The sequence below is a fragment of the Malaya genurostris genome, chromosome 2, assembly GCF_030247185.1.
Source record: "Malaya genurostris strain Urasoe2022 chromosome 2, Malgen_1.1, whole genome shotgun sequence".
Lineage (NCBI taxonomy): Eukaryota > Metazoa > Arthropoda > Insecta > Diptera > Culicidae > Malaya > Malaya genurostris.
The window spans coordinates 343,728,589-343,800,677 of NC_080571.1; the positions used below are offsets into that span (position 1 = coordinate 343,728,589).

The 72,089-nt window shown below is 36.9% G+C and overlaps 7 protein-coding genes across 7 annotated transcripts; 2 read left to right on the forward strand and 5 right to left on the reverse strand.

Annotated features, from left to right (window-relative positions):
- Nucleotides 1–906: 906 nt before the first annotated feature.
- LOC131428026 (adult cuticle protein 1-like) lies at nucleotides 907–1,518 on the reverse strand. Its single transcript, XM_058591660.1, has 2 exons — nucleotides 1,364–1,518; nucleotides 907–1,286 (listed from the first exon to the last, which is right to left on the reverse strand). Exons 1-2 carry the CDS (start codon nucleotides 1,367–1,369, stop codon nucleotides 921–923), a joined length of 372 nt encoding a protein of 123 aa, XP_058447643.1. The 5' UTR covers nucleotides 1,370–1,518; the 3' UTR covers nucleotides 907–920.
- A 12,229-nt stretch (nucleotides 1,519–13,747) lies between these two features.
- LOC131428027 (adult cuticle protein 1-like) lies at nucleotides 13,748–14,435 on the reverse strand. The gene is made up of 2 exons (XM_058591661.1): nucleotides 14,259–14,435; nucleotides 13,748–14,199 (listed from the first exon to the last, which is right to left on the reverse strand). Exons 1-2 carry the CDS (start codon nucleotides 14,262–14,264, stop codon nucleotides 13,834–13,836), a joined length of 372 nt encoding a protein of 123 aa, XP_058447644.1. The 5' UTR covers nucleotides 14,265–14,435; the 3' UTR covers nucleotides 13,748–13,833.
- Nucleotides 14,436–20,973: 6,538 nt separating this feature from the next.
- LOC131431908 (adult cuticle protein 1-like) lies at nucleotides 20,974–21,573 on the forward strand. Its single transcript, XM_058597861.1, has 2 exons — nucleotides 20,974–21,031; nucleotides 21,090–21,573. Exons 1-2 carry the CDS (start codon nucleotides 21,026–21,028, stop codon nucleotides 21,453–21,455), a joined length of 372 nt encoding a protein of 123 aa, XP_058453844.1. The 5' UTR covers nucleotides 20,974–21,025; the 3' UTR covers nucleotides 21,456–21,573.
- Nucleotides 21,574–21,833: 260 nt separating this feature from the next.
- On the reverse strand, nucleotides 21,834–22,571 carry LOC131431907 (uncharacterized). The gene is made up of 2 exons (XM_058597860.1): nucleotides 22,425–22,571; nucleotides 21,834–22,361 (listed from the first exon to the last, which is right to left on the reverse strand). The coding sequence occupies exons 1-2, from the start codon at nucleotides 22,428–22,430 to the stop codon at nucleotides 21,906–21,908; spliced, it is 462 nt and encodes a 153-aa protein (XP_058453843.1). The 5' UTR covers nucleotides 22,431–22,571; the 3' UTR covers nucleotides 21,834–21,905.
- Nucleotides 22,572–37,694: 15,123 nt separating this feature from the next.
- Nucleotides 37,695–38,653, reverse strand: LOC131428028 (cuticle protein 16.5-like). Its single transcript, XM_058591663.1, has 2 exons — nucleotides 38,425–38,653; nucleotides 37,695–38,368 (listed from the first exon to the last, which is right to left on the reverse strand). The coding sequence occupies exons 1-2, from the start codon at nucleotides 38,428–38,430 to the stop codon at nucleotides 37,838–37,840; spliced, it is 537 nt and encodes a 178-aa protein (XP_058447646.1). The 5' UTR covers nucleotides 38,431–38,653; the 3' UTR covers nucleotides 37,695–37,837.
- A 9,230-nt stretch (nucleotides 38,654–47,883) lies between these two features.
- LOC131429375 (adult cuticle protein 1-like) lies at nucleotides 47,884–48,386 on the forward strand. The gene is made up of 2 exons (XM_058593453.1): nucleotides 47,884–47,889; nucleotides 47,949–48,386. Exons 1-2 carry the CDS (start codon nucleotides 47,884–47,886, stop codon nucleotides 48,384–48,386), a joined length of 444 nt encoding a protein of 147 aa, XP_058449436.1.
- Nucleotides 48,387–53,932: 5,546 nt separating this feature from the next.
- Nucleotides 53,933–54,448, reverse strand: LOC131428029 (shematrin-like protein 1). The gene is made up of 2 exons (XM_058591664.1): nucleotides 54,392–54,448; nucleotides 53,933–54,323 (listed from the first exon to the last, which is right to left on the reverse strand). The coding sequence occupies exons 1-2, from the start codon at nucleotides 54,395–54,397 to the stop codon at nucleotides 54,015–54,017; spliced, it is 315 nt and encodes a 104-aa protein (XP_058447647.1). The 5' UTR covers nucleotides 54,398–54,448; the 3' UTR covers nucleotides 53,933–54,014.
- Nucleotides 54,449–72,089: the final 17,641 nt, after the last annotated feature.

Below are 72,089 nucleotides of genomic sequence, written 5' to 3' on the forward strand. Positions count from 1 at the left end.
TCATACATGATCTATAACTTTTCTTAAGACGCGTGAATTCTCTATCTCGTATTGTAAGCAAAATAATTTTTTGAACTCACTTGTAGGTGGAAAAATGACAAACTTCGATTATATTAAACGAAGCGGACTATTTCAAACAGAAATCCTTCTAAATACTTGGAAGCTTTGAGAACTGAAAGATTTCTAGTTTCGATTATGTAATGATTCAAATTATCTATTGCTGTGTTTATGTTCGCAGAATACTCTAAAAAAATTACACGATCCACATGATTTTCAATGTGAGATCCGTATTGAAACCAATTTGCTCTATGATAGTTGAACATTAAGCTAATTGGATTAATTATAGATGAATAATGTTACAGGAGGATGATCTGAGTCAAAGTCAGCACGAATAATCAGTTGATTACAAATGTGATTTTGATCTGTAGGAAGCAGACCAATTGTAGAGGGGTTTCTCACGAAAAAGAAACAAGTCGAATTACTGCGATAAAGAACTGAAAATGAAGTATTTTTCCACTTTCACTTTGTCCAAAATCACACTGAACTTGCTTTGCATTTAGGTACTTTTTTACGAAAAAATGTAGATCGATATCTTGTGAGTGAAAACCGATAGGTTTGTTTTGCCGTTAACAGTTTCTGTTCAAAATCAGACGGATTTCTGTCATCGAAAAATCCCTGTGGTAGATCAAAAATCCAGTTTTAACACTTTCTAAGGATTGACGTATATTTACAACGGAAAAAAATGGTAATTTTGTGCTACAGATAGTCGAACTTAAAACACAGAACTTTGGATTCGGTTGACGGTTTCAAGCATGGCAGTAGTTCTTCTGTTCGGTTTCAGGCTGTGAACGTGAGTTGAGCGTAGTCCCTGCTGTGATTTTATGAAGGGGGGGATGACAGAGTTTTTTATTTTGGCATTTTTAGATAGTTCCTGGGGCTGGAGCCAGATTCAGCTGCTTCTGGGAGATGGCGTGGCCGGGCAGTGGAGCAACGTGGACGGCACCACGGTTAGCAGTCACCGAGGTAGCTCCGGGAACAACTCCGGCATGATGAGCAACCGAAGCAGCCGGGACTCCCCAGTGGGCGGCAGCTGGCCAAGCACCTCCCCAGTGAGCAGCGGCAGCTGGCCACGCACCGTAAGCTCCGGCATACGGCCATGCTCCAGCAAAGTGTGCGGCTGGCCACGCCGGAACGTTAGCCTGGACGACGGTGGCTCCCCAAGGACCCGCGGCCCAACTAGCTTCCGAGGCGACGGCCAGGGCAAGGACAACGGCAGCAACGATGAACTGAAACAAAACAAGACTTATCACTTATCACTTACACCATAAAAAAACAATGATGGTTCTGATAAACTAAAAACTACCTTCATTTTGAAAAAGTCGTGTTGTTTTTTGCAGGTTTTGCTACGTTTCGATGATCGAACACCTGAATTGGTAATACTCCAAATCGAGAATCGGCAGTGGCTTTTATACTGAAACGCTGTACTAATCTCTTCCCGGCCGGCGGAGAACGGACCGATCTTCTAGATTAGGTTGGAAAAGCTTCGGCAAGCCAACTTCCTTCAACCGAAACGCGAAAGTATTGATAGTAATTACACATTTAGTGGTGTTTAGTTGCACTTGTATATAGTCGATACCGCTAGCAGCAAGAAGGAACCAACGGCGTCCCACCTGCCAACGCCTATCGCAGTATGGGTTGAGCTAGGAATCCTAAAAGCAAACTTAAGAAGGGGCTATCATTAAATTGCAGTCATAGTAAATAAATAAGTCGCGGTAGGTCCAATAGGGTAGCTCAGAGTAATTCACTCCCGTTCAGTAGCTCCTTGGCACCGTCAAGTTCAGGTTATTTGAAACGATAAAAAAACTTATCTTCATTAAACTATTCAGCAATAATTACAATATCTAAGCGGAATAAAAAAAAACAGTTGAAATCATTACTATTTAATTCAATAACTTGCAAACACTAATGATCATCCCTCTGGCCAATCAAACCGAAATAATCCACCGTAAAGATAGTGAAGGCGCGGCACTGAAAGGCACGTGCCCCTTTCAAAAAGAACAAGTCTAACACCCAGAAAGAGAGAAAGAGAGAGATAGCAGTAGCTCCTGGTTCCGAACTAGCAGCAGCAGCAGCTAAATATAACTCAATCACCGGGGCGAACAGACATAATTTTCAATTCTAATAGAACGTTAGTAACCTAATGTACTACCATTGATTTGGGTGGAGGAAAAAAAAAAGTGGTGTGCGGAACTCCGAGCGAGAACTTCTAGCAGTTTGATAGGCGGAATGGCAGAGAGTTAGGGAACCATTATCATTGTGTCATATTACTTCTTCGTTCCACCGGCTGCAGTTTGTGGTGTACCTAAATAAAGTGCTCGATTGAAACAGTAAATCGAGCGAACTTAGGAATTCCAAACGAGAATCCAATGTCCAGTTTTTCATACAAGGGGCGTTGATACAAGCGGTCATTCGAGAACTCTGAACGAAATTACCCTTCACGGGAATTGAAAGGGAATCATTAAATGAAAATGCAAACATTCATGGTTTTGAATTCTGAACCTGTAATCTGAAACTAAACTCTGAAACTGAACTCTGAAATTCTAAACTCTAAGCCTGAAAAAAGTCCTGATTTCAGGCGGATCATAATCTTAGCTCTGAATGTAGACCCGAAATTTCAGTTTAATAATTCAGTTCCAAAACCCAATCCAAAATTCGCCCAGTTAAACATTGCGTCTTACTACATCAAAACCGTCGTGATGAGTTTTCCTCATTGTATCCAAAAGTTTGAGTTATTCAGAGTTTGAGTTATCTCATACTGTTGCACTATGGTCCGAAACAGGAAATTAGCGTGACAAAAATATTTTCACTTTTAAATATTAGTTTTTTGTAGTTGGCGTCTTCACAAAAGTAGTTTTGTAATCAAATGGCGCTCCTTTTGATGGAAAATGTTACTGGGGTGGTCCTCATTTAGATTGAAATCTGAAATCTAACTTTCTTAATTGAACTCAAAAATGATTTTGTTGTACAATAAAGTTGTAGGAAATTTTATTTTGAGCAACTTTGCTGAGAAAAGCACCTCTCTAGCTTCTCATTTGATCGAGTTACATCAATTTTCCCGAGTAAAAGTAGGGTAGCTCCTGAAAAATCACTTTTTTTGTTCTAACTTTTTTGTGAAACGTTCTACGGAAAAGTTGTATTCAGAAGAGTTGTTGAACTCATCATTGCGCACAATTTTACTTAACCAAGCTTTTTCATATAAGCTACCAGAAAAAAGATAAGATTGTTTTTTCATCAAAAACTAGTCAAACTTCAAATCAGGGGTGGAAATAAGATAATTTTTTGATTCACAGTAGGTAAAAAAAACAGCATTATCTTTTCATAACACATATTTATTGAAGATATTATAATGAATTTTGGAATGAATGACTTTTGATAAGATAAATTTGGGTTTTACATAGAATTTAAAAATGTCTTCATCGTTAATAGTATTACTGTCTGATTCGGAATCTACATTTCAACAAAGTTAGGATCGTTTTAATGTTATTCTGTGCAAGGAGCAAGACACTTTGCAAGCGTATGAGTAATATCAACAATGTGTGCGTAAAAACAAATTCCTACGTTTCTACTCATGATTTTTATCAATGAATCTTCCAAATGGTAGAAAAATAAACAAATCAGTTCATTTTGCTTAGAATTGAAATTCAAGAGAAGCGAAAATCTTGGTCTTAAACTCTTCCGTTTTTCTAAAAACTGCTAGAGAAAAATTATTTCAGTTTCAGCTTGTTTCCGCTAACCCAAGGCAATGGACATGGATATCAACTTTCCTCGGATATGGATTATCCGATATCAATAATTTTAAGCTCGTTAGGTGAGTGTGTTTCTGATTAATATTACACTATTTAGCTGGACTATCATACACAGAAGTAACAGGAGTGCAGGATTTTGCGCGAACGAGTTTTTTTTTTTGAGGGCAGCTAAACGCCTGTGCATGGTTATCTACTGAGAATGGGAACAAGTTTGTCTCAGCGCAATATGTGCGTATGCATAAGGTCTGCTGCTACTCTGTTATATACAGTTCCTACAATGTTAAAAAAAATCGCAATGTTAGTTTTGTTACTCATTTTTTTAATTCACGGTGTTCGGTTTTATGATTCACAATCGGAAATCTTGATTCACATTTTCGTGCTCAAAATGGGCTTATTTCCACCTCTGCTTCAAATATCAATAATTTTTAGATGCCAGATCGATGAAAATGTATCCTATGCGGTTTCTGAAAGGTCATAATATAAGTAAAAATTTTAGGGAAAATTGGAAGGGTGTTATTTTTTTAACTTATTTAAATTAATTTTAAAAATACCTTCAAAAAATTCAAAAACATTGCATTCATTCGAGAAATGAGATATATAAAAACTACAGCTGAAAATAGATTTTTTGTAAATCAAAGCACTTCCTGAAACCCAAGAAAAACCCAAGAATGAGTAAAATATATTTATTCGAACCAAAACTCATTGTGCATCGTTTTCCGGTTTTTACAGGCTATTCGGTACACAAGTAGATGAGAAAGAAGGTGTACTGTCATAGGCGTCTTGGCACGATGAGGATAAAAATATTCCCATTTTACTAACTTGCACCAGCTTGTTGGAATGGTTGTCGAGATCATGAAAATCTCTGTTCATTGATTTATCATGGCCAACTAGTTCGGAATAACCATATTACACAGTATCTCTAATCCTCAGTTGCTCAAACTCATCTGAAGTAGTTTTTTTGTAATAAATTATTTAAAATTGTTCTGCAATGTATTTTCGGCTGTAGTTTCTGTATGTTTCATTTTTCGAAAGGACAATGTATGGAACACTTGTAGAAATAATTTGATACAATGATTTTGCCGAAGAAAGTATATTGATAAGTTAAGGCGTTTAAGAGTTATGCAATGTTTTCGGGTTTTTTGAAGGTATTTTTTTTAAACTAATTTAAATGAGTTAAAAAAATAACACCCTTCCAATTTTCTCTGAAAATTTTTATTTATATACCTTTCAGGAATCACATAGGATACATTTTTATCGTCTGACATCTAATGAATATTGATATTTGAAGCTTGACTAGTTTTTGATGAAAAAATAATCATAACTTTTTACTGGTCATATGAAAAAGCTTGATTAAGCAAAATTATGCGCAATAATTAGTACAACAACTCTTCTAAAGAAAACTTTTCCGTAGAACGTTCAACAAAAAAGTTAAAACAAAAAAAAGTGATTTTTCAGGAGCCACCCTACTTTTACTCGGGAAAATAGATGTAACTCGATCAAATGAAGCGCTAGAGAGATACTTTATTCAGCAAAGTTGCTCAGAATAAAATTTCCTACAACTTTATTGTACAACAAAATCATTTTTGAGTTCAATAAGGAAAGTTAGATTTCAGATTTCAATCTAAATGAGGACCACCCTAATGACATTTTTCATCAAATGGAGCGCCATTTGATTACAAACAACTTTTGTGAAAACACCAACTACAAAAAACTAATATTTAATAGTGAAAATATTTTTGTCACGCTAATTTTCCGTTTCGGACCACTGCACAGTGGGAAAAAAACGATCAAAAACGCGACTTTGCTGAATAATTTTATAAAAACATGCGCAAATATTTTCAAAATTAGTATTTCTTATGCAAATTTTTCTGTACAATCGATTTATGATAGTTAGAAGATCCGCAAAATTCACTATCATGCCCGTTTTGCTCCAATTCCTCTTTTTTCTGACTTTACTTTGAAAACTAATTGTGAAACTCAGGAAAAATTCAATTCCACCAATCGGAAGGTATTCCTGACATGCTCATAAGTTAGATAAATGGATTGTTTTTAATAAGATTGGCCGAACACAACTGTATTCTGTTTTACACCCAGTCATCTTCTTCCGTGAATTTTTGTCAAACAAGACAGTTTTATGTTTCGCTTATAACCTCAAATAATAATTTACATATAGTGTTCATGATCGCATGATTCGTGCTACATCGTTTTACCAAAATTTTTCGACAAATATAATTTTATGTTGAATTTAGATTTACAATCCCGAAGCAGATCCAATATGACCTACCAATATTGGTTCATATTACGTGCAAAACATCTGTGATCCAATTAAACACAATGGGAATGACAGTACTAGCCTATTTAACCCGTTTTACCCCAATTTATTTCATAAGTCGAATTTCTGGTTAAACTTTTCTCTGGCATACCGAAGGCAGGCTGATTTCGGTTTATGAAAATCGATTGATATTACGAAGAAAGACCCGAAAATAAGATTTCAAAGTTAGTTAGCCTTTTCAAAGTTAGTTTTAGTTATTGAATTATGACAACCCCCTTAAACTAGTTTTCTAAACATAACTTGTTTCAAGTTATTTTTTAAGCCTTACTTTATTTGAAATAGTTGTAGAAAATATAAAATCCCAGAATTTTGTAGAAGGTAGTGCATAGGTTTATTCTTTTCTGGGAAAGTTATACATAATTTAAATTAAAAAAAAACTGTTTTTAAAATAAAGTCAAAAAATAATTTTATACATTATTTATATCTTTTTACTTTTTTATTTATGACTTCTGGTCAGTCAGTAATTTTTACTTTTTTCGGTATTTTAACGATATCAAACTAACTAGAGATTACAAGAGGAGAAAGAATATGAAATCATAGAGCCATAGTACTCAAGGAAGAGCAAGGATGTGAAGACTTTATTCTGACGGTTACTGACTGACCAGAAGTCATAAATAAAAAAGTAAAAAGTAAAAAAATTTTGATGGGATTCCATCACACACAGCGATGAATGGAGCGCTGTCCGTGCGCCGCTTGCACCCTGGGAATCAGGAATCAGGAATCAGAACAAATTGGCTCAAATGGCACGTTCCCCTTGATATTTGGAGATTTGTGCCTTGCCATCAATTTGTTTTTAGCATCATTTTCCCGATATATAAGAGGGAAGGATTGAAAGGAAATGGTAAGGGTTGGACTAGGAGGATGGGAAAAATTGACGACACAAAAACACATAAAAGCAAAAGTAAATTCTGCACCCCTAAGGGATGCTGAACAATCTGCTGAGGATCACATTTAGTGGAAGCAGAAGCAAATTCTGAACCTCTACGAGGTCCCGAACAGTCTGCTGTTAATAAAACCTCCAACCCCCGAGAGGATTTAGAGATCTTACAAAAGCGACACCATTCTGCACTCCCGGAAGAATGCAGAACGACTCGCAGTATGTACGAGCAGAAGTAAATTCGGTACCCCCCAGAGGATGCCAAACAATCTGCCAAACCCTATTTAAGGTTAATACAGAAGGGATTCATTCACTCCAGGAAGAACGATGAACCCTTCTGACTATAGCTCCTTACCACATTGGGTGAGAAACGAGAGAATATCCTTCAATTTGAGCTCCGCATACACAGACTCAACCATGTATGGAGAACCAAAAACCCGGATACGTAGCTGCCTCAATGCGGGACAGTTACATATCAGATGATATGAAGTACCATAATCGCATTCACACAAATCACACGAATAATACTCAGCACGTTGAATAGTAGCCATGTGATAATTGAGTTTGCAATGTCCAGTCAGAGCTCTGACCAGAACACTTCAATGATACTTGGAGAAATGCAGTAGACACTTTGACATTTTCAGATCTAAATCTGGTAGAAATGCTTTGTCTGAGCGCAAGTTTGCAAGCTGCGCCAGTAGCTGGCATGTTTGGATGCAGCCCAAGAACGTATCTTGTGCTTTATCCAACTAGTTGAAAGTGGTAAAGCTGGTTCAGGACCAACGAAATCATTCGTTGCACCAGCTCTAGCCAACTCATCAGCCCATTCATTTCCAGTAATACCAGAATGGCCGGGTACCCATAAGAAGTAAACAGCATTTGAAATGCTGAGGTCTTCAATTTGAGTTCGACATGCGATCACTAGATTCGACCGTGAGTCATTCGAACTGAGTGCTTTTAAGGCTGCCTGACTGTCGGAACAAAAATAAATTCGTTTACCACAGATCCTCTGCTGAAGTGCCGATTGTACTCCACACAGAATTGCGTAGATTTCTGCTTGGAATACAGTACAGTATCTACCAAGTGAATGAGACTGCTCCAGCCTATTTCACGACAGTAGATACCAGCACCAGCACGACCATTCAACAGAGAACCGTCCGTAAAACAAACTATGTGTTCATCAAGTTGTCGTTCCAGACAACCAGACAATCATTCCTAACGAAGAGGATAGCTCACATTGAATGTTTTAAAAGGAAAACTGCATGTGAGAGTTAGGTCACTAGGAGCGAGTAAATACTCATCCCACGGAACCATTTGAGACCACAAGCGAGTGTGACTGGTAGCATATTCTAATGGGTTACTGTTCCAAAGCCCTGTAACCCTAAGACGGTATGCACAAGATAATGCTTCTTGTTTTAGGAACACATGTAGTGGTTTAATGCACAGTAGCGCCTCTAGAGCAGCAGTAGGAGTTGTCGTGAATGCTCCTGTCATCGCCATTAGGACCATCCTTTGGAGATGATTTAGCTTTGACTGAACTGTCGCGACTTCTCCTTTCTGCCACCATACAAGACATCCATATGCTAAAATTGGTCTAACGATAGTTGTGTAGATCCAATGAATATATCTGGGTTTGAGTCCCCATGATTTTCCAAAAGCTCGTCTGCATTGGCCGAAAGCCATACAAGCTCTCTTAATCCTGAAGTCAATGTGAGCAGACCAATTCAGTTTTGAGTCAAGAATAACCCCGACGTATTTAACTTGATCGACCACAGTGACTCCTGAACCAAAGAACTGCAACGGACGAGCTCCTGTAATTATCCTACGATGAGTGAAAAGCACCATTGATGTTTTGCCCGGATTTACAGATAATCCAAACCTGACAACACCATTGTTCAACAGATCGCAGGGCTTGCTGCATTAAATCAAAGAGAGTGTTAATGCTTATACCACCTTGAGGACACCCACAGACACTCAGCTTTCTAATCTCTGGCCTGCCGAATCGATGATCAAAGAAGTTGATTGCTAAGCATTGCGTGTATCCAGTAAGGGAAAAACCCAAGATATTCCGTTCACGACTGCAATGTTTAACCTTCTGCAGCCATTCAGCCATCGGCACGGAAATACACCTTGACTTAGGAGTTCCTATTTTTGTGGCCTTTTACGACATGGAATAGGAAACCAGTGGATCAATTCTTGGTAAAAAATAATTCCGCCGGATGCCACACGGCTTACCTGTTTGGTGGACTTATACCACCGGTACAGGTGGACCGTAGCGTTATTCTTAGCAGTTGGGAAACCGCTACCGACACTACACGGCTATCTAGGCTGCTCAGAGAGGGAAGTTAACATTGATGGTCAACTTCCATGGATGGCCGGAAGGAAGAGCAAGGATGTGAAGACTTTATTCTGACGGTTACTGACTGACCAGAAGTCATAAATAAAAAAGTAAAAAGTAAAAAAATTTTGATGGGATTCCATCACACACAGCGATGAATGGAGCGCTGTCCGTGCGCCGCTTGCACCCTGGGACGCATAGCCATACGCTACAACTCCAGGCACTCAAGCAATAGTTTCGGACAAATCTTCCATTACGGTGTTATAACTAACTGTATAGAGATGAGAAAATATCAACACAATGAAACACATTGTGTGAGAAACCGTCGTGGGCAGAATGTGACAACTTCTCGTAACTTTACTTTTTGCCGGTTCGGACAGTAAATGGCAAACGACCTTTGCCTTTACTTTCTGACATATCAGAGACTCGGATGACTCGTATCTTTAAGATGCCTAAGTTCGACTCCTCTGGTAGAAGGTAAAAGTTTAGATACGAGAAGCCTTCTGCTTACTTAAATGACCCTTGTCACGTCTCACTTTTCCGCACTTTATTCTTCACATCCTTGCTCTTCCTTGAGTACTATGGCTCTATGATTTCATATTCTTTCTCCTCTTGTAATCTCTAGTTAGTTTGCTATCGTTAAAATACCGAAAAAATTATTTATATCTTCACCAAATTTTTTTTTCTTCAAAATGAGATAGAAAACAAAAAATCCAACCCCGATATATTCCATCCCCTGAGTATCAGAAATCCGCTCTCTGCTTTGGTATATCTCTTTTGTTTTACCGATACACTATGCTTGAAACGCAATCAAAAGCTTTCGTGCACGATGCGTCCGATGTTGGGATGGAGAGCAAAATAACAGATCGGCTAAAAAGTTCGTATCGTTTCTATGAGAGGTCGCCACTAGAATTAAATCCATACCATTTTCAGTTAGTACCAACCTTCAAAAGATACGTGTATAAATTTGACAGCTGTCTGATTATTAGTTTGTGAGATATTGCATTTTGAGTGAAGCTACTTTTGTTATTGTGAAAAATATGGAAAAAAAGGAATTTCGTGTGTTGATGAAACACTACTTTTTGATGAAAAAAAGTGCCGCCGATACCAAAAAATGGCTTGATGAGTGTTATCCAGACTCTGCACCTGGCGAAGCAACAATTCGTAAGTGGTTTGCAAAATTTCGTACTGGTCATATGAGCACCGAAGACGATGAACGCTGTGGACGTCCAAAAGAGGCTGTTACCGATGAAAACGTGAAAAAAATCCACAAAATGATTTTCAATGACCGTAAAGTGAAGTTGATCAAGAAATCAAAGGAACGTGTTGGACATATTATTCACGAATATTTGGATATGAGAAAGCTTTGTGCAAAATGAGTGCCGCGTGAGCTCACAATCGATCAAAAACAACAACGAATTGATGATTCTGAGCAGTGTTTGGAGCTGTTATATCGAAATAAAACCGATTTTTTCGTCGATATATAACAATGGACGAAACATGGCTCCATCACTTCACTCCGGAGTCCAATCGACAGTCAGCTGAGTGGACTGCACGCGATGAACCGAATCCAAAGCGTGGAAAGACTTAACAATCGGCCGGTAAGGTTATGGCGTCTGTATTTTGGGATTCGCATGGTATAATTTTCATCGACTACCTTGAAAAGGGAAAAACCGGTGACTATTATATAGCGTTATTAGAGCGTTTGAAGGACGAAATTTCAAAAAACGGCCTCATTTGAAGAAGAAAAAAGTTTTGTTTCATCAAGACAATGCACCGTGTCACAAGTCGATGAAAACCATGCTGAAATTGAACGAATTGGGCTTCGAATTGCTCCCTCATCCACCGTATTCTCCAGATTTGGCTCCCAGTGACTTTTTCCTGTTCTCAGACCTCAAGAGAATGCTCGCTGGTAAAAAATTTAGAAGCAATGAATAGGTAATCGCTGAAACTGAGGCCTATTTTGAGGCAAAGGACAAATCGTACTACAAAAATGGTATCGAAAAGTTGGAAGAGCGCTATAATCGCTGTATCGCCTCTGATGGCAATTATGTTGAATAATAAAAACGAATTTCGGCAAAAAAATGTGTGTTTCTATTAAACGATACGAACTTTTCAGCCGAACTGTTATTATGTTTCGCGTCGTGTAATTTTAAATGATTTTATACTGAAAACTAACACTTTTGCTTTAAAGTTCCATTCGAATGAGAAGAATTGAGAAATTTCATACAAAAATAGTTTCTGTGACATAATTTTATTTTGAAAATAGAAGAATGGTATGAATATGTGTCTTATGTAATTAAGTCAAAGTTGTCAATATCTGTACCTATAGGATTTTTTGGTGTGTAGAAGAATTTTACTCTTTTTTTGCATCGTCGCTCCAAATGATGATGTACAATTTTAAACACACTTTACCCTATAAAATCATGATGAAATTCAATAGCAACCTATGGGACTATGAGAATTTGGACATTACTTGACACATACTCACACACATACATACATACAAATCGGAGACTTTATTACAGTGCCTTTCGCTGTAAACTCTGGAGTTCCTCTAGGCAGTCACCTAATACCATTCTTATTTTTACTCTACCATAAAGAACGCAACAGTGTGTGCAAAACATACAATAACTGCTCCAATGTTTTCGACTGTCTTGGAACGATTGTTTCATATTCACTTGTCATATTAGCTTTGGGATATTGGTCATATTAGCTGTATATCTGGCATTGGAAATACAAAGCAAATTGCAAAACTCCTTCTATAATCATAGAAAAACTAAATTTATGTATTCCTTCAATTTGAATATTCAATTTACTTTTCAATATTATTGAACTTGTAATGCAATAATTCGCTTTGCCATTTTACTAGATGACACAACCGGCCGCAAAATTTCCTGACGAATGAATTAAAATCAATTAATATGATGAGTATTGATGCAAATGATATTGGAAATTGCTCCATTTTTGGCAAAACTCTATCTGGCGTTCTACAATTAAAAACGTCAAAAGATCACCCGATAGGGTGTAAAAATACAGTATGTTCTTTCCGAAGAAAATTTGGCAAAGAAATAAATCTTCAAAGACAGAATCGATCCGATGCTTGAAAAAAACAGTTAGTAAACATAAACCTAAATTTGAACTACTCGCACGCTAAGTAGGCGAGCTTTTTGGATGATACCAAATGAACTGTCACCAATGTAACAGAAGGCCGTGGAATACGCTTGTCGACTGGCAGAAAGGTTTGATTGAGGGGAATTCGGTATACGGGAGCCACAAAAACGTCGAGCAGAGTCTAGTAGAACCCCGACCTTTCCGTCCGCCTACAATTGGGCTAAAAACGAGCAAGAATCTGTAACGCCAAATCGTAACGATAATCAAAATCAAAGAACGAACGCGGAAGCTGTTTCAATACACTCCGAACAAATCAGTAGCCAAGTACGTCTCCAGCATCAGTTCACAATTATAGTAGATGAAATTGCTCGATACCGAAATTATTATTATCATTATTATTATCGTCAACCCACACCTGACGCAAATTAGTGTTTATTGTATATGATAAAATAACCAGTTATTTGTTGACCTAATTCATACGAGTATAATCGCATCCCGTTAATATCGGGTTAGATAACAACCGATCGTTAAACGTAATCAGAAAAACTGCGCACTGGAATACGACAGTTGGTTAGTTATGTCAGTTAAAAACCCACCAACCGTCAATCAATCAACGAATCGATCCATTCTTGCTCACAATGAGAAAGTCACCCACGCCAGTGTTTGCCAAACGAGTCCCTTTCAAACACGCGTGCAGCAATTACCCCTCTCCACCCTTAGCCCACCCCTCCAGAATGGTACGTTTCTTCCTCGGCCACTTTACACACCGATCACTTTGATGATGGCGGAAATTCTTGCAACGGGCGAGTGCTCGCGATATCAAGAAATTAGATCACATACCATACGGCAAGCGGCAAGCGAAATCCGCTCCGGTTCTCGGTTCTCTTCTATCCCACCGTCCCCACCGCTAGTCGAATGCGAAAGTGAAAACAGAAAACCGGTATTGCAGAACAGAACAGAACTCAACGAGTAACAATTCTAACCACACGAGTCCATGAATATTTACAGCTTCAGCATTGTCGTCTGTACGAAGGCGATCGCAGGAGGCCGGTCAGCAGCGTTGGGTGGCAACGGTGCATGAGATAATAATCGTGAAACGCAAACAAATCCGCATAGTTCGCGTAGAAGGATTACGAAGGGGTGTGTGGAGATACCAAACAGAGACCCGTAACATTGTACCCATTTACCTTGACAATCGTTCTTCGGTGCCTCCAGCGCTGCTCAGCCCTGTAAGGTCTTTGTATGCTAATGACGGCTTTACATTCAGTAATAATTCACCCTTCCACGGTAATTCATATTTATTCAATAGAAAAATTGAATCTTTCAGATGAATAAAATCTATTCAATTAACTTATTTTTTCAGGTTTCACCAGGTTCCGGGTGCTGGGGCCAAATTCAGAGACTTCTGGTTGATGATATGGCCAGGAAGTGGTGCCTTGTGGACGGCACCTCGGTTAGCAGCGACATACGAAGCGGAATACGGAACCGGAGCAACAACGGCACCGTGATAAGCCACGGCAGCAGGAGCGTAGTGCGAATTCCAGCCGTTGTATGGAACAGCATTCCAGCTATTGTAGGCCACCGGTACCGGAGCGCTATCCCAAGTGTTATGAGCGGCGTAGGTCACAATCGGAGCAGCAGCATATCCGTAATGATTGGCATAGACGGCAGGAGCATAGGAAGCTTCGGCAACAACCACGGCGAGGGCCATCATGACTACAGCTGCGATGCACTGAAATAAAAAAAGAATAATTTTAACTCTGCTTTCGGTTGTCACACATTCGATCTTACCTTCATGATTATTGTTTTGAGGTTATGTGTTTGCACTTGTTAGTAGATTGAATGCTGTTGAAGTTATGATTTAGACCCCCGAAAAATCAACCATTTATAGTAGCTTTTTCGGTTCTGTTCGTTGATTCTTCCGCCCATCTGTCGCCTGCAGCTTGAACCAGTTTGGCATTCTCTTTTCGGATTAATTACTGAATTCGTGAAACTAATGAACGTCAACTAATGACGTGAACAAATTGATACATCATTGTAAATAGGTGTACTACATCACAACTTTTTGTTGAAATTAGCCAAATTGGACACACTTATCACAATTTTGTTCAAAGACGTTTCCCGATGACAACTATTGCGATTTGTTGTTTTATCACGTAGATGCCGAAAAGAAACTATCAAGCAATATAATTAAAAAAAAACAAGATCAGAACGGTTTGAAAGTAGTTTCCACTTAGCTTTAAAATATGCATTTCATACGTTTGAAAAAAAACAATGAAAAAAATGGGATCCTGTCGATCTTGTTTGATACCACTCACCATAAGCAAACTCGTTGATTGACTTCTATCATTAGAAACAGTTCCTGTTTCAATGACTCTCATAGAATATCACGTATTATAAATAATATTCAGATTGTCCTTTGGTTACAAGAGCCAGGTACTTACAGTTCCGTTCCATTCGAAATGTTCAAAATGAAAAGAGGACGAGCCATTGTTAACATTGACTGAACGTGAGTTTGCAACTCCATGGATACCAACAACTTTTTAACATGGATACGACCTGTTATTGTTATTCCCAGTCCTATTTCGTTTCTACTGGTTTTTCCCGAAAGACTTTCTAAATAAGCTATGGAAGGTTTTCTCAATCCCACGATAACCAAAAATGAACTATTCGAGAATAAGATTTCCATGACCTTTCCGAACCATTGAGCCTCGCTAGACCAAATCTGGCTAAACACGCATCCGAAGTGCGCTCGCGACGTGTCTTACCTTTTTATAAATAGAAAAAATAGGTATAAAATTCGCTCAAACTGTAGAAACTGTAGAAGGGCCGAGTATCACATACCATTCGATTCAGCTCGACGAACTGAGCAAATGTCCGTGTGTGTGTCTGTATGTGTTTCGCCAACAAAGAGGTCGAGATCTCAAAGGTTACTGGACCGATTATGATCAAACTAGTCGCAAGTGAAAGGTCTCCCCGTTACCCTGAACGCTATTGAACGGTTTAGAGATCGGAAGTTTACTTTTTGATTTATACGAAGTTTTATGTCAAAATTTTCACTTTTTTGAAAATATCTGTCACAAAAACAGAAAATGGTTTATACTATGGCTTCTTAAAGACTGTCCCAGAAAGTATGGACGCAACCAAAAACCGCTACCATTTCGCAATGGTTCAGAATCTGTCAATTTTTATGGCTGCGTCCTGTTGTTTACACTCTTCTCTAACCACTTGTGCAGTTGTTTATTCGTTTTCATTAGTATGTTTCGAAATAAATGCGAGGACTTTCAGCACAACAACATCGAAAAATTGTGTACGAATGGTGCACAGAACGTGGACTGTCACTGAGAAGGATAGCAAAATTGGAAGTAGTAAGTGAAAAGACGTGCGAAATGCAATCAGAAAGTTCGGTGAAGATAAATGTATACTGAAGGCGTTCGAGCAAAAGAAGGAGGTATCAATTCGGGATGTGGCCAAAAAAGTGGGCACTTCGAAGTCAAATGTTCTTCGTGCTAAAGAACGTTTGAATCTTCGAACCTATAAGAAGCAGAAACAACCAAAACGTAGTCCGAAACAAGAAGCATCGATCAGGCCGAGGGTTCGAAAGCTGTACAATACGATCCTTACTGGAAATTTGAACTGCATAATCATGGACGAAGAAACCGACGTGAAACTCGATTACAAATCCTTGCCGATACCAACATATTATACGGTGCGAGAAGGGCAAGTGTTAAACCAATCCGAAACATCGATTGAAGTCGAAAAATTTGGTAAGAATGCTATGGTCTGGCAAGCTATTTGTAGCTGCGGTAAGATTTCGAAACCCTTCATCACCACTGCTTCAATGAACAGCGAAATATACATCAAGGAATGACTACTTCTACACACGATTCAAAGTCACAAGGATCCTGTTGTTTTCTGGCTAGATCTTGCTTCTTGCCACTACTCGAAATCAACGGTAGAATGGAATACTACCAAAAATGTCACTGAAATGTCAGCGAAATATACATCAAGGAATGACTACTTCTACCCACGATTCAAAGTCACAAGGATCCTGTTGTTTTCTGGCTAGATCTTGCTTCTTGCCACTACTCGAAATCAACGGTAGAATGGAATACTACCAAAAATGTCACTTTCGTCCCAAAAGATCAGATCCACCAAATTGCCACAACTTCGACCAATTGAGGAATTTTGGGCATTAACGAAGGCACATCTTAGAAAACATGTCTCGGCAGCCGAAACCATTCAACAATTCGAAAAAGATTGGAAAAAAGTGTCAAAACTTGTCGCCAAGAAGTCTGTACGTAATTTAACGAGGAACGCTCGCAAGAAGGTGCGCCAGCTAGTCTACAATGGCTAAGTAGCAAATGTTGAGAATAATATTCTGTTGTTGTAGTCTAATATTATCAGTATATCGAATAAAATTTGAATGTCTAACACTTGTGAATTATTTACAGCGAAATCAAAGTTCGTTTATACTTTCTAGGACAGTCTTTAGATGTATTTATTGTAGATCTTTTGTTGTCGTTTTTGTCGTTGATTGCTAACAGTAAGATGTTCGATGGTTTTGCACGGCATAGATCGTTTCGTAATTTGATTATTCGGTACTAACTTTGCATTTGGCTGTCGATATTAGTTGGGGAAACTCTGGGTGTGCACTTTTTTAACAACGTTCAGTTTGAATTTGATGTATCAGTAGCCATCAGTTTCCTTTGCAAAAGACCATCAAAACCGGCCGAAACGTCGAGCCATTTTTGAAATAAATCGTTCGCCAATTAAAAATTGACTGAGAAAGCCGTGAATAATCATAAAAAAACTCAAATTTCCAGTCGTTACAATCACTTCAAAATTAACATTTAGTTCCAGAATCCAGAAATTCTAATCCAAGATTTTGTTCGTGAATCCTAAGGTTAAAATCCTATATCTAAATTATGAATTCGAATCCCGAACATAAATTAAGGAACTGAGTTCAGTTCCAAAATCTAGTTAAGCAACCATCGGCTCGGGTACGAGAAAGGCAAGCAAACGTTATGAGTTTTCCTAATTGTATCCAAGCTTTAGCGGTTATTTCACACTGCGACAAATTTAATCATAAATTGCTGATGGCGTGTGAAAAGAATTGTGTTACTACGTTTAGTACTACTCGAGATATTCACGGTTAAGTTGTACCCATTCTTCCACAGAAATGAATTTCATTTGATGTCAATAAAAGCTACGATAGAACATCAAAGTGGCAGCGATACGAATTACACTTAACCAAAGAAGTAATAAAACCTATTGCCAACAACTAATGTGCCATAAGTGTAACTCAAAATCATCAATCCGGCTATGAGTGAAACTGTCACTCAATGAAAACATCCAAAACTAATTCTCTGAAAGAATTGAATTGAATTAAAGAGAACGTTCGAAAGCAGTATTAAGATTGTAGTTGTTCTATTAAATTGTAATTGTAAGGTAAAAGGTTTTATGAAAGCTTTAAACACAATAATAAAATTATTGTATTATTTGTCAAAACCGGTATGGATTGTAGCTAGCATAAAACCGGTAGTATTTACCGCGAGAAATGGTGAATTTGTTACTTGTTGATCTGGGCAGCCGGCTACCGAGAAAAATTTAAAATCTATCAAGCAAACAAGTATCAATGTTATCTCTATTAGTAACATGGTAATATTAACGGACCTTCGCAATAGTTGATTTCTATCATTCAACTCATAATCGTAAAGGCCAAGCAATAACATGGAAGAAGAAAAAATACCGAATAAAACTTTTCTCAGATGCTAGCCGGAAAGAAATGTAATGAAGAGATAATTTAGGAAAACAGAGTAATCAGATGTAAAACGTTGGAAAAATCTGATAACAGAAGGAAAAAAGAAACTCCCCTAATTGTCGCCTTTTAAAACATGGAAGCAGAAACCCAGTGGATCTATTCTTGGCTTATTTTTTTCCGCCGGATTCCACACGGTATCTAGGCTGGTCCTGTCCGGAGAACGATAACAGGTACTATCAATCTCCTAGTGGACCCCAGTCTCTTCAATATTTGGGTAAATAGAAGATTACCCAAAGTGTTGTCAAGGCAAGTTTGGAAATGTTCGCTACCTATGTTTTACGATCAAGTCAAAGTTTGAGTAGATAAAGCTTGTTTCAGATAGAATTGGAACAAAGACAATTGCCTGTATTTCAGTTATTTATTATTGAATTCAAGATCTTTTTTTATATAAATGTAGCGTTTCTTCATACTTTTAAGAAAAAATACGGATAAAATTATTCGTCACGGTTTCGAAGGATTTCTCGAGTTTTTCCTGTAACACGGCTCATTACGCGGCGCACACCTTCTTCATCCATCGTTTTAGCTATCTTCTTGTTCCACCAGGTCGTCATCTGATTGATGTCTTTGACAACCTTTCCCTTTGCCTTGAGTCTCCTCTTCATGATTGCCCAGTATTTCTCAATGGGGCGGAACTGGGAGCAATTGGGTGGGTTAAGGTAGAGGGTGGGAGACACTCTTTCTGGTTAGTTCCGATGTCATTGTCTTATTTGTAACGAAAAATTTCCTTTTTTTTTTGCCACAGGTGCAAATGCCCTGCCAAATCATAAATTTTCTTGCAAATTTGTCGGCAAAAACAAATTTAAATTTCGCTGGAACATCCCTCCGAGCCGTTGCCAAGTAAAATTGTTGACCTGGGATTTGCCCGAAGTCAGCCTTGACATAGGTATCATCGTCCATCAGAAGACACCCGTCGAACTTGGTCAGCACCTGGTCATATAGTTTCCGAGCACGAATTTTGACCACACTATTCTGTTTTATGGTCCGAATTGGCTGTTTGCTTGCTCGATACGAAGTGATTCCTTCCCGGAGTAGAGTTCTCCTCACGGTACTATGGGCAGCACCGAATTTTCTGGCCAAATCACGGTTACCACCCATTATGAACTTAAAAACAGCAATCGGCTTTTTTCCCTAAAATTTAGGTGGTACTCACTTTTTATTCAACCTAATTTGGGCTCATAGGATTTATCTTTTAAACTCAATTTTCAGTGTGAAAAAAATAAAAAAATATATTTTAAACTCAATTTCCAGTGTGATTTTTTTTTTCATTTTTCACGCCTACCTAGATTGGAAATCAGGCTCAGATTGCTGTTCGAATGTGCGTTCAAAATATTAGTTACGAGTCAAATTCAATATAAATTGACGTAAATTCAAGTATGCCGTAATTTCTTCGGTGATAACACAATATTATGTCTACTAATATGCAAAAATAAAAGTTGCGTCAGTTAAAATAACTGTAAAGTTATTGATATGACTTATCTTTACATGCTTTGAATTGTGAATGTAAGTGAATCGCGACGCTCCTTTTATGTGCATCTATTAAAATGTAAATTTTTCTAAGTGTGTGACAAAGATTTTGGCAACTCAATACAGACAAAATATTACAAATCACTTCAAACCTAGTATCTACTTTTTATTTAATTTTGAGTAGTTTTGAACTTTTTTTAATTTATGGTTGTTTTGACGTTTGCCAAAAATTAGACCAGAACAAATTACTTCAAAATAGTCGATTTGAAGCATGGGTTGTACATTCTACAATTTTTCACATGTTATGTGAATCTTTTTTTCTACAAACAACACATAATTATTATTCGATGTTTTTTGATTCATGGAAATTAAAACATTCTGACATCAAAACAGCTTACATCATGCGTGATTTTTCATAGTGATATGATAAATTCTAAACGCTAATTCGACTGTACCTAGCTTCGTGTCTCGTTACTCTGTGTACTGTCTTTCGTTGATTTCTCAATGATGGATAAACAGATTTTCACCAACACAAGCTCAACTTTGAAATTGTGAAACTAATCTCAGGAGCACCGCACTCCAAAAAAAACCTTAATTTTACAGGTGACTTAATCCCTCATACGATGTAATTCATAAAGACCTAATTTGTCAAATGACGAAATGACCTCTAGGCCGATGTTTTGGTTCTCTAGCAGTTTATTATGAACTGATTCGCATTGACGAGTCGAAGACGAAGACGTTAAGAAAAAAGTGTATAAACGAAAACTGCACCAATCAAACAATTTGATCATGACTGAATGTCAAATCAACTCTTTTAGTTTCAGTTTCACCAAGATGAGCATATCTGAATATAAGCTCTTTTTTTCAAGTATAATATTATTTTCAATTTTTCAACAAGCGCTGAATGCTTAAAGAACTCATCGTCATTGAATGAAAATAAACAGATATCGTACAAAATTGTGATTAGTAGTTTTTTGTTGTAATATTTACTAAAAGTAGAACATTAGTTTGCAATAAAATGCGAGATTGTTGCAAAATACAAATCAATGTTATATTGATTTGCTCCTGTCAGTATTTGTCGAATTCAGTAATTAATCGGAAAAGAGAATGCCTAATTGATTTGAACTGCAGACGAGAGATAAGTGAAAGGATCAGCGAGCAGAACAGAAAAAGCTACTATAAATTGATGAATTTTCGGGAGTCTAAATCATAACTTCAACAGCATTTAATCCACTAACAAGTGTAAACACATAACCTTAAAACAATAATCATGAAGGTAAGATCGACTGTGTGATAACCGAAAATAGTGTTAAAATTATTCTTTTTTGTTTCAGTGCATCGCAGCTGTAGTCATGATGGCCCTCGCCGTGGTTGTTGCCGAAGCTTCCTATGCTCCTGCCGTCTATGCCAATCATTACGGATATGCTGCTGCTCCGATTGTGACCTACGCCGCTCATAACACTTGGGATAGCGCTCCGGTACCGGTGGCCTACAATAGCTGGAATGCTGTTCCATACAACGGCTGGAATTCGCACTACGCTCCTGCTGCCGTGGCTTATCACGGTGCCGTTGTTGCTCCGGTTCCGTATTCCGCTTCGTATGTCGCTGCTAACCGAGGTGCCGTCCACAAGGCACCACTTCCTGGTCATATCATCAACCAGAAGTCTTTGAACTTGGCTCCAGCTCCGGGAACACTGTAATAATATTTTCGATAGTTTAGGAGAATTTAGAACCAACTACGCGCGCTTGAAATGGGCTACACTTTTTGTAAATGTTAACCATGACATTGTAAATAAAGTCACAACCAATTAGTACTTATATAGTGTTTTGTTTAAAAAATTAAGCGATTTAAACTACCAGAATATAACTTTTCATAAATTTATACGTCTGCGAAAACGATCGAAGCGTTGAGATCCAAGCATGCTACGACACACGAATCACGTTTTTCCAAACTGTCTACATTTCTATTTTCATTGAAATCATGACATCCTTCTCTACCGTAAATCGATCAGCTATATTTTGATACCATTTTGTTTAGAAGAAGATATGACAAGGAACTGCGAACTTAATAAAAGTCGTTTTAAAAATCGGTAAAAGGCTCGTTTATTTCATTCACTGATTCTAATATATTGCAATCATTCAGAAGTCAATCACTTCGCCAATCGCACCGGGATATAATTATTATATCCGAAACCGTATATTCCTGTCCCATAGAAGGCTCCATAGTTCCATGGATCCCCTCCACCGAGGTTGGCCTGGACAATTGTTTTCAGTGGTTTCACGACCGGCGCTGGCGGGGCGTAATGCACTGCAGTAGGTTGCCAAGTACTCCAGGGATTCCAGGCGTACAGATTATTGATTGTGTGTGGCACAGAATGAATTCCGGTACCGGAGTTGGTTTGCACTACCGTAGGCCGGTGACCGTCGTGATACGCGTAGGTACCGGAGAACGGTACAGCCGCAACGGGGGCCGCAACGGGAGCCAAAAAATGGTGACTGTAAAGTCCAAGTGCCTGCAAGGCAACGTGAGGATTGTAGCCATGATAGTACGGATGATACACACCACTCACGGCACTTGCCGCTACCAAGAGACTAGCCAGGATGAGCTATTATTAATGAACAAAAATCAATTTTTATACTGCTCTTTGAAAACATTTTGCTTTTGTTACCTTCATTTCGATTTTCACCTGTCAACCGACTATCGCTCATTGACGGCGCTGTTCGCCGACAAATGTTCTTTTATAAAGTTTAACCTAAATGGCCATTCTGGACCAGTACAATAATTAGCAATGTCCGGGCGTCAAACGAAGGCGTGACACACAATAGACGCCAACTTCATAGCTCGGTGGAGAAATTAAATCAACCGAACGCTGCAAGTGCAGTTTGTTGTTCAATAAATTTTACGCAAAAAAAAACTCGCTGTGAAACAAACGCAAAATACACTTAGGAAAAATAATCCGTTGTTCAAACAAAGTCAACTGTGAGTCACCTAGGGCAACAGTTTGGTCCAGTTCTAGAACATGAATGACAGGTTTCATGGTCAAAGCCTACTCTGATAATGGTCGTCTATTCGCCCTGATCAACAATTATCCGCATGGCAACGGAGAACGATCTACATATTTTTCACTGACCTCAGTCGCCACTTGATCGGAATGAAAAATTAACTGGTGAGTAGCGTTTGAATCGGTTTGTTTTTGCTAACTGACCATGCTCGAAACTACCCGAGCTAGCCAGTGCGAAAGGCTGCGGACGAAAGAATTTACGGACCCATTCAAAATCAATCCCGAAAGCGATCGGTTTTAAAAGCTTCCCACACGGTTGACAGCTGTTGTGTTTAGTATAGAAAGGTGTCAAACATTTGAATGTATGACGACCAACTTGTAATGCTAATTGTATGTGACGATTGAATGAAATTAGAAGTCGTTGATCAACAGTGTTATTAGTATTTAGCGATCATAATTAAGTTAAATTATATAGGTTTTCATAGCAACTGTAAGGACTACACACTAGAATCTTATGTCGATCTTGTTTATAGAATAAATTCAGAATAAAACAGACAGAACAGATCCGCTTCGTTCAAAATCATTACGATGATAAACTATGTTGAATGCATTCTATCAGAATGCGACTGAATTTAGATGGAAATGGTTCAGTGCAGACTAACAAAACTATCGAAATTTCGTTTCCGACGAATCGCAAATAATTAAATACGTGAGCATCGGCAGTCCCAAATACTGTGCGCAAAATTTGAACCGATTGAGTTGAACGAATCGTCGCACAAAGCATAACAGACAAAACCAACAAATAGAGAAACCAGGAATATTTTCAGTGATTGAGCACAGTTGGCTTACTACACGTTTTGTTGACTTGTAAAACAAACGTTTATTAATAATTCGTAATGGGTTTTTGCAGGCCCGTACCCTGGATTTTATTTTGGGAGGAACCAGTTGACTTCACCAATTCCAGAAGCACAGAAAAAAGCGGTAAAAAACATCGGAATGGAACTCACATTGATTTCTCCGATATTGCTTGGCCTGTTTCACGAAATTATATTCAAATGAAAAGTGTTATCATTCCATGCGACACCTAATTTAATTGAGATCCAATTTCTAGGGTATGTCAAATCGTGATTAGAAAGAACGATGCAACATAAATAGAAGAGTTTTCTCTACTTGGTTCAATACTTGATTATTATACAAACTTGGCTTTATCGCTTTTCCGGGTTTTCGGTTCCGGAAGCAACGGTCAAAAATTCCAAAACAGAACACAGGTTTCATCCGAATCCGGCAACTGCTTCCAGAAATACATAACTTTGAGTGCTACGTTTATGAGCTCATAATCGAGAATGATACTTACGTTTTTAACGTTTAGAACTTTTCCATTAGGGAGTGTCATTATTAAGCACTGTGACTGTGTCCGCGATCAGGTTACTGTATTACATTCTATTACATTCCATATTACATTTACATAATGATGCGTGAGAATTTGCAACGTGATCCGATTCGTGAAGAACGGAAAACATCTTCTAAATTTGTAGTTTATATTAGTTGCTGACCATACAAACTTTCTTTTGCTATACTGAATTCGGTTTCAGGTTCCGGAAGTAACGGTCTGAAATTCCGAAACGAAACTCACATCAACTTATCAGAGATGATTTAAGGTTTGGCAACAGATAATAGTTCCAGAAAGCCAAATCTGGTTAACAAGGTTGATCTTTCCGACCCATTGAGTCTCCTTTAAGGCTCTCGTGCCGATTTCAGTCCATTGTCGAGTAATCATTCCCTTCTCTGGTGTATAACAATGGATGCAGTCAAACATGTATTCGAAGTGGGCTTGCGTTCATCTTATTATCATTGTCGTTTTATACCTAGGTATTAACCTCCATTTTATGTAATTTTGACACTTTCAGTGGTAGAGGAATTTTGACCATCATAAAACTATTTAAACCACTCTCTTGCGGTGTAATAGTAATTCACCCGATCGATGAGATGAAATTCACGTCAAAATATTCACTAGACCCGAATGAGAGAGCGCGGTCGAATATCATTATCGATTTAAGAAGTTTTTAAAGTAGGAAATTACTGAACATTCACTGTCAATATATTTCATTCCATTCAATTGACTTCCATTGTAATTTTTGAATAGGTAGAGGGTGGTTATATTACAATTTTTATTTGTGTCAATGTAGTATGTAATTTTTGCTTACAATATAATGCCGTCGAGCCCATCGTACATTTCTCACATCACCGCAAACACGAAACAGCAGCGCGCAAGCAATACAGAAAATGGTGAGAAGTTTATGAAATGCACTGGAAACTGTTTCAAATTTCGGTTAATTTGGTTAAACGTTTATAACTTTGAGTTACATTTTTAGATTCTTCATGAAATTTTGCTTCAAACACTATTTTTCAGTTCTAAGGTTGATGTCAGAGTGAGCGCGGAACGCGATGCGAAGCGAAGCGATTCAATGCGATGTACTGTTTTCGCATCGCATTCACTCTGACAGGTTTGCTTTGATCAAATACAACTAGCTCGCACGCGCTTCGCGTGACGCTTTCACTCTGACAGCAAATTAAGATCATCCCCGTGGAACGGAACAGTACTCGTTTATAGATTGCATAATCCAATTACGGAATTCTAAGAATTCTAATTTGTGAATTTTGATTTTTTTGTATAAATCACATCTACAACATACATAGGTCCTGAAAAATGATGTTTTTGTGATCGATCCGAAATTCAAGATGGAAACTTCCGGTCTAATGATTTTGCAGTAGGTTCGCAAAAAAGGTTTACGTTATTTGGGATTTGGTTCGTAAAGAGTTACGTAAAAAGAGGTAACGTCGAAAAAGTGTTCGTAAACGGAGGTTTGGGTGCATAAACCTTTCAATTCGCAAACAATTATGTCAAATTGGAAAAAAATTCTCCCTTCGCTTCGCTCTAAGTGACGGTTTGAAGTATTAAGCACACTTTACTCTCTAGCTCGCGAACTGAGAGCAGCAATAGCAGAATTCAATAGCAGCTTATGGAACCATAGAACCTATCATTTGAGTATTAGTTTGTGTGAGTTGGTTAAGGCATCAGAGAAAGAATGAAGTGGGTTCCGTTTCGGTGTTTTTGACCACTATTTCCGGTACTTACGAAATCGGGTACTGGGAACAGGTATGCTCGAACTAAGTACGTATAACCAGCCAGGCCAAAACTTGACAGGACCATTGTAAGGATTAATGTAGTAATGGGCAAAACCGGTTATTTTGAAAGAGCTAGAAAGTTCTTTGTATGTCTCTGCAAAGACTACACGAGAGATTAGGTCTAGCGATAAAAAAAAAACAAAGAAAAAGGTCACTCGAATGAAGTTTCGTAGTGTCGCACCTTTATTAGAGAAAACCCCGTTCTTCAACAAAGAACTATCACTCATTTGAACCATTCGCGAACGGATTGCCCATCTCTAGTCCAAAGTATCAAATTCATCCAGTGTGCTAATCATCAACCGATGCACAGTGGGGAAAAACCGATGAAAAACGCGACTTTACCCAATAACTTCATTAAAACCTAAGCAAACATTTTCAAAGTTGGTATTTCTTATGCAAAATTTACCGTAGAATCGATTGGTGATATAAGATCCGCAAAATTCACTATCATGCCCGTTTTGCTCCAATTTCTTTGTTTTCTGACTTTACTTCTAAGACTAACTGTGAAACTCTGAAATCGACTAATCGAAAGCTACTCCTGACATATATCGAACATGGATTGCTTTAATAACAAGAATATATAAATGGATTGTTTTTAATAAAAATGACCGCAAATAGGGTAAGAGCTCCCTATTTCATCTCATTTGTAAGGACGTTGCCTCAATACCCCGATTTAACCACTAAAATCACTATAAATATTTCATACTTCTGCTTCATTCGCCATTCAAAATTAAACTAATATTCATAAAACAGCTAAAACACTTATGTTGTGTTCACTACTCTACTCCTAATTTCATCTCAATGAATTTTTATCCATCCTATCGTTGGTCCTTGGTCCTATTCATCCTATAAAGTAGCAATGGCGACAGCAATCAAAACAAAATATTGCACTATTACACTATCAGGCTCAAAATGTAAGAATTCTTCTTAAAAACGGCCTAACGCCAACTATGAGGCAACATACGATATTTTTAGAACCAGAATTTTTCGGTCATTTCCGTTACCTTTCGCTTTAAATTTAAAATTTTACTGTAAAGTTAATTTAATGAACTTTAAATAAAAACTAAAATGTAATTGTTACTATTTATTCATTAGCCCTTCTTAAAACAAAGTGTAGATCCAGAGATGCCATTCATACAAATTTATCTGTATTGTATAGATTTTTGCGTTCGCATACTGATTTAAATCAAAGTACAGATTTTATACAGATTTCCTAAATTCAATACAGATTTGTACAAGTTCATAAAAAGTGAGAAGTAGAAAATTAGACTTTTCTCTCTGAGTATCTATTAGTATTTGATTGCAGTGATTCTTTAAACGTTTATTAACCAACGGACAAATCACACGTTAAAATGGAAATCTTTTGAGCAGATAATTGATGATGAACACTGACAAACATTTATATTGAAATTTTAAACCAATTTGATTTTCTATCCAAAGTAATACATATTTTCTATGAAAATATCTGGCATCTCTGTGCACAGCCGATGAAACACACACACTTCACAGCGTTATGTTGACGTATGAGGGAATGAAACCAGTGCTACTAGATTTGCCACAATGGTTATTTGATTAGTATTTAACACGCTCTTTCTGCTAATATTCGAAGCCGAAACAGTTTGATTGAAATATTAATATCAATAATATAATTAAACTAATGTCACGGATACCAAAAACATACTTTTTGATGATAATTTGAAGAAGAAAAACAATTTTTTTTGTAACATTATGAGATAATTTGGCAACTTTGCGAAACCAAATGAGATTAAAACAAAGCGCAATCAAGTGAACTAAGTGAAAAACTTTCATCACATATTTTTGAAGATTTTTATTGCTTGTCGGGTAATTTTAGAAGTTTTTAATCATTAATTAAACAAGTGGCAAGTGAACATAACTAATTATGAAGTCATCCAGCATTCAATGGTAGTGTAATTGTGCGAAATAGTGATCATGTTTTGAGACGAATCGATTAGTAGATAATCAGAAACATGACGAACTATAAATCTTAAGACGAAAATGTGTCCGAAATCGAAAAGTGAGTTTGTTTTAAATGAAAAAAAAACGATCTCCGAAGAATTTAAAACCATTTCTTTTAATGGGAAAGTGTGACAATAGCTTTTATAATCATTATAAAACATTTCACAGTTTGGTTCAGGTACGTTATAAGATATTACTCATGTTCAAAGTAATGAGATGAAGGGATGAGATGGAAATAGGAACTCAGATGAAATAGGGAACCGTTACCCTAACTGTATTCTGTTTCACCTCAAACCATCTTCTTCTATGAATTTACAGAAAAAAAGTTCTACTGATTGGTGTTTGGACCAATTATGGTTAAACAAGGCAGTTCTATGTTTCGCATATAACTTCAAAAAATAGTTAACAGATAGTTTCCGTGATCGCATGTTTGGGCTACATCGTTTCACAACAATTTTCCCTCATATATAATTTTATGTTGAATTCAGATTGACAATCTGAAACGATTTAAAAAAACAGATTGACAATTCCAAAGCAGATACAATATGACCTTTCAATGTTGTTCCATATTTCGTAGAAAACTTCAGTGATCCAAGTACACATAATAGAATGACAGTACTAGCCCGTTTTACCCTCTTTACTCCAATTCATGCCATAAGTTGTATCTCTGGGTGAACTTTATTTCGTATTTCGATAGAATAAAATCGATTGATATTATGAAGAAAGACCTAAAAATAATTGAACCTTTTAATAAATATTGATCTATAATTCGGAAGAAGATCCTATACGAACTATTAATATTGATCCATATTACGTAAAAAACTTCAGTGATCCAAATACGTATAATGCGAATGACAGTAGTAGCCCGTTTATCCCGCTTTACCTCAATTTTTACTTGTGTTACCCTCTTTTCTAATATTTAATGAAAATAAGAACCATAGCTACCATATTTCTGCTACCGATCACAGAGACTGCATAGCGCTTTCATTTAATTCTTAGTCACATTCGAACCATTTTCCAAACGTGGAGCGAAATCTTTAGACTCAGTTGAAGGATAAGTTGAGGTAAAACTGTACAACATGATTTGTGCGGCCATCGAATCTAATTGTAATCTTATTTTATAGTCTTTCTTCATAATTCATCAACCGCAATCAGCCTGCTTCCGGTATACGAAAAAAAGTTTAACCAAAAATACCACTTTTGATATAAATTGGGGTAAAACGGGTTAAACAGGCTAGTACTCTCATGCCCATTGTGTTTAATTGAATCACAAATGTTTTGTACGTACTATGAACCAATATTGATAGATCGTATTGGATCTGCTTCGGTAGATCATATTTCAACTGAACATTATAACTAGAAAAGAAATGGGGTAAAACGGTTTAACGAGTTTGCTGCTGTTACTAAAACTATATGCAATCGATTTGTTAGACTTTTTTACATCAGAAGCACTCTATTCGCTCTTCTGCAAGTACTTCGGTTTTATGTTAAATAGTTAAGCTTGAATACGATACAGTATAAAAAGGAAACTTGGGATAAAATTAACATGATCAGCGTTTTGTGCGGTCCTTCTAAATAAGTGGAATCATTTTACTGATTATTTTACACAAAAAAATGCTTTGTGGTCAGCTGTATCATGCCTCCAAAAAATCGTTGCGTTTTTGGTTTTACTTTTTTTCCACTGTGCGATGATAAAACCGCAGTGAATCGCTTCCACCACTCCGCGCTTCGTTATAAACATTCACTCATCCTTTTTTTTAATCACGACATCCCCTTTCTTTCACTTATTACACACCTAAATCCCATTACAACCCAAACTTCACAGCTGGCAAGTGAACTTTGCTCACTGTACGCACGTATAGACAAACCACTGCTGAATCAAAGCAGTACCTGAAGTAACTGACCGAGTAGTACATATACCAATTAGAGAGCCTACAACAGCTTTGTTCCAAACGATCAAACGACCTGTTAAACACAATGTAAAGAAACATATGTTCTGTTCGCCAATTCTAGATGCTTCATAAGACCTTGTTATTGAGAGTAGAGATCCCAATTTAGTATTTAAATATCTAAAGGTATATATGAAAAGTGAATTTTTAATTCACTACTCGAAAAATATCGAAACCTTTTCTCTCACACGAATTGTTTTCTTTACATGAAATATCTCATTTTTTCAAAATCCTTAAAATTTATCCATTGAAATATACCATAATGCCCGATCGAGGAAAACATGAAAAATGTACATTTTAAGTAACGCGAAGTCGCGGTTATTTAAACATTGAGGGAGGATGATCTTAAACAAATGGTAAACATCCATCAAAACAACGTAGCCATTCACATGACAACAACGGGGCAAAACGCACCCTCTCGAAGCCTTTCGCCTTATTTAAAGAAAGTTTCAGTCTTTGCAGATGGAAGATTTTTCACTTGATAAATACATAATTTCTGTAAATGAGTTCTTAATATTTCTTCACACAATTCGGGTCATTTTGCCCCCATAAACTTGGGACGGTAACGATTGTACCATCTAGTTGCAAATAAATCATCTGCATTAGATCTAATTTTATAAAAACGCAGGATTGACGAAGAAGTTAACTGGTTACCAAATTAAAATCGCCTTCCTCATTCTGGAGAATTACTATGGAACGAACATTAAAAATTACATACAATAAAGATATAGGGGAACGGCTCCCTATTATATCTGAGCTCCTATTTCCATCTCATCCCTTCACCTCATTACTTTGAACATGAATAATATTTTACAACCTACCTGAACCAAACTGTGAAATGTTTTAAAATGATTTTAAAAGCTATTGTCACACTTTCCTATTGAAAGAAATGGTTTTAGGTTCTTCGGTTATCGTTTTTTTCATTTAAAATAAACTCACTTTTCAATTTAGGACACATTTTCGTCTCAAGATTTACAGTTCGTCATGTTTCTGAATATCTACTAATCGATTCGTCTCAAAACATGATCACTTTTTCGCACAATTGCACTACCATTGAATGCTGGATGACTTCATAATTAGTAATGTTCACTTGCTACTTGTTCAATTAACGATTTAATACTTCAAAAACTACCCGACAAACAATAAAAGTCTTTAAAAATATGAGATGGAAGATTTTTACTTAGTTCAGATTACTTAGTTATCTCATATTGTTACAAAAAATAAATTGTTTTTCTTTTTCAAATTATTATCAAAAAGTATGTTTTTGGTATCCGTGACATTAGTTTAATTCTATTATTGATATTAATATTTAAATAAAACTGGTTTGGCTTCGAATATTACCAGGAAGAGCGTGTTAAATACTAATGAAATAACCATTGGTTGTGGCAAATCTAGTAGGACTGGTTTCATTCCCTCATACGTCAACATAACGCTGTGAAGTGTGTGTGTTTAATCGGCTGTGCACAGAGCTGCCAGATATTTTCACAGAAAATATGTATTATGTTGCATAGAATGTTTATATCTGCTCTATCTGTTTTCACTAATAAAATGATGTTAATCATAATCAAATATCTGCACAAAAGATTTCCACTTTAACATGTGATTTGTCCGTTGATTAATAAACTTTTAAAGAATCACTGCAATCAAATACTAATAGATACTCAGAGAGAAAAGTCTAATTTTTTACTTCTCACTTTCTATGAATCTGTACAAATCTGTATTAAATTAAGGAAATCTGTATAAAATCTGAACTTTGATTTCAATCAGTATGCGAACGCAAAAATCTATACAATACAGATAAATCTGTATAAATGGCATCTCTGGTTCTACACTTTGTTTTAAGAAGGGCTAATGCCTAAATAGTAACAATAATTTTTTTGTTTCCATTTAAAGTTCATCAAATAATGTTTTAGATGTTTTATGAATATTAGTTAAATTTTCAAGAAATGTTAATCAATTCTCAATGTGGAGCAAGGCGAATGAAGCAGCAATATGAAATAGTTATAGTGATTTTAGTGGCTAAATCGGGGTTGAAGGCGACGTCCTTACAAATGAGATGAAATAGGGAGCCCTTATCCTAACTGTTTTTTGTTTATTTTTCCAGATATGATTGAGATATGAAATTTTATAGTAATCTATCATCATAACGGAATTTTCAGTTTCATTAAAATTTCTGAGAAAAAAAATTCAACTCTTCTGAGAAAAGTAAGAGATGCATTTTGACGATGACAAATGTCTTGTCGAGTTTCGATAAAAAACTATACAGCTTCGGTAAAAGCGGAATACCTATTTGTTACTGACTGATAAATTAAGCAAATTAATATACCAAAACTTGGCAAAATATGCCCTTCAACTAGATATCGGGATACCAGTCCGAAGAATCACGTAAAAGATAATTTTCATTACTGAACAATCAATAAAAAACGTGTTTAATCCACCTAGCAGTGAGATGATACCTTTTTTTTATCAATCCGCATGTGTTTTTTGCATGAATATTCTTCGGTGTTTAAGATTTTTAATTTTTTGAAAACTTAAACAGTTTTCATGACATTATTTTAATGACCGTCGTTTTAAGCAACAATTTGAGATTTTAATCACTCATTACTCTGTAATGTCGGAATATAGAAGTGTGATAATCGATTAAACATGCCGTGATATGTAAGTTCCACTTTAGAGTTTACGGTAATTTAAGGTACTTCCAGAGGCGGTATTCATGAAGCAGCATAACCCAAACCGATTCGTATGCCTAATGACGAATAAATTACAACAGTTTTGAGTCCAACTTTGAAACTTTTCGGGATTGTCATCTTCTATATCGGTTTGAATTTTAAAAATTCATCATCCTACAATTCGAGAACCGGAAGTCATAATTGGATAAAATTAATTAATTTAATTAATTTAATTAATTTAATAATTAACCGGCTGCTCGGCCATCCATGGAAGTTGACCATCAATGTTAACTTCCCTCTCTGAGCAGCCTAGATAGCCGTGTAGTGTCGGTAGCGGTTTCCCAACTGCTAAGAATAACGCTACGGTCCACCTGTACCGGTGGTATAAGTCCACCAAACAGGTAAGCCGTGTGGCATCCGGCGGAATTATTTTTACCAAGAATTGATCCACTGGTTTCCTATTCCATGTCGTAAAAGGCCACAAAAATAGGAACTCCTAAGTCAAGGTGTATTTCCGTGCCGATGGCTGAATGGCTGCAGGAGGTTAAACATTGCAGTCGTGAACGGAATATCTTGGGTTTTTCCCTTACTGGATACACGCAATGCTTAGCAATCAACTTCTTTGATCATCGCTTCGGCAGGCCAGAGATTAGAAAGCTGAGTGTCTGTGGGTGTCCTCAAGGTGGTGTACTATCCCCACTTTTATGGAACCTAGTCGCTGATAGTTTGTTAAGGAAACTTAATAATCTTGGATTTCCAACTTATGGTTTTGCCGACGATTATCATATATTGATGACCGGTATAAGCATTAACACTCTCTTTGATTTAATGCAGCAAGCCCTGCGATCTGTTGAACAATGGTGTTGTCAGGTTTGGATTATCTGTAAATCCGGGCAAAACATCAATGGTGCTTTTCACTCATCGTAGGATAATTACAGGAGCTCGTCCGTTGCAGTTCTTTGGTTCAGGGGTCACTGTGGTCGATCAAGTTAAATACGTCGGGGTTATTCTTGACTCAAAACTGAATTGGTCTGCTCACATTGATTTCAGGATTAAAAGAGCTTGCATGGCTTTCGGCCAATGCAGACGAGCTTTTGGAAAATCATGGGGACTCAAACCCAGATATATTCATTGGATCTACACAACTATCGTTAGACCAATTTTAGCATATGGATGTCTTGTATGGTGGCAGAAAGGAGAAGTCGCGACAGTTCAGTCAAAGCTAAATCATCTCCAAAGGATGGTCCTAATGGCGATGACAGGAGCATTCACGACAACTCCTACTGCTGCTCTAGAGGCGCTACTGTGCATTAAACCACTACATGTGTTCCTAAAACAAGAAGCATTATCTTGTGCATACCGTCTTAGGGTTACAGGGCTTTGGAACAGTAACCCATTAGAATATGCTACCAGTCACACTCGCTTGTGGTCTCAAATGGTTCCGTGGGATGAGTATTTACTCGCTCCTAGTGACCTAACTCTCACATGCAGTTTTCCTTTTAAAACATTCAATGTGAGCTATCCTCTTCGTTAGGAATGATTGTCTGGTTGTCTGGAACGACAACTTGATGAACACATAGTTTGTTTTACGGACGGTTCTCTGTTGAATGGTCGTGCTGGTGCTGGTATCTACTGTCGTGAAATAGGCTGGAGCAGTCTCATTCACTTGGTAGATACTGTACTGTGTTCCAAGCAGAAATCTACGCAATTCTGTGTGGAGTACAATCGGCACTTCAGCAGAGGATCTGTGGTAAACGTATTTATTTTTGTTCCGACAGTCAGGCAGCCTTAAAAGCACTCAGTTCGAATGACTCACGGTCGAATCTAGTGATCGCATGTCGAACTCAAATTGAAGACCTCAGCATTTCAAATGCTGTTTACTTCATATGGGTACCCGGCCATTCTGGTATTACTGGAAATGAATGGGCTGATGAGTTGGCTAGAGCTGGTGCAACGAATGATTTCGTTGGTCCTGAACCAGCTTTACCACTTTCAACTAGTTGGATAAAGCACAAGATACGTTCTTGGGCTGCACCCAAACATGCCAGCTACTGGCGCAGCTTGCAAACTTGCGCTCAGACAAAAGCATTTCTACCAGATTTAAATCTGAAAATGTCAAAGTGTCTATTGCATTTCTCCAAGTATCATTAAAGTATTCTGGTCAGAGCTCTGACTGGACATTGCAAACTCAATTATCACATGGCTACTATTCAACGTGCTGAGTATTATTCGTGTGATTTGTGTGAATGCGATTATGGTACTTCATATCATCTGATATGTAACTGTCCCGCATTGACGCAGCTACGTATCCGGGTTTTTGGTTCTCCATACATGGTTGAGTCTGTGTATGCGGAGCTAAAATTGAAGGATATTCTCTCGTTTCTCACCCAATGTGGTAAGGAGCTATAGTCAGAAGGGTTCATCGTTCTTCCTGGAGTGAATGAATCCCTTCTGTATTCACCTTAAATAGGGTTTGGCAGATTGTTTGGCATCCTCTGGGGGGTACCGCATTTACTTCTGCTCGTACATACTGCGAGTCGTTCTGCATTCTTCCGGGAGTGCAGAATGGTGTCGCTTTTGTAAGATCTCTAAATCCTCTCGGGGGTTGGAGGTTTTATTAACAGCAGACTGTTCGGGACCTCGTAGAGGTTCAGAATTTCCTTCTGCTTCCACTAAATGTGATCCTCAGCAGATTGTTCAGCATCCCTTAGGGGTGCAGAATTTACTTCTGCTTTTATGTGTTTTTGTGTCGTCAATTTTTCCCATCCTCCTAGTCCAACCCTTACCATTTCCTTTCAATCCTTCCCTCTTATATATCGGGAAAATGATGCTAAAAACAAATTGATGGCAAGGCACAAATCTCCAAATATCAAGGGGAACGTGCCATTTGAGCCAATTTGTTCTGATTCCTGATTCCTGAAGTTCCACTTTAGAGTTTACGGTAATTTAAGGTACTTCCAGAGGCGGTATTCAGGAACCAGCATAACCCAAACCGATTCGTATGCCTAATGACGAATAAATTACAACAGTTTTGAGTCCAACTTTGAAACTTTTCGGGATTGTCATCTTCTATATCGGTTTGAATTTTAAAAATTCATCATCCTACAATTCGAGAACCGGAAGTCATAATTGGATAAAATTAATTAATTTTTGTATGTATGTATAAAATTAATTATTTTGTATATAAGTTTATTTTAATTTGAATGTTTGTTTCTGAAATTTGATTAGGCATTTTTTGAGAAAACGATTGAGCTTTACATTTGTTTCAAAACATTTGAAAATCAGTGAAGACATCTTTGAGAAATCATAGCACGAATTAAATTTTTAGGTGCCTTCTGATCGACAACTGAATACCACTAAAACTGAAAAAAGTTAATTTTTTTATCGACTATCCAAATCTGCTAACCCGATAAAACTAATTAATTTATGTGTAATGAACATTTTTATACCAATCACCTTGTATCCACGAAACCGGAAGTTGGATCTGACTGAAGAGCAAGATGTTTTATAGAATCTTGAAACTTTTCATTTGAATCTGAATGAAATCCTGTAGTTCCAGAACCAAATGTCGGAACCAAACATAATTCAGGAACTTTGTTTGGGAGCATACGACTTTTCGTATGAATCTGAATTGGTAGAAAAGAAATTTTCCGAGAAAATTGAGTGAAATTATTTGTCACACACGCATTTGCTGATCTCGACGAACTGATTCGAATGGTATATGGATGTTATGTTCTTCCAGCATTTATTGCTGTAAGTAGTTTAAAACAATATAATTAAAAAACATTCTGCCATCATCTGGTTTATATATGTCATATTCGAACGATTATGTTGCCAAAAACGAGCCGTGCTAAAATCGGTTCGAGGCTAAATGTCATGAAAAAGGATGCTGTGCACAGTCTTTTTGCTACTTAGAAACAATTGTATGTAACAGAATAAAAAATCGTGTTTTCCGTTGCTCCCAAGCATTTCTTTGTCGTACAGCGCTCAAAACTCCTACTGCTGGAATAGGGGGAAAAGTCGTTTACACAAAAATTTCGATATCTCCGTTAAAAATGGACGGATTTTAACAATCTATGGCTTGTTGGATAGCTATTACAGTGCGGAATCTAAGTCTGAAAACATATTCTGTTTTCAAGGTCAATTGTGACAGATACTGTCAAAAAACTGAAAATTTTGACATAAAACTTCGTATAACTCAAAAAGTAAACATCCGATCTCAAAACCATTCAATAGCGTTTTGGGTGACGGGGAGACCTTTCATTTGCGACTAGTTTGATCAAAATCGGTCCAGCCATCTCTGAGATCTCGACCTCTTAGTTGACAACACACATACAGACACACACACACATACACACACACACAGACAGACATTTGCTCAGTTCGTCGAGCTGAATCGATTGGTATATGACATTCGGCCCTCCGGGCCTCGGAAAATTTTTCGAAAGTTTGAGCGAATTCTATACCTATTTTTTATATATATAAAAAAAGGTAAAAACGTGTTAACTTTTTGATTCGGTAAATCATCAAACCGTTCTCGAAACTCAGCTCAGACAGGAAACCGTACAAATAATAGATTTATTAATCTAAAATATTCGATTTCCGCAGCATCATACGATCTATGATGAAGTAGGTTCCTATGTTGATGCTGATGCTAATAGTTATTCCTTTCAAAACTGCACTAACAGAAATTTGAGATATTTTAATGATTACTAAATTACATTGAAGATGATTCAAGTTCAAGAGATTGGTTCACTGCTTTCTACCAACTTGACAGAGATCGTATACCACATCGTAATTCAAAATTGATGGAATTATTTAAATCAATGATGTTTTAGAAATATATGGGATTTAGATGGGTTTTTGAACATTTGATCGACCGACAAAATGTAAGACAGTATGAACAATCAACCAATTCCTGTTGTGAAAATAAATATTTCTGAGCAGATTTGCATTTTTCTGATTTCAGTTGCTTGTTCCAAGAAGTGCTTCCACGCGGTTTCTTCAATGATGTAAACAGAGTTGGAGTAGGCTATGAGAGAGTGATCCGTCATCGATATACAGCGGTATCGTAACGCAAATATTTTATCTTCATCAAAGTAGGCCGCCCTCGTTCGTGTTGAACGTTCAATTTTCACAAACTAAAAAAATAGTCGCAAGTTAATAAAATTACAAACAAACTACATTTATTCACATTGATCGCCATCCAGACGCGCACAGTCACATACAATAAGAGTGGGCAGTATTTCGCAGATTGGAGGAGGAGGGGTTATCACACTCATTTTACGTTCGACCAGATTTAGACGGTTCCGGCGGCAGTTTCCAGATTCAGTGACTGCTGGGAAACGGTGTGTCCGGGAAGGGGAGCTTCATGAACCGATCCAGGGTTGGCAGCCAGGTAGCGGGCTTCCGGTTGGGCCACAACAGCGACGGCAGGCTGGGCAACCACGGCAGCCGGTTGGGCCACGACAGCTGGAGCGGCTTCGACGACAGTCGAATCGATGGAGCTGTAGGTCAGTGCAGGAGCGGCAGCATAGGCTACCGGGGCAGCATACTTCGGCACAACGTTAGCCTGGACAACGGTGGTGCTTGGGGCGGCAGCATACGTAACTGGGGCAGCAGCATATGTGACTGGGGCGGCAGCATACGCAACCGGAGCGGCAGCGTATGTCACAGGAGAAGCACCCCAAGCAACCGGAGCAGCAGCATAAGCAACCTTGGGAACCACGTTCTGCTGAACGACGGTAGCGGAGTAGGCCAACGGAACTGAGTAGCTGACTCCTGCTCCCGAAGCAACAACGGCAAAGGCCATCATGACTACAGCGATGCACTGAAGGATATGAAATTTGTTTATTAGTCAGCAACTCAGTCGATTGCAGAACTTACCTTCATGATTGTTGATTTCTTGGGATTTAGTCGCAGAAGGACAAGTGGATACTGATTCGAGTACTGGTGTGTTCTGACCTTCCAACAACCCACAGGCGTCTTTTATACCAAAACTCATTCTTCGACGTGCTGTTCAAGAATCTAAGAAACCAACATCCGATTCACGAAACTGGTTGCCAAAAATAAATCTTGATTAACCAGTGCGTAAAGAGTAACTTAGCAAAGTATGGAGCGTGGTTCACAAAAAAAAAATAATCAAAGTTATTAGTAGTTCATTTCATCACATCATTCGCGTCCTCTGTTACCGTGATGCGGCGTAAGTTAGATCACTCGCTTTATTCGTGTTAATATTAATTTTAAAATCATTTACTATTGTTTTAAAACATAAAGCAGTCTGAAAGTCAATTTTATATACATCACTACTATCGAACAACAGAGGGGGAGAGAAAAGATGAAAATGCATGAGATGTTCCATCTTTGACTTATCAGTGCATTAGCAGTGGCTCTCATTACCAATGTTGTAGAAACAGGTGGGGCAAACACAACTCTTTTGATATTAGTGAAATTAACTTTGCTTCAGCAAACCAAGTAAAACGACAAATCACGTGCTTGCTTTTGTCACATCGTTCGGAATTTGAATCAAAGCGGCTCTTATTACCGTTCTCACTTCCACTTTCACATTCACTTCACTCACATGTCACTTCACTTGTTTCCACCTATTACCAGTATCACGCATAGTGAAGTCATCACTGTGGTGGAAAAAACTATTTTTTTCAACAAAATGTTGGTGGCGTGATGATGTTCCTAATGACATCAAGTTCATCCAAGTACTTACTTTTGTCTCTGAAGTGACTTCCGTAATAAGGACCTACATTCACTTCACTTGGGCCCTTATTACCGGTGTCACTACACGGTGAAAACCAACTGAAGTGAGTGTGACCCTTATTATGGGTATCACTTCACGGTGGAAATCAAAAGAAGTGAATTTAGGTCCTTATTACTAAAGTCGCTTCAAAGACAAAAGTAATTACTTGGATGAACTTGATGTCATTATGAATATCACGCCACCAAAATTTTGTTGAAAAAATTAGTTTTTTCCACCACAGCGATCACTTCACTATGCGTGATACTGGTAATAGGTAAAATCAAGTGAAGTGACATGTAAGTGAAGTGAATGTGAAAGTGGAAGTGAGAACGGTAATAAGGGCCTTGATTTCCACCGTGAAGTGATACCCATAATAAGGGTCACAGTCACTTCACTTGGTTTTCACCGTGTAGTGACACCGGTAATAAGGGCCAGCATGTTTATTTTTCATGTATGTCGTCATACCGAAATATTCACCCTTATTCTGAATAACAACGTATTGATTTTTCTATCGAATGTAGTTCGATCGATTCCTAACAGTTCGGCTGAAAAGTTCGTATCGTTTAATAGAAACACACATTTTTTTTTGCCAAAATTCGTTTTTATTATTCAACATAATTGCCATCAGAGGCGATACAGCGATTATAGCGATCTTCCAACTTTTCGATACCATTTTTGTAGTACGATTTGTCCTTTGCCTCAAAATAGGCCTCAGTTTCAGCGATTACCTCTTCATTGCTTCTAAATTTTTTACCAGCGAGCATTCTCTTGAGGTCTGAGAACAGGAAAAAGTCACTGGGGGCCAAATCTGGAGAATACGGTGGATGAGGGAGCAATTCGAAGCCCAATTCGTTCAATTTCAGCATGGTTTTCATCGACTTGTGACACGGTGCATTGTCTTGATGAAACAAAACTTTTTTCTTCTTCAAATGAGGCCGTTTTTTGAAATTTCGTCCTTCAAACGCTCTAATAACGCTATATAATAGTCACTGTTGATGGTTTTTCCCTTTTCAAGGTAGTCGATGAAAATTATACAGACGCCATAACCTTACCGGCCGATTGCTGAGTCTTTCCACGCTTTGGGTTATCATCGCGTGCAGTCCACTCAGCTGACTGTCGATTGGACTCCGGAGTGAAGTGATGGAGCCATGTTTCGTCCATTGTTATATATCGACGAAAAAAATCGGTTTTATTTCGATATAACAGCTCCAAACACTGCTCAGAATCATCAATTCAAAACAATAACAAAAGTAGCTTCACTCAAAATGCAATATCTCACAAACCAATAGTCAGACAGCTGTCAAATTTATACACGTATCTTTTGAAGGTTGGTACTAACTGAAAATGGTATGGATTTAATTCTAGTGGCGCCATCTTATAGAAACGATACGAACTTTTCAGCCGATCTGTTAAATATTAAATCACCAAAAAATTTGTTGGAAATAATGATTTTTTTTTTTAAAACAGTAATTACTTTATTGAGCGTGATACTATGGTAATAGATAAAATCAAGTGAAGTGACATGTGAGTGAAGTGAAAGTGCAAATGAGAACGGTAATAAGGGTCTATGAACAGCACTTCACATCGGGCCACGAGGATTTTTTTCAAACGTGAAGAGTAAGGCTTTGGTGAACGATAACGGAGTCGTTGAACGAGTTGGGACCTCCAATTCGTTCCGTGGCAGCCTGGCAGAAGGTAAATAGGATTGAAGTTTTGATTATTCGTTCATTTGATTTTTATGTTAGAATATTTCATTCGAATATTTCCTTTCTCAGTTATGTTTTTAGGTTTGAAAATTAATTACCGGCCACAGGCGGTAGGTCGAATAACACATGGATCAATAAGTCCCGAGACTAAAGCAGAGATGGCGCTCGTAGTAAACCAGTAACCACATCTTTCTAGAATACTAACCTTTGCTTGAAACGGGTCAAAATTTTAAGTCGATCCGACCAGAAACAGCTGAGTTGTCGAGGTTGGAGTAAAGTCGTTTTGTAGTTTGTTTAAAAAATGGAAAAAACCGAGTTTCGTGTTTTGATAAAACATTGTTTTTTAATGGGTAAAGAAACCGTGCAAGCGAAACAATGGATTGAAAAATGTTATCCGGACTCTTGTCCATCAAAAGCAATGATTTGTCGGTGGTTCGCCGAGTTTAAACGTGGTCGTACCGACACAAATGACGCGGAACGCTCGGGTAGACCTGTGGAAGCCGTTACACCGGAAAATGTGAGTGAAGTGACAAAAATTATAATGAAAGATCGTAAAGTGAAGCTCCGTGAGATTGCTGAGATGACACAGATATCATATGGAAGTGTATTTACTATCCTTCATGAAAAATTGAGCATAAAAAAGGTTTCTTCCAAGTATGTGCCGCGATTGCTTTCGATGGAACAAAATGCACCCTGCCACAAGTCGATGAAAACAATGGCGAAATTGAACGAATTGGGCTTTGATCTGCTTCCCCACCCCCCATACTCACCAGATTTAACCCCCAGTGACTACTGGCTCTTTGCTGATCTTAAAAAAATGCTCCAGGGAAAAAGATTTGGCTCAAATGAGGAGGTCATCGCTGAAACTGAAGCTTATTTTGAAGCGAAAGATAATTTTTTTATAAACATGGTATTGAAAAATTGGAAAAACGTTGGAACGATTGTATCACCCTAAAAGGTGATTATGTTGATGAATAAAAAAAAAATTATAAACATGGTATACGTTGCATTCGTTCAACAATTTAGAGGAGACCATCGTTCGTTTTCTTTTATTGGAGAGAGCAGTTAACCTCAGTGGTAATATATTAATCAATTTCAAACTTTGACTAATAAAAGGCGCATTTTTCGGCACGCAACCATCACACAAAGGATTGATGAAGAAACAATAGTACCACCAGAAGCCACTGAAGACGAACCGGAATACGATAGTGCGGCCCATCTTAGAATAAAAACTGAAATTTGCGAAAAACTTCGATCATGTTGTAACAAAGCACAATTTCCGCAAGGCTTTGCTTGAAAGACAAACAGGTGATATTTCCCATGAACTTTACTTAGTACACTTCAATCGAAGTGAAGTAAACAATTTGAAAACTTTAGAAAAAGTACGTTTCATTTCCCACAATAACATTCATTGGGAACATTATAAACGGCATAATCATATTACAAACTTAACGCAATGTCGTCGTTGCCAAGGCTTCGGTCATGGAACCAAAAATTGTCATATGCAAATACGGTGTTTGAATTGTGGTAAATCGCATTCGAAAGACGTTTGTCCAATGAATGAAACCCCTGATAAATTTTCATGTTCTAATTGCAATGGAAATCATAAATCCAATTATTTGAAATGTCCTGCCAGGGAAAAAATTTTAAACGCTCGTTCACTTAGACAACAAGTCAAATCAACGACCTTAAATTTACAGAACATACCTGAAAATCAAAAAACCGTTACAAATGCCACGCCTAATTCTTCTAAGGCACTTATTTCTTCGAATTTAAAACAAAAAACAGGTACGCCTTCCAATTAGTCGTCTAACGAAAACAATTTATTGACAGGTAGATCGACCTCGTCATCATCTTCTTCTAATGTCAGTTACGCTAGTGTAACAGGTAGAATTCTACCACTTAATTCTTCTAATGTAAATAATCAATTTTTTTTCTTTTTCAACGACTAAGTTTAGTAGTCAATATTTCTTTTTTCTGTTTGCGATATTCTCCTAACCAGAGACCATTTTTTTTGTAGAAACAGACAATGGAAATTATAGAATGATTGTACTCAAGGGAGAGCAAGGATGTGAATATATAGAGCGGAAAAGTGAGACGTGACAGAGGGTCATTAAAGCAAGCAGAAATCTTCTAGTAACTTAACTTTTACCTTATACCAGAGGAGTTGAGCTCAGGCATCTGAACAATGCGAATCACCCAAGTCAACTAGCCGTATAGAGATAAAGAAAAAAACATCCATGCAGTGAAGAACTCATTGTGTGTGAGAATGCCGTCGCAAGTAGAAAGTGACAACTTCTGGTAACTTTTCTTTTGCCGGTTCGGATGGTAAATGGTAAAAGACCTTTATCACTACTTTCCGACATACCAGAGACTTGGGTGATTCGCATTGTTCAGATGCCTAAGCCCAACTCCTCTGGTAGAAGGTAAAAGTTAAGTTACTAGAAGATTTCTGCTTGCTTAAATGACCTTCTGTCACATCTCACCTTTCCGCTCTATATATTCACATCCTTGCTCTCCCTTGAGTACTATCATTCTATAAAAAAGAAAAAAAAGTAAATAATCAAAACACAGGAACGCCTTCCAGTTCATCTTCTAACGAACACAATGTATTAATAGGTAGATCGGCCAAAACATCTTCTTCTAATGGCAGTTCTAATGGCAGTCTACCTACCAATATTCCTTCAATGCCATTCGCTTCTTCAAACGAAGTCTATTTTGGCGATATAACTGAAAATAAAATGATCTACCTAAAGGATCAACTTTTTCAAATGATCATCCGAATGAATTCGACTTCATCACTTTTTGAAGCATTTCAAATCGAATGGCAATTCGCAAATAATATTATAATGAATTTAAAATTTAACAGTGATGTTAAATAATTATTAGAATATTTTAAATTGGAATGCTCGATCTTTAAAATCGAGTGAAGATGAATTTTATAATTTTCTCAAAGTTCACAAAATTCATATTGCCATTGTGACAGAAACTTTTCTTAAACCAAATGTCAAATTGACAAGTAATCCACATTATGTGGTTCATCGATTTGACAGATTTACTGGAATGGGTGGTGGAGTTGCCATTTTTGTCCAACGGCAAATTAAACATCGAATTTTACCTTCTTTCAATAATAAAGTTATTGAAAGCTTGGGAATCGAAGTTGAAACCATTCATGGAATTTATTTCATCGCTGGAGCATATTTGCCATTCCAATGCACCGAAGAACAATTAAATTTCTTTAAAGGCGATTTGCAAAAACTCACAAGATATCGATCGAAATTTTTCGTAATAGGGGACTTAAATGCTAAGCATGTCCAGTGGAATTGTAGGCAAAATAACAGTAATGGTAAAATACTTCATAATCAACTCTCAGCTGGTTACTTCACAGTTCTTCATCCCAATAATCCGACTTGTTTCTTTTCCGTGAGAAACCCGTCTACATTTGATATTGTTCTAGCATATCAAAGTCACATTTGTAGTGAATCGATTACACATGCTGACTTTGACTCAGATCATCTTCCAGTAACATTCATACTTTCCAACGAAGCTTTAATTAATAAAATTAGTTCTAATTTCAACTATCATAGAGCTAATAGACACAGCAATTGATAATTTCAATCATTATATTATCGAAGCTAGAAATCTTTCAGTTCCCAAAGCTCAAACTAAATTAAATTCTCCTATCATCGATGACAATCTTCAACTGCTCATTCGGTTGAAGAATGTTCGTCGACGACAATATCAACGTTCTCGTGATCCTGCTATGAAAAACATAGTTAAGGATTTACAAAAAGAAATTAAACATAGATTTACTCTTTTGCTAAATGAAAATTTCGCTGAAGAAGTTGAACAAATTAAGCCATATTCTAAACCTTTCTGGAAACTTTCTAAGGTTCTTAAGAAACCTCAGAAACCAATTCCTGCTCTCAAGGAAGGAAATCAAATACTTCTTACAAATGGCGAAAAAGCTCAAAAACTTGCTCAGCAGTTCGAGAGTGTACACAATTTTAATTTGAACGTTGTGAGTCCTATTGAAAATGAAGTCTCACTGAAATATGGTCATATTTCAACCCAAGTGTTATCACAAGATGACATTATTGAGACGAATTTTGATGAAATTAAATCAATTATTAGGAAACTCAAAAACATGAAGGCTCCTGGTAATGATGGAATTTTTAATATTCTTATTAAAAATCTTCCCGATGTTGCCTTGAGACTCCTGGTTAAAATTTTCAACAAGTGTTTTTCATTAGCTTACTTCCCAAAAACATGGAAAAACGCTAAAGTAATTCCTATCCTGAAACCTGATAAAAACCCAGCAGAAACATCAAGTTATCGACCAATTAGCTTACTTTCTTCTATCAGTAAATTTTTCGAAAAAATTATCTTGTTGAGAATGATGTCTCATATAAACGAGAATTCAATTTTTTCACCTGAGCAGTTTGGATTTCGTCATGAACATTCAACTACTCATCAACTTGTCGGAGTAACGAACATGATAAAAGCAAATAAATCTTCTGGGATATCCACTGGAATTGCTCTTCTAGACATAGAAAAAGCATTCGACAGTGTTTGGCACAAAGGTTTAATAGCAAAAATGTCTGATTTCCAGTTTCCTATTTATTTGATCAAATAGATTTAAAATTATTTAACTGATCGTACTCTTCAGGTTAGCTAGCAGAATTGTAAATCTGAATTGATACCCGTACGAGCCGGTGTTCCGCAGGGTTCGAGCGTAGCTCCAATCTTGTATAATATTTTCACTTCTGATCTTCCAAATCTACCCGCTGGTTGTCAAAAATCGCTATTCTGTGACGACACAAGTCTGTTAGCCACGGGTAGAAATCTAAGAGTGATCTGCAGTCGCCTACAAAGAAGTTTAAATATTTTTAGTGATTATCTGTCAAAATGGAAAATTAAACCAAATGCAGCAAAAACGCAATTAATTATCTTTCCTCATAAGCCAAGAGCTTCTTTTCTTAAATCAAACAATAATCACATTCTCAAATTGAATGGTTTGGAATTGACATGGTCTGATCAAGCTAAATACTGAAAGGTTTAACGTATGACAAAAAACTCACTTTCAAGGATCACATTGAAGGAATCCAGGCAAAGTGTAATAAATATATTAAATGTTTATATCCTCTTATAAACAGAAATTATAAGCTCTGTCTAAAAAACAAATTGTTAATTTATAAACAAATTTTCAGACCAGCCATGCTTTATGCAGTACCAATTTGGTCAAGCTGTTGTTCCACCAGGAAGAAAACGCTTCAAAGGATTCAGAATAAAATTCTGACAACGATTTTGAAGCGTCCTCCCTGGTTTAGTACAAATGAGTTACACAGACTCACAAATATAGAACCATTAGATGTAATGTCACATAATATTATAAGCAAATTCCGACAAAAATCGATGCAATCTTCAATTGAATCGATTCGCTCTCTGTATTAGTTAGTAAGTTAGTATATAAGTTCCTTTTCCCCATTACACTATACAAGTAGGTTTAGAATTTTCCCTACACAAAAATCTCAGAACTGCGGAAGCAAATGATGTCCTCATGGTAACAATCAAATCATATATATAATAGGGCTGAAAAGTCACCACTTGTGGCCGAACACACAATTTAAATCTTAATAATTTAATTTTAACTCATTTTCCAATAAATAGTTATTTAAAAAAAAACTAGAAGTTAAAATAATTCGCGAGATGATCCACAACCCAGAAGACTATTGAGCATCAACAGCCGAAGCCACACCAATTCACGGTATTTAGTTCCGTCCCATGGCTTTATGGTGGTTAGGAATGTGGGTTGTTGACATTTAGAGGCGCTTTATCTTCGATTCTTTTCGTAGATTTTTTGATCACATGCGGAGCATTTATGGTGTAATTCATACTTGATAATTTCATCACCTCCAAACTGAGGAAGTAGAACAGTAAAGGTGTTTCAAAAATATCGAGCAATATCTTCCTTCGGAGGGAATTTGATGTTGATGATCAGTAAGAGATTAGTTTACTAGAAAAATCAATCAGATTTCGTTTAATGAGAAGTTGGAATATCTCAACCTTCAGTTCGAAGGACGAATTTTAGTTGAAGTGTATGCAATAGCGTATCTAAAAATATGGTCCAAGACTAAATGACCACTCTTGATGTTTTTGCAAAGGTAGTAAATGAAGCAATAAAATAAAGCTATCTTGTTTTCCGATTAACATGAATAGTGCGTAGCTTTATTCATGCTTAAGTTGTTATGTTCAAAGCAGCTGCTCCCATGAATTTTCGTTTATTGAACCATCGATCATCATACGAACTATTATGTATAGACTATAGGGTAGTCTATCTATTCTAACGTATTGCGTAATTTATCGCTACGATACTCCATTTAATAGAAGAAGACGTTTAAACTAGTGAAATTCTAAGAATTTAAGATATTTCCGTAATTTCTTCACATCTACTACCCGACAGCTGGGAACAAACAGAAAATAAACGAACGTTTGAATTTGAAATCGTGGCTAGATTAAGATTACTACCCCGCAGTATTTCAAATACACGAGAAAAAAATCAATCAAACAACGACAAGTCTGTTAATGGTGTGGTGTCGCCCAAGCAGGAAATGAAAAAAAATACGAATGAAAATGATTAACAAAGCAGTCTGTTTTTTTTTCAATTGTCGAAATCCGCCAGCCTGCCTAGTTCATGGTTCAGGTTAATTTTTGGCAACAAGTTTTACCATACGCGTCGTTGTGGTTCAGCATTATTACAATCAAGGAAGCTCAGCATCGTGTATCATAGAATATTTAGGTATAAAAGACTTCTTCGGGTCACGGAAAGGACATTGATCAGCTGTATTCGAAACTGTCGAAATCAACCCAACGAAGAAATCAATAATCATGAAGGTAAGTAAGCTTGCTTGCTGGCATATTCCAACATAAATTTAATTTTAATTTTTGAACAGTGCATCGCTGTAGTCATGATGGCCTTGGCCGTTGTTGCTTCGGGAGCCTCCGTCGCCTATTCCGTTGTCCAGCAGAATGTCAGTCCTCAGCTGGTGGCCTCGCTTCCAGTGACTAGCTATGCTGCGTCTCCAATCGCTTACTCCGTTGCTGGCCCCACTTTCGTTCAGGCTAACGTTGTTCCAAGGTATGTGTCTCCGGTGGCTTACGCTGCCGCACCAGCATTGACGTACAGCACCGTTGATAGCACGGTTGTTGAAGCTGCACCAGTCGTTGCCCAGGCTACCGCCGTTGTTGCCCAGCCTGCTGTTGCCGTTGTCGCTCAACCGGAAGCACGTTACCTAGCTGCCAACCCGGGAGCTGTTCATGATGCTCCTCTTCCAGGGCACACCGTCTCGCAGCAATCGCTCAATCTGGAGGCTGCTCCCGGAACCGCTTAAATTGTAGATACGTTTAAAATAGTTATAATAAAGTTCTAATCAGTGTGTAAGAGATAATTGCATAAATTGTGTGTTTTCTTTTTTTTGTTGTTTTGCTCATATGGAAAGTCTCTGCAATCAATGCACAATGGTTTGAATCGCAAAAAGAAATCTGGCTGGCAATGTCGCCTCTTTTTGACACCAAACGTTTTCCCGTTTTCCCGTTTTGATGTAAAGTGTCGCTATTTCAGTGCTTTTTAATGGTGGGTGGGAAGGGGGGGGGGGGGAAGTGATGCATGACAAAATTTGTACTGAATTGACGTTTTCAAAACATCAGATGCAATCGCTCGTTTGGTAATTGTGAAAGTAATTCACCGTCTATATACCTATATATAAAAGATGGAGCACCCTGTGCATTGTCTACAATAGAGATGGGAAAATAGTTGATTTCAAAGAACCGTTCAGTGATGCCGAGTTCTATTGAAAGAACTAATTCTCGACCGTCCATTCGTTCTTTTCATAGTTGCTGTAGAGAGCATAGTTTTGTTGAGGCGAGCAAAAAAAAAAGATCATACAAATTAGAACTGAGTTTTCGTGATGAAGCTTTCTTATTAGAGAACTAACTCGGATAAAGGTTGAGCGAGCCAAAAAAAAAGAGTCCCACGACTTTGCACTGAAGAACTATCGTTCTCGAAAAAAGAACTACACCCAAACCTCCGTTTATGTAAACTTTTTTACGTTACCTTTTTTTACGTAACTCTTTTTACGAACCAAATCCCAAATAACGCAAACTTTTTTTACGAATCTACTTCGTAAAAAGAGGTTTTTTGCATACAACGAAAATCATTTCCGGCTCATTTGTATTCCATGGAAATTACTACAATATGAGTATTTTCGAAACGGGTTCGATGAGTACATGTCGGAAAACGATGTTTGAGGTGGTTTTGAATTTCTAGAGGGCGACCTCCGGTTTATTGATATTCCTTGAAAACCATTATAATATGGGTATTTTTGGTTTGATGAGTAGATGTATAGGAAGACAATGTTTGAGGTGGTTCTGAAATCCAAAATTGCGGCTTCCGGCTATTCCTTGGAAACATTTACAGTTAGTAAAGTTATTACTCGAATTACCCGAATACCTTCACAATATGCATATTTTCGGAACGGTTTTTATTAGTAAGAGCTTACATTTTTGAAGCAGTATCATAATATCGGCGCAGATCTAAATTATAGCCGGATTTAGTAAAAATTAAGACTAAAATACCAGTCAAATCAGTTTCAGATTATCAAGACTATTGAAGCTACTGAATAATTGCTTTAAATAAAGTAAAATTCGGGATATAAAAAACTGGAGCAAATGACTGTATTATCTTGGAATTCAGAACTACCGCAAACATCGTTTTCCGACATGTATTCATCAAATCCGTTCCAAAAATACCCCCAATTCTGATGGTTTGTAATGAATATCGATGAACCGGAAGTCGCCATCTTGGAAAATGATGCTACTTAAAACATCCTTTTCCTGCAAAAACTTATAATTTTCGTTCCATCAATATCCAATATATTATACATATCCAATAATACATGTACATAAGGAAAACTTTTTTTTTACGTTAAAAATTACAAATAACGTAAACTTTTTTCTACGTCATAATTCCATTTACGAACCCCCGATTATTGCGTAAATGGACGTTTGGGTGTATTGCTCATTCACTATTTCAAAAGAACTAGTTTTTTTTAACCGTTCGCGAACGAATTGCCCATCTCTAGTCAACAATACTGTCGAAAACTAAAACTCTCTATCTGCTTTCAGTAAAAAGCATGCTCGTTCATTTCCAGAAAAGCACCTCAATACTTTTTTTTAAATGTATTATTTATTGCAATATGAGTTAAAATTGAATGGTTAAGATTTAAGTTGGGTGATCAGCCACAAGTGGTGATTTTTCAGCCCTATTATATACAAGATTTAGTTATTACCACTAAGACATCATTTGCTTCCGCAATTCTGTGATTTTTGTGTAACTGTAAAAAAGAACTTGTATATTAACTTACTAACTAATACAGAGAGCGAATCGATTCAATCGAAGATTGCATTGATTTTTGTAGGAATTTGATTTTAATATCTTGTGACATTACATTTAATGGTTCTATGTTTGTGAGTCTGTGTAACTAACATTTGTACTAAATCAAAGAAGATGCTTCAACACCTCGATACTTCCTACAACTCTTCAGAAGACACCACAAAGGAAAGTTTACGATATGTCCGCAAAATAACTAAAAGGCACGAAATTACAGTTTTGGACCACTTTGCACTAGGTGGATTAGAACAGATTTTGTTTTGTTTATGATCAAAGTAGCCATGGCTTTTAATTAAGATTGCAATGATGGATTTCAAATCAGATGTAACAACCGATTCCTAGTCTGATCATCTCCGATATTACACAGTAATTAAATAAATTAAATAAATTAATCTAGAGTCACTGAACAATCAAAGCAACTAACTTTCGATATATTGGGAAAGTTTCTACGCGAGTCATCTACGGAAAAATAATATTCAGACAAATAGATAGAGCCATTTCGCTTTATTTCTCCGTCATCTCTAGCTTATGGAGAATGACATATTTCAACGTTATTTAACATTGAGCACCATAAATCTAGTATTCAGATACATCAACATTACAGTTTTAGATTACTAATCCGGAGAAATTGTTTTGCTAAATGAATCGTAGGCCCGTCTCTAAGTTATTTTATAACCATTTTTTTTTAAACTTAGAAATTACTAGTTATGAAAATCTCTTTATCTTGAAATGATGCCATAAATTCTGATTTATTCAAGATACACAAGCCGAAAAGGGATACAAAACTGCTGAAATGTCTTTACCGGATGAACGATAAGAAACAAATTATGTTTTTTTGAAATTTAAATGAACTTACAAAAAGTTAGCATGCTCGAGCTCAAGCCTCAATGATGTATTTTTCGCGAATTTTTACATTCGGTGTTTCAATCATTTACCTTACTCGAATCCGTTTTTTCGTTGACTAAAACTAAGTTGGCGATGGTTTCACGCCATAAAAAATATTTTCTGACCAAAAGTTCGGTTAAACGGGACTGTACTTCCTGCTGTCAAAAATTATCACGAGTTTTCCGAAGACGTTACATACTTTCGTGCGTAAGAAAAGAAGCCCGTATCTTTCGATTATTCTAGGAGATGCAAAAATTATTTTATTGCGATGAATCAAAAAGCATCAAATAGTACATACATAGCAGTGTTCGTAAAAAATTTGTATTGTCATATATGGAAAATTGTAGATTGTACGACCCCTGCCCCAAAACGATTCTTTTTTTGTGGTCGTTTTCGATGAGCGGGATAGCTCAAAAGCAATTAATTGATTAATTTCAAATTTAAAGACATGTCTAAAACTAGGTCGTAAACGAAAAACTTTGCAAAACAATATTTTGGGCGTGAATGGTAAAGTTTTTTTTACGAAAAAATCGTCATTCGAATATCAAATTTTGGACAAATATTGCCAATCACGCAAAAAAAATTGTTTTGAAAATACCCTCGTTCACAAACTATCGAATCGAATTAATAGATTCATTGGTTATCGAGGCATCGCCAATAACTATAGAAAAAAACGACCACAAAATTTAGGTATGTGTTAGTTTGCCCAAAGTGATGTCATGGCAACTTTGGCAAAACACGCTACCCTTTTTTTATGATCAAGTCAAAGTTTGAGTAGATAACGACCTAATTTTGGGTAGCTTCTGGAAGAGCTCGAGAATGAGTGATTTCTCCTCAAAATATAAGTAAACTCGATTTTCAGTGTAGTTTTAAGCTTCAAGAAAGTAGATATTATAAGTAATAATGCAACATTTGGTTGCTTGAGGTAGCTGTCACGATGAACTCCTGAAATTTATCTAGAAAGAAATGATAAATATCTGCAATTGTGAGCACTTCTTCTGACATAGACTGCGTGTAAATCCATATTTTATGACAATTTTTTTTCTGAATTAGGCCGATCATTTTCTTCAACTGACAGGAATAGTTCAAGACAATACACAATTAGGTATGCTTCCGCGTAAGCCGGTTATTAGAGACATTAAGTTATGAGATGATAAATGGTTGAAGGGAATTTGAGTATTATAAAGAAACCGATTTAAATTAGTTATCATATTTCAATAATTTAAATTTCATCAAGCTGACATATTCTAGAGGTGCACGAGAGATTATTCGTAAAAAAATTCAAATGTAACTGTTATGTCATTTTGGCATGAGAAAACAGAAACCGACTCAGACTTAGTGATGCCAAGGTGTCAGAAACCCAAAAGAAAACATTTTTCATTTGTAATGAGGCCTTTCTCATATTACTTATATTTTCAAGAACATCACTAGAAGATTCTCTCAAGATTTTTTTTAAAGCTTGAATAACTGAACGAACGACGAACTGAGTTGAATGGTGTTTGCATATCCTTTCTATATGAGAAAAGCAAAAGTATATTTTTCTAGATATATATATTTTCTAAATTCTAACTTAAGGTATAAGAATTTTGCAATAACAAATATACTCTTTTCAATGATAGGGTATTGTAAATTTTCTTCTCATCCTTCCATACAAAATATATGGCGATGTATCGATGATGTGTTGCGACTAGAGTTTTAAAAACGTAGCAAAGGGCTGTCACTGTTCAACAGTATTTGATTTTATAGCATATTTTCTTCACTTTTCAAAAATTGCTAAGCGATCCTTCACATTTCCACGAATTTAAAGTTTTTAAATCACAGAAACAAGAGCTAGAGCATGGTGTGCTGATGATATTTTTCCAGTGTTATTTTTTTAAACTTTTTGTCAATTAAATTCCTTTTACATTCTTTTTTTTATTTATTCGGCATTTAGAAAAATATAAATCTTTTGAACTCTGCCTATTTATTTTTGTTCCTCGATTTATCATATAAATATTCTTTGAAAAAACTACTATATGAAATGAAAAGTCCCGGGCCACTCACTGAAAAGACGGTGAAATTGAATGATTTGCGGTACGGAATAGTCCTCTACCGCCGTATTCTCCAGACCTGGCCCTCAGCGACTATTATCTTTTTCCTAACCTGAAAAGAAAAAGGTTTCTCAAGGGAAAGAAATTTTCGTCGAACGCTGAAGTCAGGATCGACTCGGAATCATCATTGAATGCAAATTGTCATCACCATTGTATCATTACAATACCGTTATTCAAAGTATAGTTCATCGTTATCTACTACTTTCTACCATTTTCTGGTTAAGCTCAAATTTTAGATTGAAAAAATTCCTGTTCTTCTGATTCAATGCGTCAATCGAGCCAATTCTTGACGGTTTCGTAGTTTTGCGCCATGGATTGGAGCTAATGGTAATCGGATGGAGCCAATGTCTGGTAAACATGCTGGCTAGGGCAGAGCTTCTCATTACAGCGTTTAACAACTTTCGAAAACGAGGCATCAGAGGATCCAAGCTAGGACATAAGTTACAATAATCTCTAGTCGAATAAATAATGGTCAAAACATTTTTTCTAATATCAGTTTATTGCGCTTCCAAAATAAATTCTTGTACAAAATTCAACGTCATCAAATGAAACAATTCGCTCCTAGGTCCAACTCGGAACCAATTCACCTCCACAGATTACCAGTAGTTCTTGTAGCCCCAGCCTTGTCCGTAGCCACCGTAGTTCCACAGTCCACCGGTGGCCACAGTCGGAACACCGTATCCCCAGCTTTTGCCATAGGATGGCCATGCACCTCCCCAGGCTACCGGTGATGCAGGATACGCATACTTAGTGATGGCTGCCTTGCCGTACAAACCTCCGTAGGCTGGCCAAACCGTGCTGCTGCTGCTGACGGGCCATCCTACGCTGGAGTATGAGCCCCAACTACCCGGGTAGGCCTGTGCTGCGACGGCCAGAACCAGGAGGCAAAGTGATCCAATCATGAGCTGAAATTGTGAATATGAAAAATATGGATTATTTTCGTTAGTTTTAAAATATGATTCGTTCCCAGTACCTTCATTACGATGGTTTTTTTTCCTGGAATCCTGTTAAAACAGATTAAAAGAACTGCTGTAACTTGACTGATGCTCCCAGCTACGGTTATGCGACCTTTTATACTGATTGTAAGTAATGAGAATTAGAACGTCTTTCGAAAATGGGAACCTTTTTTTTCGGTGAACGTGTGCCGCCTTCAACAATGATTTTAATAACGCTGATAACTGATGCGTGAAACCACGTGCAGTGAACCGTAGTTTTGTTACAACTCGAAATGGAAATGTAAAAGGCATTCGTGTAGGTTCCTAATGTCGTTTAGCGTTTAGCGATTTAATTAAATTGACCAGAAGTCTAAATCAATCATTGGGTGTTCAAACCGATAGAACACAGGAAGAAATTATGAATTTTACAGGTGACATAATTCTATGAACGATACAATTCATAACTACTTAACTTGTCAAATGACGCAATATTCCATTCGCACAGAATTTTACAGGCTCCGAGTGTAATTTTCACTGGGTTATCAAGTGTCGCTGTTTGGATTTATATCTATCAATTATTCAGTCGATTAACTGGAGTGCTTTGTGATCGTAATTTTCAAATCACACAATTTTACATATTCTTTAATTTATGTATATGTAAGTTCTCTTTTTTATTTTTCCACTCCAAGAGAGAATGGAGAATGAGAGAGAAAACAAAAAGAGTCACCCGTCTTTGACTGAGTATATTTCTACTTGGTCATAGAACTACGGAATATCTCATTTGATAATCACTTTCACAGTACAGATTACAGTTGACGATAATTTTAGTCAGTCTGTCAAGGACATTCGACGTGACAAATTTCAATTCTGCTCTCAAGTATCATGCATTTGGTTTAATACAGGGAGAAGCTCACGAATAACGCATTTAAATGCTGATTCAGGATTCTGAGCTATGATCTGGCAAGCAATTTGTAGCTGTGGTAAGATTCCGAAACCCTTCATCACCACTGCTTCAATGAACAGCGAAATACACATCAAGGAATGTTTACAAAAACGTTTTCTACCCATGATTCGAAGCCACAAGGATCCTGTTGTTTTCTGGCGAGATCTTGCTTCTTGCCACTACTCGAAATCAACGGTAGAATTGTATACTACTAAAAATGTCACTTTCGTCCCAAAAGACATGAATCCACCAAACTGCCCATAACTTCGACCAATTGAGGAATTTTGGGCATTAACGAAGGCACATCATGTCTCGGCAGCCGAAACCATTTAACAGTTCGAAATAGATTGGAAAAAAGTGTCAAAGCTTGTCGCTAAGAAGTCTGTACGGAATTTAATGAAGAACGTTCGCAAGCTAGTCTACAATGGCTAAGTAGCAAATGTTGAGAATAATATTCTGTTGTTGTAGTCTAATATTATCAGTATATCGAATAAAATTTGAATATCTAACACTTGTGAATTATTTACAGCGAAATCAAAGTGCGTCCATACTTTCTGGGACAGTCTTTAAATGTAAATATTTATTACTCACGAAGGTGTGACATCAATCCCACGTGGTGTAGGAATCGGATAACTAAGTGCAATTTTCTGCTTACGCAATGTCTTCAATTAAAAGTGGATTTCTTGTAGTCGGTAGCATTCCGGTTCTAGCTAATCCAGTTCGGAACACCCTGGACCCTGTCCATTGTTGTCTGTCGTTGAATGATAATACTTCGGTTAGATCACATCTAGTGGGGCAATTACCATAAGGCACATTAGCTTTTTGCGTGATAAGAACTGCTTATATTATTGAATTATATTATTCAAAGATTGATCCTAGTGATTTAATTCTTAAAATTGTGATAGCAATTTGGTTATTACTTCATTACCTAAGAAGCAGTTTTACTAATTGACTTCGTTGTATTACAATTTTCATTTTATGTTGGAAATAAAAAAAACTTTCGTCATTTTACCATTATGTTTGGAAGTTTGCTAACACAAACGATTGTGGTTGAGTTCATAGTTTAAATTTTCTCAGGGAAAAAATTAACAAAAAGGTAATTTTTTAATATTCAGGGTTATTTCTCGAGGAAGTTTATAGCTTGATTCGATAATTTTGGGATTACTCAGAGTTGTTCGCGATTCAACAGTTTTTTAAGGTCTGAGGACACAGGGCCACGTGTTGAGTTTTAAATCGACCACGTGGCTCGCTCAATTCTCTTTGCGCATCGTATTTCTCTTGTACTCTCTCGTATATGAGCAAACTGTACCGGGTTGCCAGCATACATTTTATTATTTTAATGAGAAGTTTTATCACTTTTATCTATCGTATGGGTTGGACAGGACATGGATTCCAATGAACAATGAAAAAATATTCAACTTTCACAAAGATTGAATGTCTGTGTGTTTGGCAACCTTGTCGAGTCAATTTTATTTCTCTCTCCTTTTTCAGAATGCTATCAGGAAATCAAAGCGAAAAAAATGGCGGATGCATTGAAACTGACTTTGATTCACAGAAAAATACAAGACTTTATTTTTATCGCGATAACATATATGTTTTTATATACTAATCGCATCTAAACTAAATTATCTAGACTTTGTCACGGTAGATTTATGATACAAGCCTTCAAAGCCGAGATATTCGATGAACAAGTAGAGGTATGCATTTCCGAGCGTTCCAATTTTCAGCAGTTCTTCAGTCAGAAAAATATATAACACGACCGCTAAACTCAATGTACCATTCTAAAAATTTCACAGAATATTCTCATTTAAATTTCGAAGACATTGTCAGGTGGGTTTTTCTATATTCTGCACCGTTTCAAAGAAAATTTAATTTGAAACGGGAAAATAGCAAAAAACCTACCACTTTACGGTACTGTCCTCAGTCCTTAATAAGAACTGTAAAGAAATTTATTCTGGAAATCATGACATACTATGATTTTCAATCTCATTCTTCTACACAGACTGGTCATCGAACGAAAGACAAATCAGCGGAGTTGCTAGTTTAACATCTTTGTTGCCAGTTTAATGGAGGACCGTCTAGTCTATATATTCGTTTATGATCGAACATTAAAGTCAACGTTTGTCTACGAGACGGAAGTGGGGGTTTTGCCTAAAGCCTACTTAGTTTCGTAATTATTTTTTCAATTTTTCAAGAAATTTAGCCTAGCTTAATTAACCGTCCGCGCGTTTCCTTCGATTGATCAAAAAGCCAGTTGAAATTGCATATTCAATCAGGCACGGCCCTGGCCCCTCCCAAAATCGGACACTTTCATCGGTTGGTTCGATGCATACTATTTATACATTCATTGGACCACTACTTCCGGTAACTCTGGAACTGGCTAACTGGTTTGCGTTCCTTAAATATTTCTTTTTGGGAGGTGCAAGGCAAATAAATATTACGGGGCTAGTGTTCCTGCAAATTACACCGTAAAACAGTGCTTCGAGAGCAGCCCGCAGCAGGAGGCCTTCCATTGCGATTACAAAAATCAATGTCGAAATTAAAAGAAATGGTACTTACAGAGACAGCTGAACCGATCATCACGAACTAATTTAATTTTTTTTCGATCCGACTTCCGGTTCCGGAATTAAGAGTAATTTAGGTAAAACGGCACACTCAATATTCTCTGAAATTTCCTTATAGATTTTCACAATTAAGGTGTAAATGTAAAGTCTTGAAATTATTTAAGAAGTTCCCGTAAAAGTTGCTTTAGATCCGGCTTCTGTCATTACATTCCGGAAGACTGTATGAAGGCGCAATAAATGAAAAATTTTCTAATTCCTCGAGTATTTTTGTGATCGAGTGATGGAGAAACGAGGTTCAAATTTTTCTAAACCTTCTAGTTGGGAGATTTTGTTAGTTGGTGGATATATGGGACTACTAGTGACCGGTTTCCAGTTCCGAAAGAACTGACAATGGTGAAGAAAACCTTCAAAAACGGAACTCACTTCGATTTGTTTTTGCTGACTTTCAACTCATATTGGTTTAAGTGAGGTTTTCAACTATGGCTGTTTTCCTATATCTGTTATTAGAACCTTAACAGTTCGTTGACATCGCAAAGTATCTCTGAGTGTATGTGATTCCATAGCCTGCCACTGAATTTCATCCGCACTCGCTTTCGGTTTTGAAACTACAGGGTGCTTAGAGTAAAGATTTCGAAAGTGTGTTTGTATAAGTAACTATATAAGTGATATAAGTAAATTATTTTAGCTACTAGACCTTGTTAACAAACTTATTGGAACCGATTCTCGTAAACCGGAGTTACAGTACGAGAGCTTCAAAACTTCAAATGGATCGTGTTGGATGTATGCATGTTTAACCAAATTTCACAGTTCCAGATTTCCGGTCGAAAAACTTCGACAAAGTAGAGCTGACTCGGCTATGTTAGTAACAGTTCCAACTTTTGAGTAATACGCATGAGTGAATTACATGAAATTTCGGTAATTATTATAAATGACCGACAAAATCATTTTGCAAGCAGTCACGAAAGTGCTCTTAATACTCATTTATGGTACACAAAAAGGATGATAATTTGATGGAAGCTAGCGTAAATGAATTTTGACATTTCGTTTTAAAACTAGTTCTGGCGCGAACCATAGAACTTAACGTTAATTAGAGCTTGCCGTGCCCGGATAATATTCAATTAATCACTGAACTGTGACCCCATCCGACCACGTGCCGAACAATCCGTCCGGCCTGTCGGCTAAGAAATACTTTGATTAAAATACCTCACAAATAAATTAGCCACTCAGCACAGAATCGCTGTGGATCAATCTGCTCGGAACATGCCAAGGTCGTTTGGAGGAATCGCGGACCCACACCTCAACGCTCCGTCTCGTTTCAGCAAACGACCCCTGGCTCAATTTCTTGTGATTATTTTCCCCACGTTCTTGTTTTATCGGTTAGTTCTCCTTTGCGCGACATTACACTACAAGTAGTGTACAGAAGAAGGAAACAGAAAAAAATGCTTTGGTACAATAAAAATATAAACATGATACGAGTTCTCGCGTTCCTCGGGTTCCGGATCATTGAGCTTAGCTGCTTAATATTAACTTCGAACGTGAAACCTGTGGAACGTTTCAGCTTCTCTATGTTTTATGCTGGTTCTGTACTGTTTTTTTTTTCTACTACTCAACAGATCAATTCGCCAGTACGGCCAACTTTGTTTTTTTTTTGCGGCGCACTGAATTACCCGCGCCAATGCGGTGGCAGTGGCGGCGGTGCTGCTGCTGCTGCTGTTGTTGGACCCACGCGCTTTCCGGGAGCAAGCGTACGCGAAACGATCACAGCAAGCCTGACTAGCCAATCTTGATTCGTCGTCCGGTGCGTTTAGTAGCGTAATGCGGTCGTTGGTCCGCTATCGGCATCAACACAATGCAATGGTTCATTCTACCTTTCCAATTAAGGATCGGTATGATATGTATATTGTGGTTTCTGAGCAGCTAAACCCACACTCCAGGACAATATCTCGCCAGTATGGCGACGTCGTGTGCAGCGTATGTACATTGTCTGTTTGTACGTAGAGGAATGCGGGGTGATATACACCTCTTCGTTAAATGACGAACTTGATCATTATGCAATATTGCTCAACCTATATAAGAACATTTTGCGAGATCAAAATATATTACTTCTTAAAAAACCTGTTTTAATCCACCTAGTGGTGTAATGATGGCTTTCTCATATCAATCATACTATCATATATAATACTGTGGTGTTCTTCAAAAATATTTTTCTTTGATTCTTAGAAGAATAACCGAAATTGATTTGTTTGACCGTCTACTGATAAAAACTATCAATTGAAAAAGATTTGAGGTCGATTTAGAAAACTTTTTACGGTTTTTCGCTCTTTTCAGTGATGGTATAAAATTTTTAACTCACTTTACCCTATATTTCCGGATCCGGAAGTCGGATCCTGATGAAATTCAGGAATTACGTATGGGACCACAGGACCTTTCATTTGAACCTAAGTTTGTGAAAATCGGTCGCGCCATCTATGAGAAAAGTTAGTGCACTTATTTTCACAATTTCTTGCACATTTTACCCCATAATTCCGGAACCGGAAGTCGGATCCAAAAAATATGCAGGAATTTTGTATGGGACCACAAGACCTTTCATTTGAATCTAAGTTTGTAAAAATCGGTTCAGCCATCTCCGAGTAAAGTTAGTGCAAAAAAACGTTACACACACACAGACATTTTGCGTACTCGACGAACTGAGTCGAATGGTATATGACACTCGGTTCTCCGGGCCTCGGTTCAAAAGTGGGTTTTCTCAGTGATTGCATAACCTTTCTATATGAGAAAGGTGAAAAAAGATTTTAAAACAAATTTCTACCATAATATCTCAGCAATTCACAAATCATTATTAACATCTAAGTAATCCACAAATCAGTAGCATCTATTGAAATCAGTTCAGCCATCTTCGAAAAAATTCAATGCAGGGAAAAAGCGTTCTTTCGGTTACGTCACTTATGCCATTATGTCTCTGGAAGATAAAGATAGTATTAAATAGAACGCTAAAGGAAAAACTAATTTCAAGGATTTTTAAATCCCATTCCTGATTTTTATACAGATCCGACTTCCAGCTCCGCAGATACAGTGCTTTTAGCGTAAAACTATCAGTTTCAAACGTATTTTTCCATGAGTGACCATGTGATGAGTAACGAATTTCTTTTAATTGACTGATAAATATCTCTAGTTTGCAGACCATGATAATCGACGACCAATTAAACTCATATCAGTTATGTCTGGTTATAAACGGTTTCAGAGCATGTACTGAAAAAGGAGAAAACTTACAAAATCAAATTGGAACGTAGAAAAGATTTTACAATCCCATAGGTGACTGTGAAATTTTAATCGACCTTGACTACATCGGTCTAGCAGGTGCGACTGTATGCATTTAAATGAAATTCTTCACATGTTTCTACTGTATTAGAGTACATCCGTATTCATTTAATATAAACATGTGTTTGTAAATATTTCATTTTACTCTATGCCTCAATGAGAATATGTGAAAAAAGTCTGTATCGGTGAATCGAAAATCTGTGCTGGACACAAATGACAAGAAATTGATTCACAACGAAATGATAGTCATTAGAAACCAGAATTTCAAGAAAAGAAAGCTTTTCTTCCTCTGTCTTTTATAATGTTATAGTTGAAATTACATTGGAAGTGTTTTTTTTATCTGAGCGTCTCGGAATGATATTTTAACAAACAACCCTAACAATCCAATCATCTTATCAAAGTAAATTCAAAAATTTTTTTTAAAAAAAAACAAAAAACATAAAGAAGCAATGGAATAAAAAATGAACACAGAAAAACCGTCATTCACAGATGAAACCATTTGTAGTGTTTACCGCCCTTGATATTCTTTTTTATTTTGTACCCTCTTCTAAGTTCTACTAAAACAACTGGATAACGATAGTTCACACTATCAAAAAAAGATCTGCAAAATCTGTAGTTTTGGCTAAAACTCTGTGAATGTACAATCTTGATAATAATTTCATCTGAAAATCTGTAAAATACGGCAACGTTGTGTTTGTTCGGTAATTTGTTGGGAAAAGAGGAGCAGTTTTCGGAGAGACGGTGAACGTTACAGTCGCAAGAGATGACGACATGTATAAATGAGTATGTTGTCTTTTCCTGTTTCGGTATAATAAAATAAATTAATAATTTTCTAGTATCTCTTCGTTTAAATTTGGAGGAATTGATAATCAATATGAAAGAGGTATATCTATCAATCGTCAAACAAACAAAAAAAATTTAAACTCTAAGTGAATAGAAAGATAGGATTTCTGGTTTAATTACATTTTTAAAATAAAAAACAGAAAAGATAGTGGAACTTTCTGGCTTCCTGGGATGAAGTGATTTGCAAACCAATTGCAAACTTTATTATTAAAAAGAAATAACTCAATGGTAGAACATTATTTTATTTGAAATCATAGTTAAAATATCAGAAATAATAACTAAAGATGCTTGGTAGAGTAACAACAACATAGCAGATTTCGTCATTGTAATATCAAACTAAGAGAAAAAATATTTCTAGATGTCAAATTTCTCAGAGTTGTAATTTTACCATTCAGAATAGAATACTATTATTAACTTTCCGCATATCTAATTCTGAGACAGTTTATTAAGTTGTTTTTCATTCAAAGATGGAACTATTAGATCAGTTGTACTCAATTCAATTGAAATGCAATAACAAAATTAGATGCAATAACTAATATTCATGTTATTATACCCTTCGATTAAATGTCATAAAAATATAAAGTATAGCAATGACAACCTAGAAATAACAAGTCAAGATGGTAAAATTTGCAGTAACATTGGTCTTTGTTTGCTATTTACATCTACCCGGGTTAGAAGGGCGTTTTACTCTACCCAACCACGCGTTCTTTCTTCAGTGCTCAGATAATTTTCTCGATACCGGACAGCGAGCATTGATTCAATTCCGCATGGTTTTTTTCAGCCAGCAACTGAATTAATCCAGTTTCGCTACCTTGGCTGGGCTTTACTGAGCAGATAGCCGGTGTCTTAGCCAGTTTTACGAGAGTGCATGCTCCCCAAGTGTACGAACGCCTGACTGACTGACTAACGAGTGAGCAGGAATAGGAAAGATCGATAAACGGATTGGAATTTTACGCTGGCGTTCGGGTTGATGTGTAGAACCTTTTCGGATTTCTGGTTTTGGCAGTCGCCGTCAAGATTACAACTCGACAGATTTGTGGTTTCCACAAGTTGTTTTGATATGAACTGTGTTATTGCAAAATACAATTAGGCGTGGCCATTGAATTGTTTAAAACGGTTTGTTTTGTTTATACAACTGGACAATTGTATGAAAGTATTGTAAAATGTTGAGCTTCTCGTGAACTACAGATGTCTTTGTTTTCTTTCTTTTGACCTTTTTCTTCCAGACCGGAAATTGAACTTAACAACGACGTACGCAAAATGAAACTTCCAAATGTCAAACTTATGAGGACTATTCAACAAGCTACCTGTAATAGGGGAGACCGGGGCTGGTTGACCGTAGGGGCAGGTTGGCCGAGTGGCTTTTCTGTAAAGACTTTTATGCGCAGTGGCCACATCTATAGTGATTTTGGGTGGAGTATAAGGTTACTCATGTACCGATGTAATTTCAAGTGTTTTTGTTTTGCCGTTTGTACAGGAGCACGATGATTTTTGTTTTCGCTGTTGGAGAGTAAATTTCATTTTTTGTAAAGTAATATATGTGAAGTGAATAAATTTACATCCGAAGCTAAAAACATTTCACTAATGCTGCCGAAACTAAGTCTATAATAATTAAGACTAAAAAGTAAAGAGGGGAGTTTTTTTCGAACCTACATAGTAGAGAAGGGTGCATAATAAAGACTGTCCCAGAAAGTATGGACGCACTTTGATTTCGCTGTAAATAATTCACAATATTCAAATTTTATTCGATATACTGATAATATTAGGCTACAACAACAGAATATTATTCTCAACATTTGCTACTTAGCCATTGTAGACTAGCTGGCGCACCTTCTTGCGAACGTTCCTCATTAAAAAATTTCCAATCTTTTTCGAACTGTTGAATGGTTTCGGCTGCCGAGACATGTTTCCTAAGATGTGCCTTCGTTAATGCCGAAAATTCCTCAATTGGTCGAAGTTGTGGGCAATTTGGTGGATTCATGTCTTTTGGGACGAAAGTGACATTTTTGGTAGTTGATGACATTCTACCGTTGATTTCGAGTAGTGGCAAGAAGCAAGATCTAGCCAGAAGTCAACAGGATCCTTGTGGCTTCGAGTCATGGGTAGAAGTCGTTTTTGTAAACATTCCTTGATGTATATTTCGCTGTTCATTGAAGCAGTGGTGATGAAGGGTTTCGAAATCTTACTGCAGCTACAAATTGCTTGCCAGACCATAGCTTTCTTACCAAATTTTTTGACTTCAATCGATGTCTCGGACTGGTTTAACACTTGCCCTTCTCGCACCGTATAATATTGTGGTCCCGGCAAGGATTTGTAATCGAGTTTCACGTAGGTTTCGTCGTTCATGATTATGCAGTTCAAATTTCCAGCAAGAATTGTATTGTACAGTTTTCGAACCCTCGGCCTGATCGATGCTTCTTGTTTCGGACTACGTTTTGGTTGTTTCTGCTTCTTATAGGTTCGAAGATTCAAACATTCTTTAACACGAAGAACATTTGACTTCAAAGTGCCCACGTCTTTGGCCACATCCCGAACTGAAACCTCCTTCTTTTGCTCGAACGCCTTCAGTATACGTTCATCCAACTGAGGGTTAGCAGGATATTTTTTTCGACCCGTTTTCGGTTTATCCTTAAAGGTGTTATCCTCACCGAACATCCTGATTGCATTTCGCACGGCTTTTTCACTTACTCCTTCCATTTTTGCTATCTTTCTCAGTCCGCGTTCTGTGCACCATTTGTACACATTTTTTTGACGTTGAAAACATTGAAAACGAATAAACAACTTCACAAGTGGTTAGAGAAGAGCGTAAACAACAGGACGCAGCAATAAAAATTTACAGATTCTGAACCATTGCGAAATGGTAGCGATTTTTTGTTGCGTCCATACTTTTTGGTACAGTCTTTAGCAGATTTCAAAAAGTGATTGAGTGTTATATAAATAGTTAATAAGTGCAACTTATCGTCGAAACCCTTCAAGTTTTTTTATATCGTTTATTTATACCCGGCTTTAACTTAATTTTGGTCGTTCGCCGGGTTGTCCTCTTGATGTAGTTTTGAATACGAAAACCGAATTAATATTTCGTGTGCCAAAACCGGACTAGAACTTTCCGGAGCAGAAAACGTTTAAAGTCATTCTAGTGCAACAACCGGGGAAAAAAACTTTGAATGGGATAACCAGATAAAACCTTTGCCGGTACTTTCAGAGCAAATGGGTTGATTTTTGCATGGAAACTTTCTACGTGTTTTCCTCGGTTGCGGGATTCATTCAATATTTTGAATGTTATGTATTTTATCTATCAGACTCAAATTCGTGTGCTGTTTAACCAAACATATGCGCTTGAAACCCACCTACAAGTTGTTTCAGATCTAAAAGCTTTTTATATACTGGATATTGATGACGAACTTTCCATTTTAATCTAATTGTCTGGAAATTAAATATTTTTATCTTGACGAATTAAGTTCGATAATATATGCCTATTAAAATATTTTTCAGAAAAAAATTCATTCAAGTGTAAAAATTTACACCAATTATCGCTATTATCAGGTTCGAAAAGTAGTTTAATATAAATGAAATTACTATTGCGATTACTATATTTAATTCTGGATCGTATTTGAATAGTTAAACAATTTTTAATAAATCTTAAGGTGATGTTGAGCAAGATTGCAGAAGGATTTTCAAGAAGTAGGTTAAAGAGCTTTGGAATGATTGAATAGTTACAGATACTTTTTCCCGCTTTTGAAAACCTAATCATTAACAGTTGTGCCGTACGCCAAGAAAAGTAATTAAACAAGTCTCAGAAAACACTACCAAAAAAATGTAGGGTTTAATATTCTCACAAAAATGTATAAATGTTATTAAACTGAAGCCCTCGTACCTCGTGCTGCGCCGAGAGCGAACGAAGCGTTGTACATTCATTTCTGCCGCGGTAAAGCCTGCGAATGGTTGTCTTCTGATAATGAGAACAAATTTGTCTCAGCGCAATAAAAAGAGCGCATAAGATCTGCTACTACTCTGTGTAATACACAATTCCCACAATTTAAAACAATAATCAATTTTAGTTTTGTTACCCAATTTTATAGTTCACGGTGTTCGGTTTTTTGATTCACAATCAGAAATCTTGATTCACATTCTCGTGCGCAAAATTAGCTTATTTCCACCTCTGCTTTAAAGTGTATATTTATTACAAGCGAGATTCTTCACGACTATTGACTAACTTTAGGATACTGTTGCACGTTGAGCAACAATATTTCAACCCACCATCGTTGAAACATGATCGGCAATGCCTTTCGTAAACTTCCGGATATAAAAAGAATCCGCAATTAGGCTCAAGATAGATGATCCGGAATCAGCTTCGCTATTGAGATTGAATCATTTGATAAATTTAATTTCTGCTACAAATAAATAGATTGAACTTTCGATAGATGCTTTTGATTATCGGTCAAGGTTTGCTTTCAGCTGAGACAGCAAAACAGACTGAAAAACCGTAACTCATTTTCTGATTATCGGAAGTCGCTTCGAAAAGCAGCTGTGAATTTAGTGTCTGATCCGATAATTGCAATTACTGTAAATGTCCCGATGAGACCAAACTCACCAAACCATGAAAATGACTCGAAGAACATAACGCTGAAGCTCATTTCTGGTTGACATTAGCCGTTTCCTATTTTAATTACATTAATCGGATAAGCCCGGAGATCTGATTTTAAATTCAACGACTACGTGTTTTACGCATGTGGGGGGCGTGTCATGTCAAGGAGTTTTTGTTTGATGCGTAACACTTCTTGACCAATTCAGTTCTGCTATTTTTAGTTTATGTATTACCTCTCTCGTTCACACATGACTGATGGTTTATGATTAAATGATAATTGTGCTATGCATGTTACAATATCTGGGAAAGACACACTTGGAATTGAATTAATTTGGCTAATTAGTTTAAGCTATTTTTCAGCACTGAAAACGTCGGTCATGTTTACTTAAATTGAATTGATTATTTAGAGACTTTTAGTGCCACGGTTACAGTTCGTAAAATCAACAAAAAATTTTCTTTCGAATTTTCTATAATCAGTTTATGGTTCAAACAAAGCCATATGAGAGCCCGTTAGAGATAGTTATCGATTCGAGATGAATCAATTAACGAATCATTCCATTAACAACGGCATTCAATGTTACCGCTAATCATGCTACTAGCAAGATTGATTCGTTTTAGTCTACCGTCTAGATGTCTTCGAACCAACTAACGAACCGTCGGTCGGTGCAATTGAAACAGCGCATTAGTTTTGCACCGTTGTTGATCAGTTGCAATTAATCAACTACGAACTGGAACATTTCACCTCAACCCCCAACCCGATCGGTCACACCCAATTCCTTTGCAAGTTCGCATATGCATCATAATGACGGGCTCCGTGTTACATACACGGTAATGACCCCGGCACAGATGGTAAATGGGCTCTTAGAAGTGGCGGCTTTCAACTGGAATAATCAAACGAAAAAGCAAGTAATCGAATCCAACCATTCTCGATTCCATTAATCGTCATCATCATCATCTTGCTCTTTCCATCTGCTTATTTTGTTTTCCAGGAGAAACTTGAACCGAAAACAGCCTTGAATTCCTTTAAAAGCTTCTTTTGGGACATTAATCAAATGTCCAGAAATTACGAAACCGGAAAATTGAGCTTATCCTCTATCCACTGATTTTTCTCGGTCAAATTTACTAAAACTTAGGCTAGTTTGAAAGCCACCCATATTCGAATCCGGAAATATAACCGCAAAAGTAACGTAACCGACAAACAACACTTTTTGATATCCATCAGAAATTCATGTGCCGTGTCGTTTTCAACAAATATAGACCTGTTCGAAAGCAAGTGTTAGGCCAACGATTATTTGATTTTAAAGGCTTACAATGACAACTTTCAGTTCCAGAGACATAACCGTATTAGTGACGTATCCAACAAATTACCAGTTTTCTCCCAGATAACTGAATCAACGCCGACAATCGTTTGAAAGCTATCATCGGATCATTGATCAAGCTCGAATGACAAAAGGTGTATTCTTCTGATTACCGAGATTGATCGACCTTGTAGATTGGCAGCCTGACATGAATTCCTGTAAATTCACATTCGGGACGGGTCAGGGTCATTTCGCTGTATCGTACATTTGTTGTAATTGGAATTGATTTATAATAAAGAAAAATTAACTATCACAAATTTAATATACCGGATGAATTCATTTCCCCGTGTTTAATTCAGGCAGACTAGTATTTTGATTACACTTTTTAGATTGATTTACGATCCTCAGAATGGATTTCTCGAGCAACTTCGTTGACTTCATTTGCTACTAAGCATCAACTGGAACAATATCTTATTCAGTTTGGCCATATCGTTTTTGTTCGCGTGCTGTCTGACCTCGCTACCGCCATTTCTTTTGAGTAGACTGGGCAAACGATGTGGTTATAGTGAATTTGTAATTTTTTAAGTAATAAAGTGCTGTATTCAATTTTTTTTTCAGATCTGGCAGGTGATTAGCTGATGTGGAAAAGTGTCTCTTACCACTCATTCCTGCTCATCTATGTTTTGCTCTGATCTAGCATTCTGCCACTACGCTCGAAACGTGTTAGAATTCCATCGGAGTAAACTTTGTGCCAGAAAATATGAACCAACCGAATTCACCAGTTGGGCAATTACTAAACCAAGAATTCGCAAGCATTGAAACGAAGCTAGAGTTTATTTCTTTGTCAGCTTGTCATATGTCGATTCAATTCATCCAGTACACAAACAAAACGTCACAAAAATGTGTACTTGATTTTCTTGAAAACGGCTGGTTATGTGGATATTCACAAAGTTTGATTCAAATAAAAGGTCTCTCGGTCCCATAGCCTACTATTGATTCTATCCGAATCAAATTTTCTGTTAGAGGGTAACGAGCTAATAGTGCAAAAAATGAAAAAAAGTGCACTAGATTCTCTCAGTCCCATAATCTGCTTTTGAATTTCATCCTGATCCGACTTCCGGTTCCGGAGTAACGGGGTAAAATGTGCAAACAATAAGAAGAAAAGGGCACTCGATCTCCTCAAAGACCGCTGAACAAATTATTACAAGCTAAGGTTCAAATTAAAGCTCTTAGGATCCCTGGTACGCTGTCAAATTTCATCCGGTTACGATTTCCGGTTCCGGATTTACAGGCCGATAAGAATAAAAAAATCATTTTCAAAAGCGTGCTTTTATTCACGACACTGAAAAATCGAGAAAAATTCTGTTAAATAGTCCTTTTGTCAAGAATCCGACTTATTTTACTATGGGGCGCCATTTCAAAATTTACCTCCTGAGAGAGTGATAAGTTTTTGATCGTGAATATCTTTTGTTGTACCCAACGTATCAACATGATTTTTGCTACATGTCATCGTAAATATGATCATAATTTTATGAATTTTCAGTTGTGTGACATAATCACAAATAATTCAAAATTATACTTTTCTGAATTGTTTGGTACCAACGAGCATCATTGTTTGCCTCTCTCGTATTTTGAAAGCTCATAGCTCAGTGATCTGTAGAAGGATTTATATGATCTAACTACCAATGGATTCGTGTATTGCAATAACATTAAAGTGATTCATCTTTGGAATCCAATTGGAAATCACAATGAATTCCTAGTCAAATTTCGGACGAGTTTACCGATTGTACAAGCCAAGAGCCATCCCAGTTCTGTTTAAATGCAGATTCTGTGGTTCGTGACAATTCAAGGCACTTTTTAGTGCCATAGATCATCATTAAGAATTAATTGAATTTTCTCTATTTCCTACCAAAAGCATCAGCTTGCGCCGTCACTAACACATTCAATTACGACGGTAACGCTCTCTCGGAATGCGAAATTGAAAGTATTGATGTAGAACACATCTTTATACTAGTATGGGTGTCGTTTCGAAATATGCCATGCGAAACAGGGTTGCCACATATACCGATTAATCTGTTGTTTATTTCTCCTGAAAAATACAGATTTAAATGTTGTGAAAGGAAAGAATTTCTAAGCACCGCTAAAAATCCACATTTGTTTAAAAGTGTTTGGAATGAGCGGCATTCAAAATCCGGTTTTTATTGTAAGCCGACATGGTATGTTTATGGTAAATTTTTCTATCATGTCTGGCATATATTTTTTAATATAGTTATTGATTAATTATCTTGAACATACTTCTAATGTTATTTGTTTTTCCAAAAAGTTATAATAATGAAATAATAATAACAATCATAACATATTATTGTTATTATCATTGTTAGTTTTCCTATATTTTGAATTCGTGCCAGATTTTTCAATACTAATTATGAAGTGCTAGTGATAATATTACGGATAGCGGAGTTAAAGGTCTTAATATATTCCAATAATTTTCTATTTTGTTGATAAGATTGAATCTGAGCTGAATAATTAATATTTCGAATGATTGATTTTTTTATTTCAAAATTTTTTATGAAATTATTATTATTATTTATTATTATAATTATTGTTATTATTATTATTATAGTTATTGTAATTATTAACATTATTATTACCATTATTATTAGTAATTTTTCGTACTTAGTCTATATTAGGACCTATAAAAAATTGTTTCAAGTACGAATAAGAATGTACAGTTTTAGAATAGTAGCTGATTTGTACTTTAATGTAGGTGCATCGTTTTAAACTCTAGTAGTGAAGAAGGGGAAAGCTTGCACAATTCACACAATCCGTCAATTAACTGATATTCGGAAGTGTGAAGGAAACGTGCCAGTTTTTTTCGTATACGCGACATGCAGTTAAGTCTCGGACATTACCCACCCGCCTTTTTTTTTAGTTAGTTGATGACCAAATACACTGATTTGGGGTATTCCGGATCTACGTCGGTACTTGTCGGGAGACGGCCAGGATGGAGACCATGTTCGATTTATGTTCTATCATGCCCAACCGTGTTTTAGAGCTGTGTCTATCAGAAGGTTCACCGGTACATTTCTCGAAATAATGTTGTTGTTGTGATGTTCTTTCAATAAGTCGTTTATTTCGAGTGCAGTATGGCAAGTGGCACCATCCTGTTGAAACCACATTCCATCCACAACCATATCTTGAAAACTTGGCAACAAAAACTCATTGATCGTGGTTCTGTATCGATTTCCATTCACGGTATCGCGTCGTCCTTCCTCATTTTTAAAAATATAACCGATGATTCCACCAGCCCATAGACCACACCAAACAGTACATTTATCGGGATTCATCGGTAATTCTAGAAAGATGAGCTCCAAATACGATAATTTCGCTTGTTGACGTATTCATTCAACAAAAATTCGCCTCATCACTGAAGAGAATTTTGCGCTATAAACAGTTTTAATTGAACACTGATTTGGAAAATAAATTTCCACGATTTGGAAGCGTTCTGGAATTAACCTTTTCACGATGATTAGCCAAACAATACTGAGTAGAAACCTCACTTTACACTAGCAAAACAACTTTCAGGCAATAGAGTAATCCCTATTGGAAGAACGAACCTAAAATATGCCATTTATTTGGATGCAAACATAGACTAGGCCTTCACTTTTACCTAACGCTCGTATACGTACTGTATTCTACAGAATTGTACTGAATTTACGACCCAAATACTGCGTACTGTTTTTTACCCTCAAATATACTATATTTCAATTTGTACTGTATTTTCCCATTGAAATGTACTGTATTGTTTACATTAACAATAAAATGAAATTAATTTAAAAATCTTTAATGCATCAAATTTCAGTTCACCGCAATATAAAACGTGAAAAAGAACAGTGGCAACAGGTATCTAATATAAATACATGATTTGTCTCTTTCTTTCATTCAATTTCATCATTCATTCTTGTTCAGAGCGCGACAAAACAATTTTGAAATCCCAGGGCTAACAAAGAAAAAGTCGTTTTTATTTACCATGAAAACTTTTTATTCTTCAGTATGATCTCCATCTAGAGCGATACACTTGACCCATCAGTCCTCCAACATTTTACTGCCCTTTGAAAAAAAAAAGATAATAGACCAGGTCGCCGGTCAGGAGAATACGGAGGATGGTGAACCAATCCGTACCGC